The sequence below is a fragment of the Pogona vitticeps genome, chromosome 2 (genome assembly GCF_051106095.1).
Source record: "Pogona vitticeps strain Pit_001003342236 chromosome 2, PviZW2.1, whole genome shotgun sequence".
Classification (NCBI taxonomy): domain Eukaryota; kingdom Metazoa; phylum Chordata; class Lepidosauria; order Squamata; family Agamidae; genus Pogona; species Pogona vitticeps.
Window position 1 is genome coordinate 64,787,739 of NC_135784.1, and position 63,422 is coordinate 64,851,160.

The following is a 63,422-nucleotide window of genomic DNA, read 5'->3' on the forward strand; positions in this document are numbered from 1 at the left end:
ACGAGGCCTTACAAATAACAGAGAAGTGAAGGGAAACAAAATGCAAGGGAAATAGGGAAATTTACAGAAAATGGAATGCAGACTTCAAAAGAATAGCAAGGAGAGACAAGAGGGCCTTCTTAAATGAACAGTGCAAAGATATAGAGAAAAATAATAGAAAGGGAAAAACCAGAGATCTGTTCAAGAAAAGTGGAAGATATTAAAGGAACCTTTTGTGCAAAGATGGACATGATAAAGGACAAAAATGTTAGGGACCTCACAGAAGCAGAAAACATCAAGTAGAGGTGGCAAGAATACACAGAGGAATGATAACAGAAAGATCTGGATGTCCCGGACAACCCAGATAGTGTGGTTGCTGACTTTGAGCCAGACATCCTGGAGAACAAAGTCAAGTGGACCTTAGAAAGCATGGCTAACAAGGCCAGTGGAGGTGACAGCATTCCTTTTGAACTATTTAAAATTTTACACTGTTAAGGTGCTACGCTCAATATACCAGCAAGTTTGGAAAACTCAGCAGTGGCCAGAGGATCGGAAAAGATCAGTCTACATCCCAATACCAAAGAAGGGCAGTGCCAAAGAATGCTCCAACTACCGTACAATTGCACTCATTTCACACGCTAGCAAGGTTATGCTCAAAATCTTCCAAGGTAGGCTTCAGCAGCATGTGGATCGAGAACTCCCAGAAGTACAAGCTGGATTTCAAAGGGGCAGAGGAACTAGAGACCAAATTGCTAACATGCACTGGATTATGGAGAAAGCCAGAGAGTTCCAGAAAAATATCTACTTCTGCTTCGTTGACTTTGCAAAAGCCTTTGACTGTGTCGACCACAACAAACTATGGCAAATTCTTAAAGAAATGGGAGTACCTGACCATCTTATCTATCTCCTGATAAATCTATATGTGGGACAGGAAGCAACAGTTAGAACTGGATATGGAAGAACTGATTGGTTTAAAATTGGGAAAGGTGTACAACAAGGCTGTATATTGTCTCCCTGCTTCTTTAACTTCTATGCAGAATACATCATGCGAAAGGCTGGACTGGAGGAATCCCAAACCAGAATTAAGATTGCCAGAAGAAATAACAACCTCAGATATGCAGATGATAGCACTCTGATGGCACAAAGTGAGGAGGAATTAAAGAACCTCGTAATGAGGGTGAAATAGGAGAGCACCAAAAATGGTCTGAAGCTCAACATAAAAAAAAACTAAGATCATGGCCACTGACCCCATCACCTCCTGGCAAATAGAAGGGGAAGATACGGAGGCAGTGAAAGATTTTAGTTTCTTGGGCTCCGTGATCACTGCAGATGGTGACAGCAGCCACAAAATTAAAAGACGCCTGCTTCTTGGGAGGAAAGCGATGACAAACCTTGACAGCATCTTAAAAAGCAGAGACATCACCTTGCCAACAAAAGTCCACATAGTCAAAGCTATGGTTTTTCCTGTCGTGATATATGGAACTGAGAGCTGGACCATAAAGAAGGCTGACTGCCAAAGAATTGATGCTTTTGGATTGTGGTGCTGGATTAGACTCTTGAGAGTCCCCTGGACTGCAAAGAGAACAAACCTATCCATTTTGAAGGAAATCAATCCTGAGACAGATCCTGAAGCTGAGGCTCCAATACTTTGGCCATCTCATGAGAAGAGAAGACCCTGGAAAAGGCCCTGGTGTTGGGAAAGTGTGAGGGTAAGAGGAGAAGGGGACAACAAAGGGTGTTGTATATATGGAGAGAGAGAGAGAGGAGAGAGAGAGAGTGGGCTGTAGTAAATGGGTTTGCTGTGTCATGCATGAATCAGCATCATGCATCACAGAACATATGATGTGACTACGTGACACCACATCAGCTGTAGTGCTTCTGTGTTACTATGAATAATGCAGACAGAAGCTGCACCTTATTTACAGAGTAAATCACCAATGATTCTTAGCTCCTTCTATCTTCTTTACTCATTTGCTAGCACAGTTTTAGACAGGCTGGAGGCAACCAGCACGAAGTTCCTAAAATGACATACTTCCTGCCTAGGCAGAGTTGTCATCCTCATCATCATCTTAGAACTGCACAGCTGGAAGTTACTCTAGGGATCACTGAATCCAGCCCCTATGTATGTGGATGGAATCCACCTGTTCTGTGGCAGAAGGCAGCAGATCCTTCCTTCCGGAAACAAACGCTAATGGTCAGGCTTCTACCCTTCCAGTAGCAAATCTTTGCACCCTCTAAATGTCGAACATCTTGGGACAAAGGCCTGGCCGTCCTGCCTTTTTAAGTGCTCTTTACCTAAGAGAGTAGTTTGCTTTTCTTGGCTAATACTTTGGGCCTGTAACACCTACCAAAGAGGCAGATAATCAACGGAGGCATCCTCGCTGCACAGCCTTAGTAGGAAAAAAAATGCAGCTCTTGATATTCTGCCTGTCCGAAAAATGTTAGAAGTACAGAGGTTTGATCAATAAAGAGCTGTTTGTCATAGTGCCATGGCAGAGGAGTGTCCTGAAATTTTGGTTTGAGGTACCCCTTCTCCTGGCACACAGGCCAACCATAACTGCATGAGCGAATTTTCAGTCTGGTGCTAATCCTTAATCTGTTTTAATGATCCTTCAGGGCAGCCAATTATCTGAGCTCCAACAACAAAATGAGATGAATTATCTGGTGTGTTCAGAATGGGGATTCATGACACACGGCGTACATATGATGAAACTTTCATGCAATTGCTTTACCACATGCTTATGTTGTTACCCTACAAATGTCCTGAACGTACAGTGTGTCCCAGTGGTGTGATAACAAGTGATCACAGTGATGGTGGTGGTGGGGGGGCAAAAGGAGATGCACCCAAATATAATAGCCACCGATGCGTCACGGCCAAACTGAGTCAAAGTTGACAAAGATGGGAAATGTTACTTCTCCTCTCTGCCAAGGGAAGGTTTTGGAGCATGAATTGGGGAGACTGCTGCCACACCACCGCTTGCTGCTGAACTGCAATTCCCCTGATCTCTAACCCACACAATCAATGGTGGGGGAGCATGGGAGTTAAAGTCTCCCATCCAGAGGGCCCCTTCTCTGTTTTGGAGCCTCAAGAATCTGAGAAGGAAAGGGCTAGGGAAAGAGCAGATGGGTGTCTGAGCATGTTGCCCAGGAATCCAAAAAGAGCCAATCTTGCACAAAGGATTATTTTTGAACATGCATGAAACAACTGCAGTCTGACTTCATCGCTTCTGCAGTGCTAAATCCCAGCTCTTCCAAATGACTCATTAAGAGCTGCTTACAACTCTCTTCAATTACATATCCATACACAGATGCACACTCCAGGACTGAAAAAACATGAGAGGAAAAATCCATACAGCAGTAATTATATGCTCGCTGTGAATTGCCAGCACACAGAATTGCTCAACAGCTGCTCATTATCACCCCTCCCCCGCCTCAGTTTCTCACTCACTCCATTTTAAACATTTGCTAGGATGCCTTGGGATGCAATCCTAAACATACTCATCTGAATATGGGGAAAGGCTTTAATCAACTGACTGGAGCTTACTTTAAAGTAGACCCACTACAGTGCTGTTAGGAACAGAGCACAAATTGTTTCTGTCCACGTGCTTTTGACATGTTCTATCATGCCCTATGTTTTGTTCTGGATTTGCACTGTTAATACATGTCACTTAGTCATCTAGCCTTCCTGAGAATTTTGCTGCAGCATAGAGAATAAATCTAACATAAAACATGTGTTATTAGCCAGTTCTGTCGGTGTCTTGCAGGCTGTACTCATTGCCCCAAACATCCTCCCCCTATAACCTTCCTGTCTGGTTATCCACCCACCTAGTAGCAAACTAGCAGTCTATCATTTTTTTCCAGAAGCCAATTTTTCATAACCTGTGAAAAGAGGAAGACTGTCCCTTTTGCATGACTACTGGTGAAGTGCAATCTCAAAATCCTCCATATTCTCCATAAAGAATATTGTGGGGGAAACAGATTGCTTTGCACTGCCAGGTTGGAGGCAGCCAAACGAGGGAGGCAGTTTCTCATGAGGAGTCTGTGCATAGAGAAGGTGATATGGGCAGCTTCATTCTGGTTGAAGGGCAGCTTTGGTAGCCACCTAAGCCACAGAGCTACCCAGCCAGCTGTGGAAACAGAAGTGGGGGAAGGTCTAAGCTAGCTTTCCTCCAACTGGTTGTCCTATAGGGGTGCTAGCCTTCAATTCCCATCAGGCCAGCCAGCCTCAACGATGGCCAAGTAGGATGAGGAGAACTGCAGTTGTCTTCCAATATCTCTGGATGGCACCAGACCGGGAAAGGCTGGCTTAAATATTTTCTTCTCTTTTTTGTGTTTTCCACGTGACATTCTGTGATCTCACTATTTCTGTTTCTCTGATTCTCCTTTTGCACTATCTGCAAAATTATAATTATCAGCCAGGTACACCTGGCACTAGTTGGCTGTCTCATCATCAGATCACATGAATCATCCCTTCCTGGGAAAGGGTTCAAGTACGTAACAAAAAATATATATCCTTAGGTCAAACTGGCAATGCTGGGCATCCTTGGATACTACATTGTGACTCTGATCTATAAAGCCATTTCAGGAACAATACCCACCGCTCCTGACGTAACTCATGGTAACCTTTGCGCAGTCAGAGCTCTAATACATCAACATCCCTATTGTCTTTAGTGGACAAACAGCATTTGTTGAGACAATAGAAGAATTAAATATATATTCATTCCAGATTAGTATGGAGCAGCACCATGATTTCATCAAAAGGGCAGGAATTTGGTGCCTTTTTCTGTTTGTTTATTCAAGATATGCATGCTTAGCTACCCCAGGACTCAGAGTCTTTTTTTGTTTTGTTTTGTTTTTTTGTCACATAGCCATCTCCCACTGTTCTGGCTTTTGGAGCCCTTCTCACTTTTATAAGACACACTGAATATCATGATCTTGCACATATGAACTTCACACACTAAAGCTATCTTTAAAAAAAAAATGTTTTCTTTCAAGTAACAGCTACTGGCTGGCCCTCAACCCCCACAGGTATTGTAGGAGATTATGGGGCTCAAGTAGGATGTGGCACAACATGGTTGGCTCCTTGCTTTCAATACAGTTAGGCAGAAGCTAACTGTCTGTCTCTAGGGATATTTGCCTCAACACTTCCTGATTGATCTGGTACTGCTAGAAGAAATGGTAGGACCTTAATTTCAATTTGTTTTTAATAACAGTCTTCCAAAATCCACACATTTCTGCATATTTCAGATAGCATGCATGCATTCACACACACTTGAATGTGGGAAAAGTGGAACCTGACCAATTTGTTCATCCAGGTTCAAGACTTTTGAGTGCTCGACACTTAAACATTTAAGTTCAAAATTTTGTGCATTGAACCACATTAGTGGCAAGTTAAGGTTGCCACCTCTCTCTCTTTTTTAAGACATGAAGAATTTTTATGTAATACCTACATGACAGGCATGATTCTCCTCATGCTGGGAACAGCTGTACCTATTGAATTTAGCTGGTGCAGATGTGAAAGAGGACTGAAAGAACTTGGACGTTTTATAAAACATAAATGCAAGGCACAAGAGAGATTTTGCCATCTCTAACTGCCACCTTGTGAGGGTTCAGCTTTGCTCCCCCTCCTCCTTTTCTGCCCACTAATGAATACACCTGATGTCTGTTCCTGCTTTAAACATCAACCTTTACCTCAGAGCCATCCAACATATTATTTACAGTTCCAAACAGTCTGTTTTTCACCTCTCTTTCAATGGGGACGTGGTGGCGCTGCGGGCTAAACCGCAGAAGCCTGTGCTGCAGGGTCAGAAGACCAAGCAGTCGTAAGATCGAATCCATGCAACGGAGTGAGCGCCCGTTGCTTGTCCCAGCTCCCGCCAACCTAGCGGTTCGAAAGCATGCAAATGCAAGTAGATAAATAGGGACCACCTCGGTGGGAAGGTAACAGCGTTCCGTGTCTAAGTCGCACTGGCCATGTGACCACGGAAGATTGTCTTCGGACAAACGCTGGCTCTATGGCTTGGAAACGGGGATGAGCACCGCCCCCTAGAATCAAACACGACTGGACAAAAATTGTCAAGGGGAACCTTTACCTTTACCTATCCAATGGGGAAAGGAAGGGGTTCATGACTTGAACTTTGGATATTTCCAACTTCCCCAAGTCTTCAGGGTTTTTTTCCAGAAGGTTTAACATTTCATAGGGGCCCCTTGACAATGGCATGGGCTCCGGTGGCTTCTCTGCAGATGCAGTTACCCACCATCTTGTGGGCAAAAACTTCCTTTGGGGTGTTGGATTCTCCATGCAGACCCCTCTCTCCAATTTCTCTCGATTTGCACTTTCTCCTTTATCTTTCTACTCCAATCTCTGCTCTCACGTTATCCCCTGGGTGGGCAGTAGTTTCTCAGCCTCATTTGATGGTAGGTTCAGCTTTTCCCACTCATTTGTCCAGGGATTCTCCAGCTCAATGCATCTCCATCCCTCTGGTGATACTCGCCTTTCCTTCCTCACTTCTTCTCGTACCACTCCAGCTTCTGCTTCTCTTGACTCCTCTGCTCTCCGCCCCCTTCTGTTCACTTCCTCTTCTATTTATATCACCCCCCTCTGTTTCTTCCCCCTCCTTCTCCTGTTCCAAATTACCCACCTTTTCTTCCTTCTTTTCCTTTTCTTGTCCAACAGAGAGCTTCTCCTTTTCTTCCTCTCCTTTTTCTACATTTCTGGGTTTCCATCTGCTTTCCAAGGTAGACGGGGCAGCAGTCTGAATGGATGGTGTTGCTTTTCCACTCTCTTTCTCACAAACCTGTCCTACTTTTTCAGCCAAACCTTCATACCATTACAAATTTCCTACTTAATTGTCCTCAAACCAGAAAAAGGAGAACTAGTAATATTAAACTCTGTCCTTTTGAGGATGGTTCACTAACGTCTCTCTCTGTGTTGTCATTGGCTGCCCACCCTGTTTTCTGTCAGGACTGTGATGCTGAAAGAAATCTAGGAAATCTCTCCTCCAAAAAGGGCTTGCTCTGCATATGATTCAGAGTTTGAAAAAAATTTACTCCTTTGGGCAAAAAATCTTTCAGATTTCTCCCTACCATTATGAGGGATTCTGAGCTAAAAATGATTCAAAAAAGTAACTTTTCCAAGCTCTGATATGGTTCAAAATAGTAACTTGTCAACACTGTGATATGATATGACAGAAAGATACAGCAGCAAGACAAAACTGACTTTGTGAAACCTCTGCCCCTTCAATAGCTTGCCTTCTTCACAGCCTCTAGTAGATTTACTCTGGAGGACAGAAATAAATACAGGTAGTCCCTTGAGCTTTCCAATCAGCTTCATGTCAGTAAATATGCTGTTGTACGCATGCTTAGCTACTCCAGGACTCAGAATCTTTTTTTGTCACATAGCCATCTCCCACTGTTCTGGCTTTTTGGAGCCCTTCTCACTTTTATAAGAGACACTGAATATCATGATCTTGCACATATGAGCTTCACACACTAAAGGTATCTTTTTTAAAAAAAATGTCCTCTAGAGGGATATATTTTTCTATTCCTCCCCCCACAAGTACACAAATGTTTCTGTGTACATTTTGGACTTTTGTACACATTTCTCTGCACCATAAAATTCTGAGACACTGAAACATCAAAGGATAACTGCATCTCAGTTTGCATATTAATATAGAAGGTGCAAATTTGATAAGATCATATCAAATTGCACACTGAACAAAATTCACCCCATTCCTTGTCTCCAACCCAGATATTGACTGGATCCAGATTTCTCTCTCTCTCTCTCTCTCTCTCTCTCTCTCTCTCTCTCTCTCTCTGCAATTACACTAATGTTTCTCCAAGGCTCCTAAATTCAAGGTAATGACTAAGAGGGCTGGCCCTATCATTAGGCAAAGTGACGCAACTGCCTCAGGCAATGGTTTTTTATTGTTATAAAAAGACAGCAAGTTGTTAAGGTTTCTTTTGACTGTGTTTTTGCTGCCAGGGAGGTGGAGAGAGGTGCTTCACTGGTGTTCTGCTTTGTGTAGTAGCATAATTTGGTTGGCTTTGGGTGCTGTTAACATGGTCACAGGAGGAGGAAGGGCAGTTTCCTGCTCTTCTCCAGGCAGCAAAATGTCTTCACCCAGTCTTGGTCACTATCATGTGCATTCAGACAATGACTTGGGGCGTTATATGCAAAAGGTGCTTGGAATTCATTTCCTTTGCCACATGTAAATTTATCAAACCTGTAAATGAAATTCTGTTGTCATTTCCTCAACACCCCTCCCCATCATGATAAGTATTTTGAAAAAGTATGCCGTTCCTGTTTTACAACCTCACAGGAAAGGATGACGTAAGGAAGTGCTATGTGGTGGCAAAGATTTCTGCCCTGCGATGCTTGAAAAGGGTGTGTATCTAACCACGGACCATTCTTTGAACTATTTATAGTTTATTTGGGTTTCCTTTCAAGACTTAAGCCTCCAGCTGTTTGCAGAAGAAAAGGTGAAGGTTGAACAGATAAAAAGAACATTCTTCACTTTTACAAGTTTTTCCTTTTCTTTAGTCTTTGCAGCCAAGGCACAGGTCGAAGTACACGTACACAGTTGGCTGCACTGACAGACTATATGTAGGAGGGAAATAAAACTATCCTATTTGGCTTGGAATTTGAAAAAAAAAAACACGTTTTAATATTATGACACCTCAGAATTTCACTTGCTGTCAGTTTCAAGTGATATCATCCCAATAGGAGAAAAAAAACCTTCCACAGGCAAATATTTATCCTGAGCCCCTGTATACGCCTGTGCTTGTTTTACAAATTGGTGTTTGCCAGCTGGAAGATCACCCTTGAACTTTTCCCATGAAGATGGCCTTGGATCCTTCTCTCTCCTGTCTCATGACATTCGTGCTTCTCCTGACTCTTGCGTGGTGACAAACTATCATGACAAAAATCACATGGTAAGCAGAGAATTTAAGGACACAACAGAGGCAGAGAACAGGAAAGTTCAGACATCAGTTTTGTAAAAGGGCCAGCTAGACACTTAAATAGCTAGTCAATCATTACAATTATTTGGTGACTGCACCAAATCTTTGTATGAGAGCTTCATGTTTGGCACAGTGGATATAGTGGCAAACTAGGACACAGGAGACCTGGATTCAAATCTCTGCCTGGCATGGAAACCTAATGGAGGGGATTGGCACTCCTTGAATATCTCAAATACCTTGAAAACCTTATTAGCGCTGCCACAAATCACATGCAACACAGTCATGCTTGCTTAGAAAAAAAGTCAGTGTTTACAAATGATAAGAGGTATAAAAAGCTACTGTTGTGACAACCAAAGTGTTTCAGCACTTGATGAATGTCCTCTTCTAGGGACAGGTTGTCTGTAACATATAGTTTGTCTAGTTTCTTTTCTTGATAGATGGCAGGAATCACTTCTTCATGACTAGTTTATTTAGACTAGTTTTGGGTTGTCCTTCCACTCACTGAATGTTTAAGGTAATGTACAAACATTGATCGGTCTTAGATAACTCAACCCCCATAATAAAAATGGCTCAGTCAAAGCAAACATTAATTGCAAGATAAGATCGGAGAACAACCTTGTCTTTAACAGCACATGATAGTAAATAACAGTAAAGAAGAGGCCAGCCTAGCTTTGCAGAGGAGAATGTTCCAGGATCTGTGTGATGCTGCGCAGAAGATGCCATCTTGAGTCCCCATCGAGGAATCTGTAGGAAGTGGGAGAGAGTGAACACAGCTTTCAGTCAGGTTCACAAGAAAATGTGGCCGTCCAGATGCTACAGAAATCAAATGCCTATGAACCCTATCAGCCTGCAGAGTAAATGGTGAGAGCTGCTTATAGTTGCAATTCAGGAAGAACTAGGCTGTGTATTCGCGAAGGCTTTCACGGCCGGGATCTAATGGTTGTTGTGGGTTTTCCGGGCTCTCCTCCTTATCACTACAATACACCCACAACAAGACACACTAATCACCCATCCCCTGAATAGGACAAAAGCCCATCTCACAGCCATAAATACTCCACTCCTAAGCCAACTACAGCAGAGAACAGAGTGCTGTCCTCTGAAGATGGCGGCCACAGAGACTGGCAAAACGTTAGGAAGAACAACCTTCAGAACATGGCCAAAGAGCCCGAAAAACCCACAACCATTAAAACTAGGCTGTTCTTGACTGATTTAGAGGGAATTGAAAGGAACTTTGACCTGACTGGCTTTTGCATGGAGTGACCTTTATTTATTTATTTATTTATTTATTTATTTATTTATTTATTTATTTATTTATTTATTTATTTATTTATTTATTTATATTCATTCATTTCATCATTTCATTTCTGGAACCCACAGCCTCCATAGGGGTGGGGGACCAATTCGGATGGTCTGCCCTCCTGGGCAGATGGGTTAAAAGGTTTCCTAACAGCTCTTGGTGAGTTTCCTGTCACCTTGGCAGCCGGTCCTGTTGAAACCCTGGTCAACTTCAGTAAAGGGGAAATGGCTAGGGACACAGGGACACTATTTAGTATTCCCTCCCATAGGATAGAGCTAAACAAACTGTTTGGTGTACTAGGGAGCTGGCAGGCATGAATCGAGTGGGGCAAAGACTAGAATGATTAATGATGGAAAAACTCAGAGTGAATCCGACAAAACACAGGCGAGAGTTCATTTGAAGGCCTACGAAGTCTGTGATGGTGGCATCAGCAAAGAAAGATTTGCTTCTCTGCTGCCATTGTGACTTCAAAGTCATCCGGCGGAGTTGTTTCTTTTGATCTGCCTTGTAACTAATAGGAGCACCTGTACTTTGTCTAGATTAGGCTCCAGTTGGTTCACCGTCATCCAGTCCATTACTGGCACCATTACTGGCACACAGCCACAGGTCATCCTGGCCGGAAAACCTGGAAGCTAACATGCAAAAAACTAATGTTGCTGAGCCTTGCTTACTTTGCTGTTTTAGGATGCAGCCTGGCACTTTTCCTTTGCTAAGTTATACCAGCATACATTTTTTAACCAAGGTCTTGGGAAGCGACAGGATCCCGGTTGCCCAGGGGCAACTGGGTCAGTTCCGGTGGCCAAGCATCCCCCCCCCTCACCCACTCAACACAGGAACCCTTTTTACCAATTAAGGCTGCACAGGCCTCCTAGATATTTCCTAACAAAGTTCTCTTAGCTAGTCTTTGGAATAAAAATTACACAAACAGCCAGTATTATCTGACTATTCTGCTTCTATCTTCCTTGTTTTCCTGTGAGAAACATATCTTTTAGACCGACTAATTTCCATAATAAACACAATATTTTTTCTAGCTCAAGCAGAACCCACTCAAGAACATACACAATGTTCTCTTCCCTGTGCCTGCTCATACTAGTAGGAATAGGAAGGGTCAGGGTGTCTTACCTGTCACATTTTAAGCCAACTGAAATATTTCAGTAAATGGAAGGTGTCAGCTGTGCCAACTGCAGGAACATTTTAAAACTACCTTCATCCTATCAAGCTGTGGGGTGTTTTCCCCCTCCGAGTAGTTCAGGCAGGGCTGTAACTAAGGCGAGGCAGTTGGGGCTTTGCCCAAAGGCCCGAAAATCTAGATGTGAATCTACTGGTGAGTATTGGGAAAATGAAAGGCAATGTTTTCTGGCTGTATTTACTTCCCCCTGCCCCCCTTTTTAGAGGAGAAACTTTCTCTTTCTTGGTAGGGGGCATTACATTCTGATTCTCCTTCTTCTTGTCCCCATGCCTCACGCTGCAGTGAGTGGAAGATGATGCCATTTGCCCCAGGTGTCAAATTTTCTAGTTACTACTCTTGAGCTCAGGGCTACCCTAACTAAAAGTGTGGACAACTATCACAGTCCCTTTAAAAATAGAACTTTCCTATTGGTGATAGAAGACAAGGGAATTCAGATGTTTTGCTTAAATAACGCCAGTGTGCCCTTTTAAATCCAAGCACAGTGGTTAGGTTTGTCCCCAGTTCCAGTATTTATATCTGATTTTTATATTTTAGCACATAGATCTGTTACTCAGGTTGTGCAGAATCCAGGTAGATACCTAGAAGGTTCGTTTTCTGTTACCAGTGTACTGAAATTATACAGCATTCCTATCATAATATTTTCCCCTCTCCTCATCCATTAGTGCTATAGTTGTTGGATGGTTTTTATTTTATTTATTTTAAATATTTTTACCTAGCCATTCTCCTTGAAAATGAGCCAAGGTGGCTTGCGTAACTAAAATACAATATTTAAAGTTGGTTCAAAATTGGGAAAGGAGTACGACAAGGCTGTATATTGTCTCCCTGATTATATAACTTATACAAGAAATACATCATGCAAAAGGCTGGACTGGAGGAATCCCAAACCGGAATTAAGATTGCCGGAAGAAATATCAACAACCTCCAATATGCAGATGATACCACTCTGATGGCAGAAAGTGAGGAGGAATTAAGGAACCTTGTAATGAGGGTGAAAGAAGAGAGTGCAAAAAATGGTCTGAAGCTCAACATCAAAAAAACAAAGATCATGGCCACTGGTCCCATCACCTCCTGGCAAATAGAAGGGGAAGACATGGAGGCAGTGACAGATTTTGCTTTCTTGGGCTCCATGATCACTGCAGATGGAGACAGCAGCCACGAAATTAAAAGATGCCTGCTTCTTGGGAGGAAAGCGATGACAAACCTTGACAGCATCTTAAAAAGCAGAGACATCACCTTGCCAACAAAAGTCCACATAGTCAAAGCTATGGTTTTTCCTGTAGTGATGTATGGAAGTGAGAGCTGGACCATAAAGAAAGCAGACCACCGAAGAATTGATGCCTTTGAACTGGGGTGCTGGAGGAGGCTCTTGAGAGTCCCCTGGACTGCAAGGAGAACAAACCTATCAATTCTAAAGGAAATCAACCCTGATTGCTCACTGGAAGGGCAGATCCTGAAGCTGAGGCTCCAATACTTTGGCCATCTCATGAGAAGAGAAGACTCTTTGGAAAAGACCCTGATGTTGGGAAAGTGCAAAGGCAAGAGGAGAAAGGGACGACAGAGGATGAGATGGTTGGACAGTGTCATCGAAGCTACCAACATAAATTTGACCCAACTCCAGGAGGCAGTGGAAGACAGGAGGGCCTGGCGTGCTCTGGTCCATGGGGTCACAAAGAGTCGGACACGACTGAACGACCAAACGACAACGATTTAAAGCTAAAAATAATAAGTATACAAGTACAAAAAAGGAACAAACAAATACTACTCTGAGAAACAGTAAATGTAAGCAGTACTAGAAACACAGTCCTACAGTAATAACAATCTATCTAAAAACCCCACTCAGGTAGCCCCTCACTGAGGGAAAGCTTGCCAGAAGACAAAGGTCTTTGGCTGCTTGCAGAAGGACAGTAAAGATGGGGCCAGCCTGGCCTCTTGTGGGAGGGAGTTCCAAAGTCTCGGAGTAGCTACAGAGAAGGCCCTCTCTTCTGTCCCCACCAAATGCACCTGTAAAATTGATGGGATTGAGAGAAAGGTGATTCCTCATGATCTTGATTCCCAGACAGACTCACAAAGGGAGAGGTGGTCCTGGAGATAGCTTGGACTCAAGCCATTTAGAGCTTTATACATAAAGAACCCACACTATGAATTGTGTCCAGAAACAGATCGGCAGCCAGTGCAGCTGCTGTAACGGGGGAGTTATGCCTGTCACCATCCCAGCAAAGCTTTGCCATTTTCTAAACATAGTTTTGTGTTGGTTTAGTTCTTGCCAGTTTGGTGCACTCTGCTCCTTGGTGCTGAAACATAATTCTGCTTTTAATATTTTTCTCAAAGTGGCAGGCACATTTTCTCTAGTGAGGTTAACCCTCTCTCAAAGCCTAATTCTACAGCCATTAAAGTGAGCGTGAGATTAAATATAGCACAACTTTGGTGTGCTGTTTAGACTAACTAGGCTAGTGGTAATGGACACAGTGGATGTCATTAAAAGCAGAACATCCATTAAAAGAAAAAAAATTATCAAAGAGAGGGATCCTCAGTTCCACATGCTATGCATTAGCTTGCTTTTGTTTTGTGACTGGTTCCTAAACACAGACTTCACTTGCAATCCTGATTGCTGAAACATGGCAGCCTTAAAGGGATTTCTCTCTGTTTTATTGCCTTCTTCTAATTGTGAAGTTCATATCTCAAATAGTGTGACCCTAAAATCAGCCCATAGATCACAAGACTGAGATGATACGGCAAAGCGATAGGGTGGCCCCACTGTTTGCCCTCCCAGCCCAGCCTGAAGTCCTCCTTGCTTCAGCAAATGAAGGAGGGCAGCAGGTGTCAGGAGGAAGGAATGGGTGGGAATGTCCTCGATGGCAGCTCTTCCTCACTAGGCATTGTATAGGTTAAAAACCCTAGAGCTTGGGAAGTTTCTTCAAAAAAGAAAGAAAGAAAGAAAGAAAGAAAGAAAGAAAGAAAGAAAGAAAGAAAGAAAGAAAGAAAGAAAGAAAGAAAGAAAGAAAGAAAGAAAGAAAGAAAGAAAGAAAGAAAGAAAGAATCAGTTACAGTTCCAAAGACCAAAAAAGGTTACTTTTACAGCTGCTATTTGAAAAAGGGTGAAATCCAATTGCTAGTCTTCACTGGCATAGACTCGTGGGACTTTAGTAAATCAACATTTAAACAAGTCCAAATGATCCTCTGGGCCTGCTTTGCTTGGAACTGGCAAGAGAGGAGTTTAAAAGATACCTTTCCTCTGTTTCAGAAGTAAACTAAGAATTCTTCTTTAAAATCTGAATGCTGCAAGACACCTTGAGGTACAGAGGTGCCTCGCTTTACGAGTGCTCCGTTTGACGACGAAATCGCTTGACGTTGAAGATTTTCCTCCTATGGGGGAATTTCGCTTTGCGATGATTGGTTCCCTGCTTCGGTAACCGATCATCGCAAAACGATGATTTTCGTACAGCTGATTGGCGGTTTCAAAATGGCCACCAGGTAAAAAACATGTCCACCCGCTATTTTCTGGGACGGATTCCTCGCTGCACAGGCAGCAAAAATGGCCACGCTATGGAGGATCTTCGCTGGACGGTGAGTTTGAAGCCGATAGGAACGCATCAATTGGGTTTTAATGCATTTCTATGGGTTTTTTAATATTGCATTACGACATTTTCGTTCGACAGCGATTTTGCTGGAACGAATTAACGTTGTCACACAAGGCACCACTGTACGTAGCATCTCATTCTCATTCCTAATTGCCACTGACAGCATTATCCTTCACGAATGGTCCTAATCCTGTGGGAAAAGCCACCTCAGTGCCACGTGTTAGGGCTGCAAATTCCATCACCTGTTTCAATGTGTGAAGGCACAGATCCTCAGGTCCATCCTGAATCTCCCACCACTTTTAAAGGATTATCCTAATACTATGAGAAGAGGAGAGGAAATTCTCCCTTTCCAGTTTCTCCGGGTCATGCATTGTTTTATAAACTGTAGCCCTTTCCCTCCATCTCAGTTCTTCCCCTAAACTAAACAACGTCAAACGTTGTGCCCTTTTCTAACACAGGAGTCAGTCCAGCTCCTTAAGCATTTGACCAGTTCTCCTCAGCATCTGTTGGTGTAAGTTAGCAGAGTTTTGTCCCAGTCCAGGCAGTCCAGTTGAATCACACAGACAAAGACAGCTTCTTCCTTCACCAAGTGTATTTACAATATATACAGCAGTACAAAGCAGCAGCATGACATTCGTAGAAGAGATCCGTACATCTTCTGCGCATGTCCACACAGTTATACACATACATATTTGCATACAGCCAATCAGCATGGACATTGCATCATCCTAGGCTGCATGGTTCAGCATTTTGCACACCTGTAAAGTATGGCTGCTGATTACCATAGGCCTTGTTCTGCCACAGTGTGAAATTATCCTTTGCCCAACTCCAGAATATCCTTTCCAAGACATGGTGGCCAGAATTGTACTAGATGATATTCCAAGACTAGTCACACCATCAATTTGAATAAAGGCATTGATTTCGATAGAGTTGCCTATATTTTTCATCCCTTTCCTAATGACCAGTAATGTGGAACTGGCCTTTTCCACATCTGCTGTTCGTTGGATTGATGCTTTTATCTTACAGACAGCCACGAGGTATTCTGAGTATAAACAAATAATTTGATACATGAAAGAGAACAGAAAGCTGCTGCAAAATGGTTACAGACTGGCTTTCAACATTTCTACTCCATTTTATTTTCAAGCCCTTCAGTGCATCTTTGTGACAAATCAAATTTTACAGCTCTCTGTGTTCTGCAAGGGCAGCTAAAATATCAGGATAGAGCTTCTTCTTTGGCAGCAAATTCTGTGCTGCCATAGAAACAAATACTTCATGGTACGAGAGGGAATCATTCCTAACACTCTGGGGATTAACAATGTTCAGAAAACTTTGAGTTCTCTTTTATTTATGAAGAACACACTGGTATTGACAGTTGTACAACCACCATTAAGGCAAGATATGATACTTTAACTGGGCTAAGGCTGTTATATTAAGGGCCAAGTAACAATGGACAATAGCAGAAGGGTCAAAGAGAGAAAACCACACAGATCTGATGGCCTTCCATCTTCATATGTACGTTGGGAACTGTTGCTATCCAACAACACTAGTAATACACTACTGGGGATAGGCATTAGGAAAACATTTGGATTCCATTTGTTTCTAAGTCTTCCAGGGAGTTCCTCATACATCTTTCCAGTCTTTCATGAACCGGTTCTTTCATTTAAACAAGAAAGGGACCAGCTCTTTCATATTTGGGCTTCCCCCATTGTCTGGCACTGATCCAAAAAATCCTAAAGAACCGTTCTTAAACTACTCTTTAAAAGCAAAGTAGACCACAAAGAATCAATTCAAAAGCTTTAAAGAACCCTTAAAAACTGTATCAAAAAAGCAAGACAAAAAGGCAATCCATAGTAAATTAACAAATAACACCCTTAAAAAATCAGTCTAATAGAGAAAACTCAAACTCACCCACCCACACCTACACATTGAAAAGGAAAAGGGAAAGGGGGGCTGGGAAAACACACACCCCCTGTTCCTTTTCCCAACAACCAAGAAAAAGAAGGAAGCAAATAAAGGCAAAAAATACTAAGACCCAACAAAAACTCAAAATGACTTGAATATGGAGAAATTTCATACCCCTGTACCACTCAATGGCTTCCTCTTCTCTTCCTTGAGTATACCACCAGCATATAGGAGCAGGCAGTAAAAATAATCCAGGAAAGGAAAGTGGGGAGGAGGGACCCCCCTACACCCCCATGAAAAAAATCTACAAAAAGAAAAAGAAAAGCAAAAAAGGATCCACAGGCACAGAAGGAGGACAGTCAAGATGGGGGGTGACATAGAACTCAGCAGCAAACAGATATCACCCACAAGGAAGGACCAGAGCAAAAGGATATTATTTACTGAGTTCTACAAGAGCTATACTATTTTATGAAACATTTCCTGGATGATCTGACAGACAAGAGATGGGGGAAGGCAAATGAAAGAGGGAAACACAAAAGAATCTGAAGCCTTCGTGTCTCACTCTTTTGATAAAACAAAACATTCATGTTTATGATACTTTCTTTTGGAATACAGTAAAATGAAAGAACACAAAAGAAAAGGCAACAGCCTTTTTCATGTGCTTCATTTTTTCATTCAGTTAACCCAAAAAACCCAGTCAGGTTCAGAATACTGATGGCAGTTCATTGAATGCAAACCACTTCACCCTGTGGGGCCAGAGAGATGTGCTTTGTTGTTTTATTGCCTACATATGGCAACACTATGGCAGTGAGCTTTTGCCTTTTGTTATGACCTCTAGACCACCCACACAGACACACTGCTACCGCCAGGAGGATTCGGGGTGTTATTAAAAAGAAGGAGAATCATACCCCCAAAAGCCTCTAGTGGCAATGATTCTCCTCTAAATCAAGATGTGAAAACTTTCTTGCTATGTGTGTTCTAATCCTTGAAGAAAAGTCCTAAAGCACTTCCTATTTTGAGAAATACATAAACCCCCACATTTTTGGTGTGGGTGTGGGCCACAGTAGCTGCGGGGAGTCAAAACTGGCCACAGGAAAAACCAAAATTGCTCACTCATGTAATATGTGATACCAGCCTCCTATAAGACTTGTTGTGCATGAGGGCCAGTCAATTTCAAGTTACGGCAACTGTTTACAGCAAGGGTTTCTGAGGTATTTATGGGGCACCCTTTACTTGTGCCACCATCACGTGAGCTTCCATGGCTGAGCAGGAATTTGAACCCACGTGTGGCAGGGGTTAGTGAGCTGAAATCTATAATTCCCATATCAGCCTGTCTGGAGTAAACACTGATCTACCCTACTTGTGGCATGTGGCCTGACAGCTGAAGTCTGGGCAAGCCCACCACCAACACGCCCCCTTGGCATGGAGACTGGCAGCCCTCACTCCTTAAGGCAGTGTTTCCCAACCTGGGGGTCATGACCTCCAAGAAGGTTGCCAAGGGTTTTCGGGGGGGGTGCGGGTTGCCTTATATGTGTTGTTGCCGTTGTTAAATAATTTCTTCCTTGACCTTTCGGAGCCAGATATTAAAGTCAGCATGCATGTATATGTATGAGAAACAGGCCCAGAAAGTCTCTACTTTCTGAGAAGCCCTAGGATTATCACTTTTTCTGTTTAGCCATCATCTGTGTAATCATTTGTGTGATTATAACACAGAGACGGGGACATGTGGTCCTCTCCATGTTGAATTCCAACTCGGCAGGGTTCTGGAGGTGTGGTATATTAGAATTGTAGACCAACAACATCTGGAGAGTCCCCACTTCTCTATCACAGAGTAACAGAATTTTTCAGAACCTAAGATTTAACGGAAGAAACCCATACCTTCCTCAGTACACTGTTCAGGCTAAATAGCTCATTCCCCAAAGCCACTGCCAGAGGTTTGCCCTATCAGTTGAGCCCATTTATCATCTTGCTAATAGGCAGCTGAATTATCTTCCTGCAGATGCTTCCTCACCACAGGTGCTCATCAGCTAGCCTGTTTCCACCCACAACAGGACAATGTGGAAGATAATTCCTGCGTCATTCCTACCATCCTATGTGCCACCTGTGAATATTGTTTGTAATTGCCAAGTTCCATGCCAGAAACAGGAAACTGGAGGAGTATCAGGAAGCTTTTACAAACTAATCCAAATGTCCTTGTTCTTCTTCGTGACCTCTGTGAATCACACCCTTGGTGATCCGCGCCTGTGTGGAGCCTCATCGGAAAGTTCTAGAGCTTTTGCGGTAGCAAAAAAACACATTAGAATAAGACGCCTCCCCTCTCATATAAGTACCTTGGCGCCAAGGCTCTCCTTTCAGTTTCTTTCAACTGCTGCATTGAGAGCCTCATAGTTCTGCTTCTGTGAGTAAAAAAGAGAGTTTATTCTTGATTCCTTCCTGTTATCAATCTTTTTCCTTTAAACTTTTAGATCAAATTCATTATCATCAGAGTTTTTTTTCTTTTCTACTTCTCTCGGCCTCTGGATGCAGCTCCCCCCCATCTTCGTTTTTTCTCCTCAAATTATTTTCTCCTATTCATGGCCCCTTTGGGCCTGTTTAAACACTGTGTGGTTTGTGATAACAAAATACCACTCTCCGATGGCCACGCCAAGTGTCTTTTTTGCTTGGGAGAGGCACACCAGATGTCCTCCTGCTAGCATTGTAAGAACTTCAAGTGCGGAATCCTCTATTCTCGCTTATCCAGATTAAAACTCCATCTTTCGGAACAAAGGCCCAACCTCCTTGTACGGCCACCTCACAAACCAAAGCAAGGGAGAAGGCTCTTTCTGAAGCCTCAAAACAATGTCCATCGACCACACCATCCCACTCCAATGCTCCGTCCACTTCGTCTAAAGCTTCAAAAAGCCATACATCGAAACGCTCGATACCGAAATCCTCGATATCAAAGCCCTCCACTAAATGTCAAATGTCCTCTTCTGTTCTGGAGCCTTCTCCGCCTAAAAGACTTAAACAGCATAAATCTAAAGCTGCAGTCATTTCTCATCAGCCTCAACAAACCGCCGAATTGATCTCTATTGGTTCGCCTTCTGACGATGACGGAATCCCCTCTCATCAATCCTGCTCCCAATCACTGGAATGGGACGACAGAGACGACTGATTAACATCTTCTCCTCCCAGTCTTCAACACTCTGTTCTTTCGAGCAACCCTTCCATAGTTGCTTCACCTGACAGGGTCGACTCCGAACAACAACTAGAGACCATACCATATTCGGTAACATCTGATCATCCACTATGACCTCCTCAGAGACATCAGCACCAACAGTCCCTGGAGCTGTCTATTTCATCATGCATGGCTCAGACTCACATTCAGCACCCTCACCGGGTTGCCATTTGCCCCGACCAGTGCTCGACCAGACAAACCGCAACTGCCAATCAGCCTGTTGCTCTATCCAGCTCGGCCATACCTTCTCATGATGGGCCTCGATCTCAACAGCCATCAGTGTTGAAATGGCCATATCACCGTGACCTACATCAACTCCAACCGGCTTCCTACCTGGCACCTAAAAGACCCATGACGGCTGAGCAATTTTCTTCTACATGCGGGGCTTTTACAGCTCCAGCCTCCCGATATTTTCCCGCTAATCCAGACAAGGGAAATCATTCCTCTCACTCAGCATTTCCAGCGTCTATATACTGCACTGCTTTACCAGCTCGTCAACAACTCCATTTCAATATCACCGAGACACAGGCTCTGATATAGATGATCCTTGATATCCATCCTGATTCATGGACATTCATTCTGTCCCTCTATCGATGCATGATTTCCGACACCCAATAGAACCAAGCCATCGAACTCATCATCACAATGACCCCAAGTTCAACACCGATGTTCAACCATATCAAACAACGTCCATGGACACTATGGTGCCATATCTCAGTATCAAATGTTCTCAACACCGACAAATGCCCATGGACATGGCGCCTCCATCAACATCAAGCCACAAATGTTAATACTATGACACTCAACCTATCGACATCGAAGTCGATCGACACTCCGTCGACTCCCGACACAATTCCAGTTATTCCAATCATGGATCCAGATCTCAGACACCGTCAGTATTACATACCTCACCGGAATCCAACCTTCTCGATGCCGACCCACCATCACTGGCAGAAGACTTCCAAACTTATGCCAAACTTATGACCCATATGGCTAAGTCTCTCAATTTCCAAATCCACTATCCTTCGATAGAACTGGCTGATCATCTATACGACCCAATCTCCAAAGACAAAACTACTCCAGTACACAACTTGATGCTTCCGTCTCTACTCAGCACCGCTCAACGATCCTGGACAAAACCAGCCTCTTCCCATACCATGTCTAAACAAATCGATAACCTCTACAGAGTCCATGATCCTGGAGCTCTATTTCTTCAAAAACAACCAGCACCAAACTCTATTTTTGTCGAAGCCTCACAATCCAGATCTTGACCTAGACAGACCCTCATACCACCAAATAAAGACAGTAGAAGGATTGACTCAATGGGAAGATGGCTTTATTCATCAGCAGCGCTCACCATGCGTGTCGCTAACTACAAGGGAGCCATGGGTGCATATCACCATTTCCTTTGGGACAACATGTCAAACTTTGTCGAATCTTTGCCAGAAGATTAAAAAGTACTCGCCCAAACCTTTCAACAAGAAGGCCTTTCCGTTGCCAAACAACAGATGCTTTCTGCTAGGCACATGGTAGATGCCACAGCAAAGTCAATGGCCATTTCAGTAGCCGTACAACGTTTCTCTTGGCTAAGGACAGGTGGCCTGACTGAGGATACCCGCGCACGTATCTAAGACCTTCCATTCGACGGGGCAGGTCTCTTTAATGCTGAGACTGATGATATTTTGGAAAATGTGCAAAAGAAAAGATCAGCAGCTAGACATTGGGGAGTTTATGCATCTTACCAAAAACGCCCCAACAAAATCAACGGAGATGACCGTACAACTCATATCAAAAATTCCAACGTGATCCTCCAAAACAAACATTTTATACGCCCTATTTTAGAAATCAAAGAAAAAAAAACCCATCAACAACCCATTACTAGGCGCAACAATTGCAAGCCCAAACATCATGTTTGATGCTCCCATGACCGAGATTCCAAACCACTCCACCCATCCTGCCCTCTGGAAACATCTACCTGTCTGGGAATCCATCACTACAGATGCCTGGCTACTGTCCATCATATGTGATAGCTACTGCATCCATTTCTTCCAACTTCCTCCAGCAACACACTCATCACTCTACCATCTCCAGCCCTACAAGAGGAAATAAGAAATGTACTTCTCAAAGAGGCCATACAACCTGTCTCACAACACAACAAAGGGTTTTTCTCTCGCTATTTCACCATACCCAAAAAGGACGGAGGTCTTTGCCTTATCTCAGATCTACGAAAGTTAAATAAATACATCATTACCACAAAATTCCGTATGGTTACCCTTGAATCAGTTCTCCCTTTACTCCGAAAAAACAACTGGTTCACTGTCATAGATCTCAAGGACGCATACTTCCATACATCCTTCACACAGAAAATTCCTTCAATTTCAGCTAGGACCACAAGCCTACCAAAAGGCTTCCTTTCTGCCTTGGAACAGCTCCAAGAGTATTCACCAAGTGTGTTGCACCAGTAGCTGCTTACCTCAGGTTGCAAAAAATTCGCATGCTTCCATATACAGTGGAGTCTCGACTTACGAATGGCTCCACTTACGTACTTTTCAATGTACGTACTTCTCCGGCCGCAAGATTTCCAATCGACTTGCGGCCAGAGAATCGACATACGGACCAGAAGGGGGAGGTGGGGAAAGCGTCAAATTCAAATTTGGTGCTTTCCTCGCCTCCCTCTTCCAGTCTGTAGGCCTCTGCATGCCTTCCAGGGCTTCTCCGCCGCCATGGGAGGCATCTTGGAGGTCTTCCCCGCTGCTGATAGTGCCTCCAAAGCACAATTGGTGGCAGGGGGGACCTCCAAGAGGCCTCCCATGGTGGCAGAGAAGCCCTGAAAGGCCTGCAGAGGTCCCCTGCCGTCATCGCTGCTGGGAGCCGAGCGGCGGTGGTGGGGGGAAGTCCAGCAGTCTGAGCATGGCCAGGATAGCCCAGTGCAGCTCGGCTCCCAGCAGTGCCAGCAGCGGTGGGGGACCTCCGCAGGCCTTCCCCGCCACCATCTGAGACCTCTTGGAGGTCCCCGCCACCATCAATAGTGCCTCTGAAGCACAAACGGCAGTGTGTGGGACCTCCAAGAGGCCTCCCATGGCAGCAGGGAAGGCCTTCGGAGGTCCCCCCCCCCCCCGCTGATGCAGGCTTTCCCAGGGTGGACCGGGCCTACCAGGGGAGGACTTCCCATGGTAGGCCCGGTCTACTCCCTGGGAAAGCCTGGGGAGTAGACCGGGCTTACTGGGGGAAGCCCTCCCCTGGTAGGCCCGGTCTACCAGGCTTTCCCAGGCAGTAGACCGGGCCTACCGGGGGAAGCCCTCCCCTGGTAGGCCCGATCCACCTTGGGAAAGCCTGCATCGGTGGGGGCGGAGGACCTCCAAGAGGCCTTGGGCAGCAGTGATGGCGGCAGCGAGGAACCTCCAAGAGGCCTCTGGCAGTGGCGCCAAAGCCCTCGGAGGCCTCCGACAGGAGCGGTGGCGGGGGACCCCTGGAAGGCTTCAGAAAGGTAAGGTTTTCTTTTATTTATTTTAATTTGGGGGGCTTCTTCGGCGGGTTACGGATTAATGGGTTTTCAATGCATTCCTATGGGAAATGCATTTTCTACCTACAGACTTTTCGACCTACGGACACCGTTCCAATACGGATTAATTCCATAGGCCGGGGGTCCACTGTATTGACAATTGGCTCCTCATAGCTCATTCCCGTCGCAAGGCCCAACGAAACACTCACATCACCCTTACCCTCCTTTGAAATCTCAGTCTCATTGTCAATGAACAAAAATCAAATTTGAAACCTACAAAGATTATTCATTATATAGGCACATGCATAGATTCCATACGAGCTTGCACCTTTCTTCCTCCAGACAAGAGAAAAAAATCTCTTTGCATTACTTCAAGTTTTCACCCTTAATACTATGGTACCTGCCTTGACTGTGCAACGTGTACTAGGCACCATGGCCTCTATGACTTCAATAGTACAGCACATATGTCTCAAGATCTCTTTAGTCGTGGTTTCTCGCCCTCTTCGACCTGCTCACAGACCCTCCTCACACTCTTTTAAGAGTCACCCCAGAACTCGCCTCCCAACTTCAGTGATGGTGTTTTCCTCCCAACCTATCCGTCAGGCAGCTATTCCGACAACCACAACCACAAATACAGGTCACCACCAACACCAGCCTCACAGGTTGGGGAGCTCACTGCAAATCTCTCAAAATCTACACCAAGTAGTCTTCCAGAGAGAAATTGCTTCACATCAATGAATTAGAACTGTTGGCGGTTATAAAAGCTTGCAAAGCTTTCAGAAATCTCCTCGCTGGCAAGATGGTACAAATTGCCACCGACAACACCACGGCGATGTAGTATATTCTGAAACAAGGTGGCACCCACTCTCCAAGTCTCTTCTATTCAGCCGTCGACCTCTGGGAGTGATGCCTAACACATCATATCTGCCTCACGGCTTTACACATTGCCAGCCACAACGACGACTTGGCCGATCTACTCAGCCGCACAAACTCTCAAGCTCACGAATGGGAATTAGACCAACGAGTTTTTCTTCGCCTATGCAAATGGTGGGGCAAACCAACTCTCAACCTCTTTGCCTCCTGTTGAATTGGAAGTGCAAACGATAACTGCTCCTGAGCCAGCGTTGGCAAACACTCCCAAGGAAATGCATTAATCGGCCGATGGCCCAAGACCCTCACTTACCTTTTTCCGCTGTTCCCGCTTCTCCACAAGGTTGTGGTTCACCTACAACAAGACAAACTCAATGCCATCATTATAGCCCCTTGGTGGCCGAGACAACTGTTTTCCAGTCCTTCACAATCTCTCATCAGACGTTCACCACTTCCTTCGTCTGCCGCACCTCTTCACGCAGAACAACAGCTAAGTACTCCACCCAGACTTACCTGTTCTGTACCTGGCAGCGTGGAGGATTCTGCCTCGCTAATGAACATCCTCCGTCAATCAAAGAAGCCCTCCACTAGAAAGACTTACCTGTATAAATGGAACACATTCAAATCTTTCACTGAAGCTTCTTCATTGCCTTCTATCAACCCATCACTTGCTACTGTTCTACATTTTTTGTTTCATCTCTAGTCTAGCGGCCTTTCCCTCTCTTCCTTGAGAATTTACCTCTCCGCCATAGTTCCTTATCAGCCCTCTAACTCTCCGGCAGCTGATTTTTTTCAAGCATCCAACATGCTTCCCCCCAGCTTAATCTTCACAACTACAACAGCCCTGTGTGAGTAGCTCATGCTGAGAGACAGGGACTGGCCCAATGTCACCTAGAGGATTCTGTGACTTCACGGTAGACATGAATGTAGATCTCCCAGGCTGACACTCTAATTACTACAGCACGCTGGCATTCTTCCGTTCTTTGATGGCACTAGCCTTTGGAATGGGACAATCAGCAGTGCTTTGAGGAAGTGTTTTTGTTTGAGTATTTTCGTATTTATCAAAGGCAAATAAAAAATTCAGGGCAGAAGCAAGTACACATAGTTTGTCTTCCCAGTCCTAGCTGGAAGCGGGCTGTTTAGATGCCACCTAGGTATGCACAAACCACAAGGTTTATTACCTAATTTTTTAAAAAATCAAACACAGGTTACAAAGATATGTTGTCTGCTTACGGACTATATATTTGTTTTTACTCTGCGTTATGCAAATATTTATAAACAAAGCAAAGCAAATATTTTGTCTCTTCAAACATATTTCCCCATCAGTGGAATTGAAATCTCATGGCATTGTCACAAGACTTCTAATAGTATGAAGAAGTAGAGTGTGCATGCCTAGTACAATTATTGGGAGGGGTGGAGATCTATGTTAATCTCTTGCAGGGACAGCAAAAAAGAGCTTCATAGCGTCTTCATAGAATCATAGAACTGTTGTAGGGTTGGAAGGGACCTTGGAGGTCTTCTAGTCCAACCCCCTGCCCAAGGCAGGAGACTTCATACCATCTGGGACAGATGGTTGTCCAATCTTTTCTCGAAAACCTTTAGCGATGGGTCACCCACAACAGCGGGAGGCAAGCTGTTCCACTGCTTAATGGTTCTCACCATCAGGAAATTCCTCCTTATTTCCAGCTCGGATCTCCCTCTGACGACTTTCCACCCAGTGGTTCTTGTCCTACCCTCAGGCGCAATGGAGACTAAATCAATGCTCTCTTCCCTGTGGCAACCCTTCAGATAATGGAAGACTGCTATCATGTCTCCCCTCAGTCTTCTCTTTGTTAAGCTAAACATACCTAGTTCTTTTAGTCATTTAGCATCCAGTCCCCTTATCATCTTTGTTGCTCTTCTCTGCACCCCTTCCAGGGCCTCAGCATCTTTTTTTGTATTGTGGTGACCAGAACTGGACGCAGCAAATGTGGCTTCACCAGTGCGGTATACAGTAGTACTATCACTTCCTGTGATCTCGATGCTGTCCCTCTGTTGATGCAGCCTAGGACTATGTTGGCTTTCTTGGCAGCTGCAGCACACTGCTGACTCATCCTTAGGCAGTGGTCCACCAGGACACCTAAATCCCTCTCACAGGTACTACTGTCAAGCCAGGTGCCACCTGTCCTGTACCTCTGCATCTGGTTTCTTCTGCCTAAGTGCAGGTTTTGAAGACCAACAACAAGTTGTATACGGTGTAAGCTGCAAAGAAAGTGATCACAAGCACTTTTGACTAGTATCCTGTTCAATATTTACACACACAGAACTCCAAGTGAGGACATTTCCACATTGATCTGACAAGGTACCAATTGAGTGCCTGGTCACACACAGCTGGCACCAAACTGCCACAGCAGCTTTGGCACTTGGAGTTTCCAGCACATGTAAATGTTGACCAGGATGTTGTCCTGTGCCAAATAACTCCATCTTTAATGTATCCCCAACTCTTTATTGCTTTATTTAATACAAATATGCTACCGTAAGTTACAATCCTGTATCTATGCACTGCAAGTAAGTCCCACTGAACCTATCTGGATATATTACTGAATCAGATTGTTCTATGAATAGCATGAAATGGTTTTTTGCTTTCTCAAATTTGTTCTTACAAACCAGTTTGATCAAATCAATCCTGGAATAAACAGGCTCAAAGATAAGAGAAGGCTTGAAGAATAACAACCATAGAAATTGTGTTTAATTGATTCTGCCTGGCAAACTGGAACTTGTGTGGGTGGAAGACACTCAGTTCTATAAGCCTGGGAACAGCTGCTGCTGCTGCTTTGGGATAAAATTATAAAACAGGCAGATACTGTTTACATTAATAGTTCTAACTTGATCAGTTAATGTACCACCCTTTGTGTTCAAGGTAGCATTCTGGTGCCAATAATATGGTCAGTGATGACTGGGGGATTCTGAAAGCACTAGTGCAGAAATTACCATTTCCAAGCTCTGATTAATCAGTTGCTAAGCATTACTCCATTACTCTATCAATAGGCAGGGAAGGGGTGCTGTTCACATTCCTCTTGTACAAATTGGCTGGAATCCTTTTGGGAAAACCACTTGCATAAGCGGGTAATTGCACAGTGATTTTTCGCTCCCAACTTGCCTTCTGGTGTATAACCAAATATGCAAGCAAGTGCCCAATCGTTTACTCATCCTGAGAATGCACCCATGAGTAAGAGATGGACAGCTGTATAGGTGGGCTCACTCACTCATGCAGCATGAATCCATGAAGAGTCTGGCCACAACCGAAACTAACTTCCCCCTTGCATTCTGTCCCTTTTGCCTTTTGCACAGTGGTCCCCAACATTGGGCCTCCAGATGGTCTTGGACTTCAGCACCTAGAAATCCTGATCAGCAGAGGTGGTGGTGAAGGCTTCTGGGAGTTGTAGTCCAAGAACATCTGGAGGCCCAAGGTTGGGACCACTGCTTTAGCACATCTGAAGAGCTAAAACTCATCTTTCTTTAAACAAAATAAAATATTTACAGCAGGGGTGGGGAACATGTGGCCCTCCAGATGTTCTTGAAGTTCAATTCCCCTACCCAGCACACCCAGAGGTGTGTCCAATACCTGGAGGGCTTTTCCCCTGATCTGGTTGGTGCATATTGACTGCCCAGGCATTTCCCAGTGGTGCTTCCCTTGAGTCATGGCAAATACTGGCTCTATGCATCTCTCATTTCACACTACTCTGAGCAGCAGATCACTTCTGTCTCATGTTTTGGTATGTGCTAAATCCCTCTTAAACTGCAAGGACAGGAATGCATTACATTACAAAACACTCTTACCATCTATTTGTTTGCAAATAAACATGTGTCACTGCAGAAGAGCTCCGGTTAAAATAGCAAGAGCAGCAATTCCAGTCCCTCTGAATGAGGTCACTGCCCATAATCCAGGAAGAAACTGGAATTGCTGCTCTACAGAGCTCTTTCCTGGCATCTCCAGGGCAAGTTAATGGCTAACCTACATTGTTGTTGAGCTGTTCCAGTTCTGAGCTTCCCCTCAATGCCCTGTCAATTCTTTTCGTTCCTGAGCTACAAGAAGTCTTGGGGTGACAGGGCTAGAAATGGAGCCGCTACAAATTATTTCGGCACCTGGGGCTTTACTGCCCTATTGATTAAGCTGAGGCCACACTGGCATATGCAGGGAGAGGAAGGAGGAATGGGAAGAACGTGGAGTCAGAATGCACAACAGCCATATAGGTTCTATGCTGAGCCTCTCTGTTTCGCATTTCCTTCTGCTCACTCCGGGCAGCTTCACACCCTTCCAGCAGCAAATGGTTGCACTTTCTAAATTCTGGTGTCGTGAGTCAGAGCCCTTGGTGGTCACACCCTTGCTACAGTTCTGGCTAGAATTGATTCATGGTGCCACTGATGGGTGATGAGTGTTGTACGGTCCAGTTCTGCAAATAGAGCCTGGTCATTTCAAAGTTTGTGAAGAGAGGAAACGTGCATCCCCACGAGTACAGCTTCTCCTTACAATTTACTGTGATGGTGAGAAGAGCTATACTTGGTCAAATCCTGCTATCTGTGCAAAAGCTGTACCCCCTCAGGCTTGGCAATTCAACTGAATAATCTTTTTGCTCCTGGTTTCATGGAAGCTTTTAAAAATAGGAGCACCAAAAACCCCAATGCATGTTCAGAAACCCATCATAGGAAGCAATTTCCCACCTATTTCATATAAAGATTCACAGTTGTATTTCTGGACATCAAAAGCCTGCCCTGTCCGGTTTCATCCTGTTAAGCTGAAGGTGGTGTGGGGAGCTTGGGAGATGGGCTCAGTAAAAGAAATCTTGTTATATGTATTATATAAGCCCTTCTGCTTTTTTTCTTAATGTCCTTCTCCCAGGACACAGAGACTAGGTTTCTAGGCTAAACGCTTAGAAACAACCTGACATCCTGGAAAAAGATTGACTCACCTACTGTTTGATGACAAACGAGTTACATTTACTGTAAACAGCTGTCAAACGTTTAACAAGAATTGTTATCCATTAGTCAGCATATTAATATCACTCCTTACTGCTTTTTTAAAGTAGGACGAACAAAGTCACATGTTGCCATCAACTCACGGAACTGTGGGAAAGTTCAGGGCCAGGGTCGGCCTAGTTCTACTAGCGGGACTATTTCTAGAGTTTCCTGAGGTGTCAACCAGTTGACAGATCTGGAAACTTGGCTCCCTCTCTTGCGCCCAGATGATTAAGAAACAGGATTGTGGGATTACTTCTGAGTACTTATTCTTAGCTAAATTGGGCAGAGTAGGAGCCAAGGAAACGGCCCATTTCCTGATCCTATTACGAGGGTCTATTTTTTGAGGGCTGTCAGACAAGTCAGGCTTTTTCCTGCTCTTGTTTCCACTACATAGTTTGCGAGTGATTCTTCCATTGAGGGGGCAGGATGGGGAAAATTATGTGGTAAATTATGATCATTCTAGTCATATTTCTCACTGTCACATTTATGGGAAGGCTTCCTGCTCCTGCTTTAGCAGGTACAAGAGGAGAGATGCAGTTTTTGTGGCCATTTATTTATTTTTACAAGGTTGCCATCCATGAAGGGCACTGACACTGGTGCCTGCAGGACCCAGAAACAGAAGCTAAGCCTGTGTAGTAAAGCCAACTCCACACATTTTGCTCCTGGGGGGTGGAACAGCAAATGACCCCACCTCCCAGCCAAAGTACATAGTACTTAAAGGTAGACAAGCTAGCTTGGCATACGAAGCAAAACAACAACAACCATAAGTATCTCTCTTCACTCTAGGGATAGACTTGAGTTGTAGGAATTGAAGGACTGATGGTGCCTGGGTTGCTTCCAGGATTTTACCAAGGGAGAAGGTCCAAATGCTGACATCCTCCTTTTGTAATTCCTCCAGTGTATCCCTGTGCCTTTTTCTGGGCCTTTTTCTTACCACAGAAGATCCATTGAGAAGGAAGAGAAAGAATAGCTGTGCAATACCTTTTAGGTGGTAGCATTAAAAATCCTTCGTCTTTGACAAGGTGGGCAACTTGTGGCCCTTCTTACGTTGTTCAACTACAACTCCCATCAACAGTCAGGGGAGAGGGTGGGTGCAGATCAACAATACCTGGAAGGCCACTTTTAGATTCAAAGCAATAACAGAAATAAGATGTTTGTCCTAGTTGCTGGTTTCCAACATTTGCTTCCAGACAAAGGGTATAAGTGATGGGGAGGGACTCAACAGGTACTGGGAAGCTATTCCATCTTTCCTTCCTCACCCAGTGTTTTTTGTTAGGAAGAAATATGAGGAAAGAAACGGGAAAATATGGAAGGGGTCTAAACAGAAGACAACACTATCTGGATTCCTCCCTCCCCTAAAATATGGGGAACATCACAGGGTGACCATCCACAAAAGCCTCATTATGAAGCAGAAAGAGGTTAAGTAGCTGTTCTCATTAAAGGTTTATGAGGGTGACCCTTTTAGACTTTGAAAGTGTTAATGGTTTGGTCTCTTCCCCCCCCCCCACCCCCCGGATCTGTTGAACAATCAGAATGTGAGGGAAAGGTAAAAGAATTTCATGTGGTTCATTATGTAAAGGTCTCAAAGGGCATAGACTGAGAGCCCCTCTGTTGGACTTTTTTGTTTGTCACAAGTACTCAACTTCAATACCACAGATTATATTTAGCAAAAGACTTTTGCAAGTGGACACAAATTCCTGGCCTGACTCCTTCCTGGAACACATGTTATGATACATTTGTACTATTTCTCCCTGGACCTTTACTGTAGTTTCTCAAATCTGCAAATGTTAAACACTCCATGCATTTAACCATGTGCACATGCTGACTCTTCTGTCACACCATTCTAAAGCACATCAGTGGTAGAGAACATACTACTAGCCAGATGTGGTTGGACTACAACTTCCATCAACCATAGCCAACATAGCATCTTTTCATGCTGGATGTTGTTATGTTTTACAGGACCACCACCACCACCAAGCAACTTCTCATAGTACACAACCATCTTAATCTATCAACTTCAGATCAATGCTGCAGCAAATTTGAGGAATCCTATGAAGAATTCCAATATAGATATCTGTATCCAAGTAGATGGGATGGTGGTGTCATTCAACATGGACATGCTACATCCCTACAAAGTGAGACCTTCTCCTAGCCACACCTGCCTCCATACAACCAACTCTGTCCTATTAACTTCCTTCATGGTGTCCCGCTGGAAGAAAAGCACATTTTAAGAAGTTTGACGGTGAAAACATAAAAGAGGGACAGTTTCCACCTCTTGCTTCTGTAGGCCCACTCTGTACTCTAAAGATCACACTTCAGATCTTTAGATAATAGGTCACACTGCTTTCTAAGGATTTGGTGAGTATTCAAATCTGGTAAAAGAGATATCCCATCACCGTGTCTTTGGCTGATTGATTCCCACAACTCCCACAGAAGAGAATAACTAAATCTGTGGTACAGATGGGCTGCAAATTCCATCAAAACAAGTCCATGTAGAACTCCTTTCAGCTGTTTGTACACTACAATACATCGATTTCTGAATATCATCATGGTGTGCTGCTGTGATGTTGCAGTAGAATCAACATCTAGTTTCTGAGATCAGCACTGGAGACCCTGCACGTGTGTTCTATACAAACAATTTGGTTGGAAGTACTGTAGAGATGGGCATGGACGACTAGTTCAGTGGTTTATATCAGTTACCATTGCAACAGATGTTTGATGGTTCATTGCCCTGACCCCCTTGGGAAGCAGCATCCTGGTTTCCCTGCTCCCCCGCCTCCTCCAGGTGTTGCAGTGATAAAACTATCACAAACCCATGAACCAGTGGTTCATGCCCCTATGTAGTTGGCTGTTATGAGAACAGGCCAATCTCGGTAGTGGCTCCCCATTAGCAGAACTCTAAAGGATCTCCTCCAAACTCCATCACTGTAGGCCTTCAAGTGGGCCTTAAAGACTAATGTGCCTACCTCATCTTACCATTGTGTTGGAAATCTTCTCAGCTCATTGTGTGCATACTTGTAGTTTGTTTCAGCTATTAACTACTACTATTCTCCCTCCCCCTCCCCTCTTACTATAATTGGTTGGATTTAGGATGAATCCATTTTACTTACTTAACATGTGCATCACAGCTCTGAACTTCCATGTAGTATTTCCACAGGGCTAGAAAGACTGCTGTGGGGTAGAAGGCATTACAGTTAACCCAGGTCAACCCCACCCGGTGTGCTTAAATCTGGATTTAATCTGCAACATTTTGTTTTGTTTTTTTACCACCATGAGGTTTCTTCTAATAACTACCTACTGCAGATACTGCTCTAATCTCTGACATATAGAATTTTTATGGGGCTCAAGGGGCTTTCCATAAAATAGCAATGTTTAGTTGAAGTCACAAGTCAAGTCAGAGAATAAAGTATTCTTTGACTTTGTGATTTCATCTTAACATTGCTTTGAGAATCACCAGAGTAGATTGTGTTCCACAATAACACACCACATACAATGAAGACAGTCATCATGACTCAAGATAAAAACAGATCTGCTGGCAATGTCCTAACCTTATACTTTAATTGTTTCCTAAGGGGATTGTGGAGATATAACTGAACTGCGTAAGCTGAGTCATTACAAAATCTTCGTTGTCCTGCCATTTTCTGTGAGCATTATTATCTGTTCTCAGTCTCTGGAGACAAAGTAAGTTAGAAGATTTAACAATTAAGTAATGTTTTCATTAGAATACTAAATGTGGAGGTAATTTCTAATTAACTGGGGTCTCAGCTAAAACCAGTCTACAGAGAGAAAACTTGCCTCTCGTCTTTAACTAGGACAACCTTTCTTCAGGCTCCTCAGTTTCTGTTCAGACTGAGCCATGTCCCTTTGGTTCTGTGCCACATTTTTGTTTCATTTGCAGGAAATAATCTCCGGCATGCTGGGAACTGTGACAAGCCCCTTCTGGCTAGCTGAGCCTTCCAACCAGCTGAGATGGCCAAAAGCACCTGCACTGCTGACATGAAATAATGAAAAACAAGAGACAAAAATCCCACTACAATCAATTTGAGGGGCATTATGATTATGACTTTTTTCTTCATTTTAATGAGTTTGAATTTTATCATGCTCAGAACTGCATGTCACTTTCTGGATGACAACTCCCCAGATCCCTCAGCCAGAAGTAACTTTTCCCAGGAGATCATTTCTCCATGGTCCAATTTATACCAGGGTCACAATTTTTAAACTTTTCTTCGCAGTCATGAGGGCAGCATATGTGATTCTGAAAATGAAAGCTGGAAAATGTTTAAAACAACAGTGCTCCATTTGAAGGCTGCACAAGCAATCTTTGTTGCACAACCTATAGGCCGGATCCTTAACTCTCCCGTTGCATTATAGGCTGGATCCTTAACTCTCCCGTTGCATTAAGCAACATGCTGTGTAAGGAAAGGGAAAGAGTAAGATAGGATAGGGAAAGGGAAAAGGAGTAATGCTACCAGGAGGCACAGATCCAAGGCACATGTGTAACAGCAAACATCTCTCAGCCAGAAACGGCGACCTTTTATATCTCCTCTCCCTATTGTGCAGAAAGGGGAGGCCGCCACAAAGCTTATTGTGACTTCTACATTTCGATGGCCCTTTGGACCCTCCACTAGCCACTTCGACGCTAGCCTTCACCTGAGCGCGACTGCCCGCTGGGAAACGAGGCAAGCCACCCCCCTCCGGCCCGCCAGTCCTCTATGGGGCCGCGGGAGCACGTCCTCCGGGGCCAAAGAGCCCACGAGCAAAACTACACGCCGCTCCCAGGGCCGTAGGAAGGCGCTCTCCCGCCAAGGCGGCTGGCGCGTCCCCTTCGTGTGTTTGCCAACCGCGCCAGCGACGCTTCCCGCAGCACGACCCGCCGCGGAAAGGCAGGCAGCTGTAGCACCCCAGCGCCCCCTAGTGTCCCGCGGAGCCCCAGAGGACGAAGCGAAGGCCCGAAGAGAGTCGCCTCTGCCAGTCGCCGGCGTGGCGCGTTTCCCGCTCCTTTTAAGTGTTTTCCGCTTGCTGTCTTAATCATTTATTAATAGAATGAGCTGATTTAGAGGAGATAGGCACTCAAGTCGCTTTATTTTTAGGCTCTTTATCCTAGTGTGTGTGGGGGGAGGGGGAAGGGATTCCATCGAGATAGTGCATGTAAGATATCACACACACACACACGCACACCATCTCCATGTTTGTCCAAAAGGAAGGCAAGGGAACGCGCGGTGATCCTGAGGTATATAATGCGGAGCGGCCAAGATTGACTGTAAACATGATTTGATGTTTCCAAGCTTGGGAACAAAGACATAGAAACCGCTTCCTGATGTAGCAAAGGAGAGACTGGCTGACGGACCGTGCCTGCTGGTTTTACTCATGAGGAAACTGAGGCAGACGGGCGGCCAAAGCCTGCGGCGCCATCTGACTCAGCAGGTTTTCCTTTATCCGCAGATGCGTCTTCGCTCGGGTCAGAAGCGGGCGTTTTGCTTTTGAAGAACTCAGATTTTTATTGTTGAGGCCCTCCTCACGGCTGCGCTCTTAAAGATTAACCAGTGTGACAAAACAATTGGGATTAGCACACTTAGTGAAGGTTGCGGCTCTTCTTCCTTGCCCACCTGCTGTCATTGCTCCCTTACCAGCATTCACTCGGTTTGTGCTCTAAAATTAAGTTCTGCTTGTACAGTAACTAGGTTGGGGAACATGTGACCTTCCAGGAACCCTTGAAGTACACCATCAGGGCTCCCGGGTTCTTCACTAGCTCAGATTTCAATCTCCTTGTGCTGAGGCACCTACTACATAATGATTGCCTGTTCGCTGCAGGGAGGAGCTAGATGTGAAGAGAGCAAGGAAGAGGGACAGAGTTGGTCCCTAAGTGGAATGTTATTTGGAAAGATCGCAAAAGGGTGGAAGGGATAAAGTTGGTTCCCAGGGAAAAGATAATGACTAGAAGCATAGAGATCATAACAAATTCTCCAAATAATCAAACACTATATGATGGGTCATCGACAGATCTATGCTAATTATTCAGTTGTGCTAATTTCAACCATTTCAGGCTGGCTTTAGGCCTGGTTATGGAACAGAGAGGGCTCACGTTGCCTTGGTGGTTGACCTACACCAGGCACTGGACAGGGGGAGTGTGTCCCTGTTGTCTCTGCTGGACCTCTTAGTGGCTTTCAATACCATCAGCCATGGGGCACCTTTCTGGGATGGGTCTTGGAGATACAGTGGTTCCAATCCTTCCTGGATGTCTGAACTCAGAAAGTGGTGTTGGGGGAATCCTGTCTAACATCTTGGCCGTTGGCCTGTGATGTCCCCCAGGGTTTTGTTCTGTCCCCCATATTATTCAACATCTACATGAAACCACTAGGAGAGATTGTCCAGAATTTGGTGCCATCCGTATACTGATGACACCCTTTCTCTCCTTGCCGTCTTATTCCAAGGAAACTATTCTATGCCTAGACCAATGCCTGCTTTCCGTAATGGACTGGATAAAGAGTAACAATTTGAAACTTAATCCAGATAGGACAAAAGTGTCAGTCATAAGGCAAATCAGGGAATTGGAATCTAGCCTGTACTGGATGGGGTTACATTTTCCCTCCAAAAGTCAGATTTGCAGCTTGGGTGTGCTCCTTGACTCAACCCTGAGTTTAGATGTACAAGTCTCTGTGGTGGCCAGGAATTCCTTTGCACCATTAAAGCTGGTGTGCCAACTGTGGCCCTTCCTGGAGATGTCTGATCTAGTCATGGTGACACATGCCTTAATTGCATCTCATCTGAATTACTGCAATGTGCTGTACATAGGGCTGCCTTTGAAGAGTGTTCGCAAATTTGAGCTGGTTCAAAATGCGGAAGCCAGACTGCTGACTAGTGCTGGTTGCAAGGAGCTTGTAACTCCTTCACTGTAATACCTTCACTGGCTGCCAGTGTGTTTCTGGGCTCAGTTCAGAGTGCTGGTTATTATCTATACAGCCCTAAACAGCTTGGAGTCAGGCTGTTTGAAGAATCATATTTCTCCATATGATCCTACTAGGCTTTTAAGATCTTCTGAGGAAGTCTTTCTCTTGGTTCCACAACCTTTCCAAGCTTGGGACAAGAAAGAGGGACCTCTCAGTGGCGGATCCCAGGGTTTCAAGAAATAATTGGGGCTTTAGGAAACACTTTAAGTTTTGAAATTTAGATATTTCAAATTTGTGGGTTTTTTAAATTATTATTTTTGTAAAAAAAACTTGAACAATGATTAATTGTCTTCTAATATATAGTTTTTATGGTATTTTAAACATGTTATTGTTGTATGGTTTTTAATTGTTGTGAATCATCTTGGATCCCCTATATGGAGAAATGCAGCATATAATAATATAAAACATTTAAATAAGTCTGTACTTCTAAAGTCTGAATAAAAATGAAGGGAGGAAATGTGGGGAAAGGATGTTTTGGCATCAGGCAGATAAAATGTGAGCAAGTATAGCAGAGCCAATCAGCAATAAAAGCACAGGATTTAATCACATAAGGGGTAGATCACTTTTTTCACTGCTTGTGGAGGTCCAGTGTGATCTTTTTCTCAGCAAACAGACCATATGAGGAATTGCAGTCTAGCCCAGCCCTGATCTCTACCTTTGGTCCAGCTGCTGGGATGACTACTTTTTGGAGCTCGGTTGGATTTTTGGAGCTGGGTTGGAGCAATTTCCTGAGAGATGGAAGGATCACTTTAAGGAGATCACTCCCTGCAAAGTGATCCTTTCCAGGGTGATCAGATGTGCACCTTTCCTGCCATCTGATCACACCCACAGTGTGAGGACGACCTTGGAGACAGAATGAACCCTCTTGTATCCCAGGTGTTCAGATTGCTGGGCACTTAAGCATGCTAGAATGTCATCATTTCACCTCCGGTTTTGGAACCTGTGTTTATGCATATATGTTTCATGTAACATATGTGGGGAGAAATTGTGGTGCATCACATGTCCAACAAGGTTAAATGCTATTTGTAGAAGACTATTTCCTACTCACAGTTGCTCCAGTTTTTCAAAGATGAATGGCAAAGGAAGAGAAAGAGTATGCCTTCTGCATCCCACAATCCTGAAGCAAACATATGGCTTCAGATTCCTAGAATTTCCGAGGGCCAACTTGTCTCCAGACAGACTTAAGCTTATGTGAACATTGCCTTTGTTGGTGTCTCAGAATACACAGCCTCTCTGTTGCAATTAGTGTATCCTTGGATAACCTGTTGAGTCTGCATCTTTGAAATATAGTCCTCCGCTTTTTTAAAAAGGTCCTTGTGTGTTGTATTTTTAGACACGAATCTATAACAGAACATCCCTTAGAAGTTTTTGTTCTGTTCAGGAATCAAGGGCTTCCCCCAGATAAAGTTAAGGGGTCACATTCAAAAGAGCGCACAGTCAGCAGCTATATTTGCGTAACTGGGGAAAAATTCCACAAAATTGTATCCATATCAGTTGTGCAGCAATAAAAAAGATAGAAGTCACTGAATACAGCATCCAACCACACCCCAAACAAGTATTCTTCCCAAGCAACTGATTGATAGGATGCAGGTGATTTAATTTTATCCCATTTAAATCTGCCTCAAACCTATATTCATCATCACCCAAAGCCTTGTTATCTGTCCTGCATCCAGAGAATGGAGGTTGATGAGAGATCAAAAACAGAGGCTTTTGCATTGCACCACCCAAAAAGGTTAGGATAGATCCTTCATTATTGGTTTCTTGCAACTGGTAAGGTTTTTTTAGTGAGTACTGTAATAGTATTCTTTGTATTTTGAAGATCCTGCTCTTTTATTGCAATGCATATTATTATTTGTGTTGTTATTGTTTTGAATTGTGTTTTATTGATTTCATAGCTTGATTGTGTCAGCTTTATCCCTCAATGAGTGGTAAGAAGTGATTCAGAAATGCATCCAGTATTTATTCATTTACTCATCTTTACAGAAAGAGTGTAGCTACCAGATTGGACTGTAGAACTGGATGCAGGGTACCCACTGGCAACCCTGACCTCTTAGCAATAGTGATTCTTGCTCTTGTTATCATTACATAAGTATTATATTGTTCTTCAGTTCTATTCCAGAAGTGCTTTTCAAAAAGAAAGGGGGGGAAAGCAATTTGTCTCGCTGCAGGTGTAACTTCTAATTGGATTGGTGTGATTACACAGCAGGAAAAATGTGACTGGATCTGTCATGAGGTCACATCTGGGAAGCCATATTTCCCCAAGTTAATTCTCTTCAGCCTACCACACAGGAGTCAGCAGAGAAATGGGAGGAAAGTGGTAATCAAAAGCCTTGTTTGCTGCTTGTTAAGGTACCTCTACTGTGCTCTGGCCAACCAAGGTTGCAGGAGGCATGGTCAGAGCAAAGCTACCTTAACAAATGGAAACAAGTCTGATTGATTGATAATTTCCTCCTCTCTCCCTCTCTCTCTCTCTCTCTCTCTCTGCCAATATCTCATTCTTTTCGTTCTTTGGTCACCCAGTTGCCCTAACATTAGATTGGCAAGCCTTTAAAGGAAAACAGAGAAGGGGGGGGGAAGAGGAAGGGAGACCAGGCATCAGGTTTGTGGAGAAGAAAATTTAAATGGCAGCCAGTTTTCCTGCATGTAGTTATATGAAGCGATAATATTATTACTACAGTAATAGATCCAGAGGAATGTAAACCCAGATCCCTTTGACTCAAAAAGGAAGAGGCACAGCAAATAAGTACAAAGGAGAGTACATTTCAAAGTGACGTCAAGGGAGATGTTTGGCAGAGAAATCGCAGAGAACCTGTCCCAGCAGCTGCACACGTACCCTCAGGTGGAACAGAGTGGTGGCAAGGGCGAACGTGTCCTTGTTGCATCCAAGACTGAGTAGCCATCGAGAGAGAGACACACACACACACACACACACACACACACACACACACACACACACACACACACACACACACACACACACACACACACACACACACACACACACACACACACACACACACACACACACACACACACACACACACACACACGCTTTTCCTATTCTGGAGATACTGTGTTATGTATACAATGTCCCCCTTCGCTTGTGAATAAGAGTCCTTGCTAGAAAGGAGAGACCGAGGGTGAGGGTGAACTGCTTGTATTCAGCCACGTGAGAAAAGGTTCTGTGCAGGGTGGCTGGCAGCATTGTGTGTAAAGAGGAGCATTCACACACACAAAAGACGCAAAGGGGAATGGAAAGAGGCACGAGGAACATAACGCAGCAGCCAAGATGGCTTCTAGGCTGTGTTAACAATAGCTTGAGCAGCTATTAAAAGGTCAGGGGGAGGGAGAGGGGGGTGGCAGAACCAAGCTATCCGGAGAAGATGTTATTTTGAATACAGAGGAGGGAAGTGAAACTAAGCCAAGAGTCTGGGCCAGGATAGATAACATATTCCCGGGTAGATTGGAAGGAACAGCTTTTAAGGGAAAGTAGAGCCCTGTTTCTCTCCAACCACTGACTTTCACTTTTTTCTACCTCAATTTTCCTGGTGTGTGTGCTTTTTGAATGCTGGACAGTAGCAACATGAACAACAAAGTTTTTATTACAAATATAGCATTTGAATTGTTGAAATTGTTGAGATAGCTGGCTCAAGGCTTGGAAATGTTACTTTTTAAACCCCCAGGGGATTCCGGAATTTCCCAAGCTTTTTTGCTGATTGGTGTTGGTAATGCAGAACTACCTGGTCAGGGTGTAGCTCCCACATTGCATGTTGTAAACCGGGGTCCCCAACCTCCGGTCTGCAGCCTAGTGCCGGTTTGTGGCCTTGGCCGAACTGGGCCATGGACACAGATCTTCCACCCCCCACATGCACTCCCCCCCCCGCATGCAGTCCCTCCACACACTGACCCACAATCCCCAACCGGTGTCAAAAACGTTGGGGACCACTGTTGTAAACTATGCTTCCTCAGCTCTGGAGGTGAAATTGTAATGAGTTCCTAAAGCAAGAGGGTTAGAAATGATAGGTTGGTCGCTTTCATTTCAGTGTTGTCCAGAGGCTGCAGCCCTGAAGAGAATGGAGAACTTGCCAATGTTACAATTAAAATGCATAGGCTGAAACCTAATATTTATTTAAAATATTTTGTACACACCCCCACCTTTCTGCTTCAAAACGACCCAAAGTAGTTTACATAGTTGAATTAGTGGGGATTTGTTGAGACACCACTTAGGTAGGTTTTATTGGTTCAGCAGCGCCTACTCTAATTGTCACTTACCACTAGGTTTCAACTACACTGGTAGTCTGCTTTAGCTGGTGGTGGTGGAGAGTTAAACTGATAAGATTTTCTTCCTTTTTCTAGCATGTAAGTAACAGTTGTATGTGACATATTTCTTGTGAATTTCACTTTTGCTCCCACCCCCTTCTCTTCATAGAGTTGTCATCATCTTGGTAGGCAAACAGTGTTGTATCAGAAAAAGTAACTGAAAATAACTGGAGGTAAGGATGGGCCAATAGTCTTCCCCCATCTCCTGGCAACCCATGGGACACAGCAGAAGCAGACATCGCTGTGGTGAGCACTCTAGCACAGGGTATGGCTGGTTGACTTTCCTTCTAGAATATTTCTTACCTTAAAAATCCTATGATGGGATAATCACTTAGTAGCGTGAACAAAAAAAAGTGTGTGTGGAGGGATCCTTGCTGTAACAGGTGACTTGTAGCCCAAGTGAAGGTGGACCCACCCCATTTGGTCATAAGCTAGCTGTGATTTATATCCTCTAGAAGCATCCTGAGTGTAGGAAATCCAGACATGCTCCAAAGATTTTAGCAGAGCTGTACATCTGGGTAAGCAACTGTACAGCCTGTTGTCTTCACACTCTAAATGATACCCAGTTCAAACCTCTGGCAGTTAACGAGTCAAGAATTTATTTATATTTATATCCTGTCCATCTAGAACGAAGTCTACTCTGGGTGGCTAACAACAAGAATAATAAAATGAAAAAAACAACATTAATACAATTGAAGATAGCAAATAAATTAGATATTGACAAGAGGGAAGGCCTGCCTAAAGAGCCAGGTCTTGAATTGGCTCTTTAAAACACCCAACGAGGGAGCCAGGCAGATTTCTGGGCGGAGATTGTTCCAGAGGTGAGGGGCCACTGCCAAGAGGCCTAGTTTCTTGTTCTTTCTCTCCAGTCCTCACTCAGCGCTAGGCCCCTCAGCTGCCTTTCCTGGCTAGAACAACTGATTCGGATAGATCTAGGTGGGAGGAGGCATTCTGCCACTTACCTCAGTTATTGAGGTCCTAAACCGTTTAGGGCTTTATATGTCATTAGTACTTTGAAATGCAGAAACGAATGGGCAGCCAATGCAGGGCTGCCAGAGTAGGGGAGATAAGTTGATGTTTTCTCACCCCAGTAAGAAGTCTGGCTGCCGTGTTCTGCACCTTTTGAAGCTTCTGCATCAATCTCAAAGTTAGCCTCATGTAGGGCGCCTTATAGTAGTCTAATCTCAAGACTACAAGTGCATGGACCAGAGTGGTAAGGCATCCCCACGTCAAGATAGGAACGCAGCTGGGCAATCCACCAAAGATGGAAATATGTGGTACAGACCACTACCTAGGTCTCCATGGCAAATGCCAGATCAAGATGGACCTCCAGACTGTGAACTAAATTCTTTGTGGTGAGAGTCATCCCCCCCAAAAGAGAGGGAGTTCCTCAAACCAATGACATCGGGGCCACGCACCCTCAGGACCTCCATCTTGTCTGGGATCAACCTCAGACCGTTCACCTGCATCCATTTCAATAAGACCTCTGGACAGTGCTGAAGGGACTAAACGGCATCCACTGTTGTTGGAGAAAAGGAGATGTAGAGCTGGGTGTCATCAGCGTACTGATGACACGAAGCCCCACACCCCTGATGTCCTGAACCAGTGACTTCATGTAGCTATTATACAGCATTAGGGAGATAATCAAGCCCTGCGGAACCCCACAATTAAGATTCCACAGAGCTGATACACTCTCCCCAAGCTGTACTCTCTGGGGACAGTCCTCCAAGAAGGATTGGAGCCAGGCTAGCGCCAGACCACGAATTCCCAGTTTGGAGAGCCTCCCCAGGAGGATACCGTGGTCAACGGTATTGAAGGTGGCTGAAATATAGAGAAGGACCAACAGAGACATTTTTGCCCCTGTCGGTCTCCCTCAGCAGGTCATCAAACAGGGCAACCAATGCCATTTCCGTACAGTGGCATGGCCTGAAGCCCAACTGAAATGGATCCAGAGTGTTGGTTTCATCCAAAAGGGCCTGGAGCTGGTCAGCCACCACCTTCTCTACCACTTTGCTGAGGAAAGAAACATTGGCGACAGGCCTATAATTGCCAATGTTGTCCACCACCAAACTTGTTTTCTTCCTAATGAGCCTAATGAGTGTCTCCTCCCAGAGAGACAAAATAATTATTGCGGTTGTTACAGGCCTGTCTGCTTTGTTTAGCCAGGCTGGACAAGGGTCAAGGGAGGAAGTGATGGCAGGACAACGGTCAAGAAAGGTGTGTCTTGTGCAAACATTTTGGATGAGGTCCCCGCCCCATACCTCCAGACTTCCTTTCGGTCCCATGAATGCCTCACGGGACATCTTAATTTGATTTATGTGATAGAACTGCTTTGTGTTGCTTTGATCAGCAGTCTAGCTGAAAGGGGAACCCCTGGCCAAAGAGCAGATGGGGCTCTCCAGTCCACTGTTTACAACTGTACAGTAATATCTTTTTCTTGCCCTTCTGTTGGTGCATTGAAAGAAAAGGAATCCAGCAGAGGGCCTGACATAAAACCATCCAGATCGAAGGCTGGGAACTATGTAAATGTCCACATGTTCCTTTGCTTCAGTTAGTCCCCTTTATCCTAGCCAATGCAGCCAATGGTCAGGCATGATGGGAGTTTTAACTCAGCAATAATTGGGGAACCACAGCTTCCCTCTCCATGATCTAAAACGCTCCTTGACTAGAATATTGTTTTCCTTATCAATATTGTTTTCCTTACCAATTCCTTTCTCACACTGGTACAACTAAGGCTCTATTTTCCTGGGACCAGGAGAAGGCAAGGGATCAAACTCAGCCTTGCTCAACGTGATTCCCTTTTGATGCTTTGACACCATTCCATGGGCAGGGGCCACAATGTCTGGGAAGGATGCAACGAAGTCCAATACATCTAGAGGCCACTAGCTCATTGGGAGAATCAAGTACATAGGGCTAAAAGCCAGAGTTAGAGTAGACTAATTGAAATCAATGGGAATTCTGTAAGTGATGACAAGCAGGCCCCTTTAATTTCTGTGGACCTGCTCTAAATGGAACTAACACTGGGTTTAGAAAGCGCTGTCCAGAAAACAGCCCCCTCTTCTTCTAGGCCTTGAAACGTCCTTAAGATAGCAAAGGTGTGATGATAACTGCTACATCATGTTTTAAAGCACGTACCCAGGAAGTGCTCAGAGGCTTTTTCTGACTCACTGCTACAGTCATCCAGTTTCATAGAAAGACACACCCATCACTCTGGGGTACACCCACATATACACCTCACTCGTTCATACGTCAGAGATTTTGACTGGTTGTTTGCTAATAGAAACGGGGAAAGTTACAGAGCTGCTAGTGGATGTTTACTTTTTATCACGTCTTTATCTAAGTATGGCAGCTTACTAAAATCTGACACATAGCATATGTGGTTGATCATCACAGCTTGGAAAATCTCATTATTCCTGCTTCCAAACAAGGATTTTAATGTGCAGCTATGCCACCTGGTCCATTCTTAGAATTTTAGAGGAAATTCAGATGTCGCCTAACATTTGCTCTTACAGGCCCAGGTGCTTTCTTGTCACTTTTTCAGTTTTTGTTCCTACCATTAAAAAAAAATCAGTTCAGGCAAAAAGAAAAGATAGAGTCACAACATGAAGCATCTGTCTGCAAGCACTGCAAAGAAGAAGAAGAAGAAAAGCATGCTGCTTATATACCACCCCAAAGCGCTTCAAGCACTCTCTGGGCAATTTACAAGTGAATTATACAGGCTACACATTGCCCGCTCCGCCCCCCAGCAAGCTGGATACTCATTTTACTGACTTCGGAAGGACAGAAGGCTGAGTGAACCTTGAGCCAGCTACCTGGGATTGAACCCCAGGTCGTGAGCACAGTTTTGGCTACAGTACAGCAGTTTAATGACTGCCATGAGGCTCCTTTTGCATTAGGATCCCTCAGTTTAAAAGCGTCTTTATACTGATGACATGACAAGCTCTTGAAAATCACAGAAATCACTGAATCATGCAAGTGTTTCAAGATATGATGGAGGAGGGTAGAGCTTGCTGAGTAATGCAGTGTGGGCAACTTTTTACTTTCCAGATGTTGCTGAAGTGCAACATGTGTCACTCTAAACTATCTGACTATAGACAGCTGATTTTCATGATCTCGTGGCTGACTTTGCTGTGTCTAATCTTTTTTATTGTCTTTGTAAGCTGCCTTGAATATTATTCTATATGGAAAGATGGTGTGAGCATGTATTAACTGATTACATAATGGCTAAACTGCCTCGGGCTCATGAGAGTTGCACCCCAGCAACATCTGGAGGGCCACAATCCGCATTTGATCTGAAATAAGAAAACCTGACATTGTCCATTTTAATGCAGAGTGAGGTGGAATCATAAGAAAACCTGACATTGTCCATTTTAATGCAGAGTGAGGTGGAATCATAATGTGTAAAATGATGGCATGAAGTATGGATCAGAGCACAAACAGACGAGGCGGGAGTTACAGCCAGAGATTCCCATGTTGGATGTTTCATTGGCATTCCTTGTCAGTTGTGGTTCCTCCTATAACAACATATATCCTCACTAGTTTCTTACGCAGCAAGGATGGGTTCCCAACACCTACACTGCTGCCTTTCAAAATGTGTGTGTGTGTGTGGTTTTGTACGTACTCCTCTGTTCATCCCAGGAAGTACATCCAAATCTTTTTTCTCCTACTGTAGTATTTTTGGGGGTTGGATGGTGAGCCTTTCATCACATCACCAGTCATGCCATCACTGGCACTCGGCTGCAACTGTATGGAGGGGATGGAGTTCCACTGTTGGTTTAAAATATGTCTATAGCACTTTTCATTAACAAGTCTAAAGGTAGTGTTAAACTACTGATTCAGTAGTCAATAGTATGACCAGAAAAAAAGTCACAGTATATTACTGTACATAGTAAAATCAGCAGTTGCTCAATTAGAAAGGCATATTATCAAAACATGCAGAAAAACCATCAGGGTAGATGTTTTATCATACCCAAATGGAGAGTGAGTTCCTAAATCAGGGTATGCAATATACACTAGTTTGTTATACATGTCCTCTTCATCCACTTCTAAAGACCTAGCAAGTTGCTTGTTTTTAAATGTTATTTTTTAAAATGTTGTTTTTAAAAAAAGCAAACCTATAAGCCTAAAATATTATAATACTAGGTGATCAAACTGAACTCTTAATATGGCAATGTTGCGTGTTTTTTGAAAATACAATGAAGAATTTAAATACAACAAGCACATAGTTTTACTCACTAGAAAATGTGGTGTAAGCCAGTTTTTCAACCAGAGAAGTGAAGGTCCCTCACCCAAAAGTGTTGGACTACAAATCCCATCAGCCCACCTGGAGATGATGGGAATTGTAGACCATCTAGAGAGCTCCAGATTGGGAGATACAAACTGTGGCTGCAACTTTATTCCTTTTATCTTTTGTTAGTAAACCTGTTGTTTCCCTGGAATTCTGTTTCTAAGCAAAGGCTTGCTCTGGGAAATATCAGCTGTCTATGCTGTTGATACTTCAGCAGGCTGGACTTCCTATCCGTTAAGGACCCACAGGAGCCCCACCTCCTTCTCAACCGCACACACTCTAGCACACATCAGGTTTTAAATAAACCAGGCTCAAACAACCACTTCAAACCAGACAGCTGCATTGAGGGACTAAATTCAAACAACATTTGGTCAAAGCATCTCAGTTATGTCTGAAACAATCCCTGAGCCCATAAAAATGTCTGACCAACCAAAAGAAAAGAATCTGAAAGAAATATCTTTCCTATAGGGTGGCCATTTAGGCATTGCCAAGAAAGAGAGGGGAAAGGCCTGGCCCAGGAAGAAGATGAAAGATGATGATGATGATGATGATGATGATGATGATGATGATGATGATGATGATGATGATGATGATGATGATGATGATTAGAAAGCAGATAACATCATGCACACAAAAGGTAAAGAAATGACAAAGGGAATATATTGAAAGACTGCAGAAAATTTTAAAATCAGAATTAAACAGAGGAAATACAATCAAAGCCATAAACACATGGGCAGTTCCAGTAATTAGATACCCAGCTGCAATAATAGATTGAACTCAAAACGAATTAGAAGAATTGGATTGGAAAACACAGAAACTAATGAACACGCATCACACATTACATTCCAAAGGTGATGTGGACAGATTATATTTACCCTGAAAAATTGGAGGCCGAGAATTACTGCCAATACAGCATGTAGTAGAGGAGGAAAAAAGAAGCCTAGATGATTATATCAGTACAAGCAGAGAAAAATTACTTAAAGCAGTGAAAATAGAGAATACTTTTGAAAACAACAGAAACAAAGGCTCAATATATAGAATAGAACGAAGAAATGTCTGGATCATTGACATTGCAATTCTGAGGGATGCCAGAATTGAAAATAAAGAATTGGAAAAACTAACAAAGTACTGTACAGAGACCTGGCAATCAAAACATCTTGTCTCTGGACGAAACACACTTCAGCGGTCCCCGTAGTCATTGGGGCTTTGGGAACAATATCAAGAAACTTCACACAGTACTATAAGCAGTTGCAGATCTCAGAAATCACACCATCAAAGCAGGAAAATGGCACTAGGTGTACAGCATACATACTGTGCTGATATTTAACAGATACTTAGGTTTTTGTTTAAAACTTGTATCTGTTATATAATACCAGTCAGTGTCTTTATAGTATTGACTGTTCCTGGTGAAGAAGAAGAAGAAGAAGAAGAAGAAGAAGAAGAAGAAGAAGAAGAAGAAGAAGAAGAAGAAGAAGAAGAAGAAGAAGAAGAAGAAGAAGAAGAAGAAGAGGAGGAGGAGGAGGAGGAGGAGGAGGAGGAGGAGCCATCAAGTCAATTCTGACCAGGTAGAGCGCAGAGGGCCACACAGGTTGGCTCTTCTCATGGGAGGAATAGTGGGGAAGTGTATTTCCAACCTCTGGCTCCATAGCCAGAGACCTAAACCACTGAGTTATCCAGCCAGCTTAGATGCCATTATTGTATTTTAAAAAGAAGATATCCCTGCAGAAGGGAAGAGCCTTTGACTAAGTAAGTTGCGTACCTGTCTATGCTGTCCAGGTGCTGGGCAACTTCAAGGCTCCTACTTGGGCACGTTCTCCATCTCACATTGTGCTTTTTAATAGATCTGGATGGAGCAGCTCTTCAAACAGAAGATGCCCTCATATAGAAGACTGTCCCCTGGACAACCCTTCCCAGGATTTTTTTTAAAAAAAGAAAAAGACAGAAACGCGATCATTAATAAAGCAATATATATATGCAACTTGGAAAAGTTACTTTTTTCCCCACTATATCATTCAGAACCTTCTGAGAATTGTAATGCACTAAATACCTACAGTATTTCTAAACTCTGTCTACACAGCCACAGAGTGGGTTCATTCTCAGTTTGGCCATTACACTTCATGCACCATCTCCTCCCTCCTTTTTCTAAGCCTGCTTACTCAGATCAAAGTCCCATTGTTTCTGCTGTGGGAATTCCAAAGTATGTTTAGGACTGGAGTCTGATATGTGATGTGTGGCACTAGACTAGGCATGCTTATTCAACTGAAGGAAGTGGCACTTACATCCCAGTAAAGAGGGGCTTTGGATTTTGACTTTTTCTAGTTGCTAGGTGAGAACATACCTTAATCAGTTCTTGCTGAGTCTCTCCGTAACAGGCGCCCACAAGTTACTCACTATGTGTCATGTTCTCTGCTATGCATTGTGAGAGTGACAGGGGCAAATTATCATTCCACCGAGAATCTATATATTTTTGAATGGTCAGAGAAGCTGAGAGCCGACCGAAGCTATTTGTCCTCTGCTTTCTTTCTCTCTGCCGTTTGCTTTGTTTGCTGTGAGCTCACCAAGGAAGAAACTGTGACTTCTAATAATGTTTGTACTGAACTTGCCATGAGAACACAATGTGACAAGGCAAGGCTGAGAAGGCAAGGTCTTGTGTGCTCTATTATTCTTTGTGATTACTTGTGGATTTGGCTCAAAGTGCTTTTCCATCAAACCTTGGATGGCCTGGAATAGCAAGACTTCTCAGCTCTCTTTTTCCTCCATGTCTCCCTGTGTTAACAGACAGGGTTGCTGAAGAGTATTTCTTTGTTTTTCCTAGATGAACCCCCTCGGTATCTCAGGGGTTAAACGTCAAGTCATGAGGGACAAAACAGAAAGTCTGAAGAGCCTAACCTAGATGCTTCTCTCAAATTCAGTGGTGGGAGTGATGCATGGAGGAACATCAGATCTGCCCAAATGGGGAAGCAGTACACACCCACACTCTAACCACCTTGCTTCTTTCTGCTGGATAGTTAAAACCACTTGTGGAATGAAAATAATCAGAAGTCTCTCTGTAATGTCTGTAGCTGCGCCCCTGCATTTACTCTAGTGCTATAGGGTTGGCCTAGGGATAGCATAGACTACCAAAGGTGCAAGACAACCCTAAAAAAAGAAAAACTGGAAGTCAGGCTATGGATTCAAAAGTGGATATTTTTGCTGTTAAAACACTGGGAGAGAAAGCTTGCAACGTTAAACTGCTTGAAGCTTCTAGGAATGGCAGGGTGCAATCAGACAGAGATGTGTCCTTTGATTTGCTCCAATTCGGGGACAGGCTGGTTCACTGCTGTTTCTAGTGATCACATGGTGTGCAGGCAATTGCGAACCAGCCCAACCATGATCCATGCCTTTTTGGCTCCTTGACAGGGGCTACTGGGTTTTTGGGTGTGGGTAAGATTGCTGCATTTTAATTTGGTTTCCGGCATGTTTGATTGCTGATATTGAACCAAAGGAGCACTGGGAGGGGTTTCCCCCAACAATTCAATGCTAGGTCTCTTGGGTGACAGACCAATGAAGTGATATGTCTCTGACCAATAAATGGAACAAACAGAAAACCCACAGTTTTCTCCTACTCCCTGCAGAAAGGGTGATGGGAGAAGACATGGAGGGCGATTACTTTACAATCCAGCATTTTTCTTCACTTTGGTGGCAAACGGGTACAGTGACATGGTACTTATCAATTTTTAAAAATCCAGTTTTCCCTGCTCCACATTGTGAGGGAGACAGAAGTGGGGGCAGAGAGGCATTGGTTTTTTCTTTATTTTTCTTCTTCTTTATAATCTAGTGCTATTTCACTTCAGTGGCAAACTGATGCAGTGACATCTCACTTACCTGTAACATTTTTAAAATCCAGGATGGAGGATGGGGGTTAGGGAGGCTCAGAGGGAGGAATGGTAAAATGAGTTTGCTTTCAGGTGTGATGTACCTGCCTGTATTGAAACCACCTGACGGTTCCATGTAGATAAAAGGATCCTTCTAAATCTCATGAAAGACTGCACTTCCAAGCAGCCCTATTTAGCTTGGTCCAGCCGGGGATAACTTGACTATCTACCTACACACTCATTCTTTTTTTTTAATTGGGGAGACCTGTTTGGAGGAGGGGTATCCAGTGAGCCAATAATGTCCTGTGGGGGTGAATGAGGCCCTGTAGTTGCCCTTTGCCACCCATCTTCTGCAGTAAATAAGGCAAGGGGAGGGAACACATTTTTGTTTAATTTAACCCTTTCAATTTAAAACTCCACAAGATTCTCCCAATGTCTGTCCAACTTAAACAGCCAGTAAAAGTTACTGAAATCCACAATCTGGCAGAAGTTCAAGCAAAGTCAGATTTGTCTGCTTCAAGGTATGGAGAATTAGCCATTCTGATCTCTACTATCTCCAGTGGTACTGAAAAGAAAATACCTTAGCTTAGAAAAATTGCTTGGTGCAGGGAGCCTCTAACATCCCAGAATCTCCCCAACTAGCATGGCCAATCCAAGATTTAAACTTATCTTGTTTCAGCAGGAGGCATGCTAAGGACTGGCCACATCAGCAAATATTAAGGGAAGCCCAGAGCTTCCCTTAATATTTGCTGATGTGGTTCCTTGAGGTTCAAGCCACTATACAATAGTAACACAGAAGCTGCAGTCCAGCAGAGAGTTAAGTGTGCTTAAGGCTTCTGAAAACAATGGGCATAAGCTCAATTATGTGTTGGATTTTGCCTAAGGTTATTTCAATACTGAGAAGTGATAGTAAATAATGCAACCTTTCAAGAATGCTGACATTGTCTGTTCTAGGGACAGATGCATAAGCCACAGGGGGAAAACACTATCAAATATTTCCTGTAAAGCAGAACGCTTCCTCCTGCAGAGATATCTTGTGCCCATCAAAACAAAAGTTCATGGAATAAGTCTCCTGGGAACAGCACGGCAGTCTCTCTGGCTCTTCCCATCAGCGTTTTTTCACAATTTTTACATAATTTTCTTAGCCTCAGAAGTACTTCAGTCAACATGCCTCCTGTGAATATTGTGCAATTAGCAAGCAAAATAGATGCAAATCGCATCCACCTAAGGCAGCCCTTACTGAAGCCATACTGTTGGTCTTTTACAGCAGTTAGGCATCCTTCAGTCTCGAAAGACTATGGTAGCGTGCTCTGTATGGAGGGCTTGGAACAGCGCCTAGTGTGGCTGAGAAGGCCAATTCGAGAGTGACAGTCCCTTCCACACTGAAGACAAATCCAGTCTGTCCCCTGTCTGGCTCCCTGGTTTTGCTGCTTTTGTGACTTCCTCTTTGCCTCGGCCTGCTGGGCAAGGGTCTCTTCAAATTGGGAAACATACAATATGTTTCATAAATATAGTCTGAGGAGATATATTTCTGTTTCTCCAAGTCAGACCACAGATTATACTAAATATCCATTTTAATATGAGTTATATTGGCCATATTCTTTCTAGAGGAAAGAAGCCCTGAGAACCTTTTCTCTGGATAGGGACTATGGCATCCAGGGAAAATGAGAAGTACTGTAGATGTGGATCAGCTGCATTCTGAGTGCTCCTGTAAAATGGCATTTGATGCTCCCAGGAATTCAGTGCAGAGTGTAGTGGAGAGCTTGGCAATTCTGGAATGGGTGGGTTCCTTAGGTTTGTCTTGGCCCTACAAACTTCAAGGGAGGGACAATCCAGCAGCTGCTGTGGACAGAGCCAAGGAACATTATCTTTGGACTGTAGCTCCCGAAATCCCCAGCCAGCAGCTAGCAGAGGGATTCTGGGAGCTTTAATCCAAGCTCTGGTTTTGGAATTCAGCTACCAAAATCCATGGCCCCTGGTTTATGGTAAGTATTGCCCTAAACATTGGAAGGCACCAGGTTGCCCAAGCCTTGCCTTAAAGTATATTCAGTAACTCCGTGAAGTGGAGAAGAGTTTCTATACCAAAGTCTATTCTGGAATCAGAATCAGGGGTTCAGCCAAATTCAAAGAAATCTGGGTGATATAAAAGCCACCCAAGTTTTGGCAAGTAACAATCTGAAGATAGTGCTCACTAGCCATGCTTTAGAGCTGGCTTGGTACAGTATGCCTGTGCCAAACGTTGACTACTAATCAAGACCCAGGCTCAGAAAAGCATTTACTCTCACCTGCTGTGGAAGCACACAGACAAGCTCCCTTCTGCAAGCAGTATTTTGTGGTGGAACCACTGTGTGTGACCACTGACACATAGCCTTCAGGGCCTTCAGAAGAGCTACCCTGCTGGAGATCAGAAAACTAGTTCACTCATTCTGAAGTTACAGAACAAACAGCAAAGTCACCAGAAATCATCACACCGAACCTGGGTGTGTGAGGCCTTTAGACTGCACTGTACCATGTCTGACCCAGGACAGAGGGCAACTGAGGATTTGTGTTCAATCACAGATAACAAAAGAAGGAGAAAAAGGGAAAGAAGCACAGGCTCAGCATTCTTAGAGGTGGAACAAACAAGTCTGATAGGTCTGAAAGTGCAGTTCAGCACGTCTGAGAACATTGTTGAACCACCTACGGACTAAAGGACAAAGGTGCGATCTGTGCTTCATAACTCATACTCTGCTGCTGCCACAACTCCATGCCTCCCCCCCATCTCCTGGGCTGGAACGAGAGATAGGTCCTCGTCTGAATGCCATACTCCTCTACATGTGTAGTTTTAACATTTGAATGTTAAAGGAAGGGATCAGGAGATTTCATGCTATCCTTAACTAAGAGGATTCCAGCCGCTTTATAGAAGGAGAGTATTGCAAGCAAATGTTTTTGTTTCCTTCAACCAAGAAACACCCTAGAAGCTGCTCCTCAGGGCTCCAGCATCAGGTTTGTGTTGTTGATATGTCTAGCAGCAGCTATGAAGGTAGGAGATGCACAGTGTTATCCTTACAGAAAAATCCAGTCACTCTGGAGCTTCATTTCCACATGTCTGTTTTCTTTGGTGAGCAGAAAATGGAGTAGAGAAATAAGAGTGGAAAGACAGCTAACCAAGAACGATCTGGAAGGACTCAGAGGAGTAGGAAAGAACTCTGTAGCTGAACAACTACCAGGTACAGGGTATGCTCTCCACTTATATGCAGTGTTGAAAGAGAAGCATGCAAAGTTATTTCTCCCCCCCCCCCCCAGCATTCTCTGTTAGCCACTAGTCTATGAGGGCATGCACCATTTGACAAAATGACATGATCTGCATTCCTAACATAACCTGTGAAACATCTCACGAACTTTGCTCTGTGTACTGTTACAGTGGAAACTGATTTCATACTATTTTTCTTCCACACCCTAATTTTTATCATAGTCACATCTTCTTTCTTGATACTTTATCCTAAAGATGCTTACCAAGCTGGTAAATAATTGCCTGGCTTCACACCACGCAAAGGCAAAAAGTAATTAGAACTTGCGGCGTTTACCTTTTAAGGGAGGGTAGATGTGCTGACCTCTCCTCACCCTTCTAAATCCCAGCCTGCCTGGTTAATTTGACCCAGGGAGTGCTGCTTCACATGTTTTCCTAATGCCGAGGTCAAAGGACAAACAGTCTGTGATGAAGGAACTGCCCTCAGACAGATTTTTCTTCTCTTTCTCTCTCCGTTCGAGCTCTATAGAACTGGCTGGCACTCCTACTAGATTCTGAGATTGTAAGGGCACTTTCCACAAGCTGGGGCTCTCCAGTTGTATTGGACTCCAGCTCCCATCTCCACACACCAAGTGGTCTTTCTGGTTGAGGATGATGGGGATTGTAGTCAACACATGTGGAGGGAACACCATGTGGGAAAAGGCTGTCCTAGGATAATGGAAACAGATTCTCTCAAAAACTTGTGGTGCCAGAAGAGAAATCAGAAGTCGTGAAGCAGCTGTAAACCAAACTAGTTTTTTTAAATAAAAAAAAATCATAAAAGATTTTGTGAGTCCAAACACACTTCTTCAGATGAAAAGAGAATAACTGGGAAGGTGAATCAGTTAACCTCTCTTGTTTCTGACTACTTGGTGGGATTAGGTCTTAGGAGGAGCTCACATCTCCATGGCCATCTCACTTGTTCTTGAGACCGAGCAGTTATTTCAAGCTGGAAAGTTGGATCAGACCTTGAGAAAGTTATTTATTCAACTTAGGAAATGGCCTGTCTGTTAACAGCAGCACGTATTTGAATGTTCTCAGGAATGCCTTGAATGCTCCTAAGAAGATGTTACCTGTAGGTTGCACGCATCTTCTCCAGAGTCCATTGTGCACCTTAATGAGGGGAAGAACCCTTGGTGTGCCAAAACAAAGCATGTGCACGCACATACCTACAAGCATGTACAGAGCTATCAGAGACAGTATTCTTGCTTAATGATATATTCACATCCCCAGTGATCTTTTACAGAAGCACCACTGTCTTCTATGATAGAGAGGGAGAAACAGCACGTGTTTTGGGACTGTAACTTAGGGAATCATTCACCATTGGCTGTGTTGGTGAGAGTTCATGGAAGTTGCAGCTCACCCACTTTGAGAGGGCCACTCATTCCCTTCCTCTCTTGTAGGATAATCGTCTTTGTGCAGAAAGTTTGGAACAAAGATAGGAATATGACACGTTAAGTGTCCCCTCCCCCCATTAAGGTGGACCATGGACTCTGGAGATGATGCATGCAGCCTACAGGTAACATATGACCCACCCCGGGGCAAAAACAACAACCACATGTGACAGACTGAGCCAAGGATTATACATGTTAGCCCAAAGGACCATAAAGTGTTTCAGTTCCGTACTCTTGTCTTGGAAGCAAATTCCACCAACTACCATAAAAGCAGCCTTCTCCCCACTGACATAACTGAGGTTGCAGTCTGAGATTGTATTTGTGCCAGGGCATCTCCTCCCTTTCAAAATGCACTTTCCTTATCGCTCTCCAGAGACAGACCCATCTGCAAAGAAAGTGTTTACTCAGGAAATGTATTGAACAGTAAGAACATTTTGGCTCCCTAATCCAACTGTTATAGGAAGGAAAGATCTGCAACGCATATTCCTTTTTAAAGACATGGCTGAATCACACAACCAACAATCCAGCAAGCAAAATGAGATGGTGGCATCTGCATGGCTTTTCACATGCCTGTCCTGTTCATGTTCAAACTGGGGAGGTGGCCAGTCTAATTGTAAACACTGCAAAGGACACATAGGTGAGGAAAACAGGTGCCTTCTTTCTGTGGCTGTGATTGCTGAAGGAAAAACTCGGCTTTCTACTTGAGGCAGAATTATTGTCTCTTTTCCAAGTATATTTTCCAGAGCTTGGAAACTTCACATTTTTACCAGTACAACTTCTAGCATCCCTTAAAATGCATACCTTCAGGCACTCCTCCTAAGCTCACCAAGTTGCTTTCGCAGAAGGTGCTTCATTCTTGGAGGACCATTCTCCCACTGAGACCGGCAATTTTCGGGTGGGAACAATTCTTAAGGTCTTCTGGAAGGGTCTGAGTCTCACATTGGGTTCTCAGATCAATAGCTTTCTGTTCCCTAAGATTTTAGGATCAAAACTGGTCAACGGATGGGTGGGTCCCCCTCGTGTCACAGAGACAAGTTTGGGAGGCGTTGGGACCACCTCTAAACCAACTGACTGTGGAAATGGACAAAAGGGGAATCCTGGTAAAGGGATCCAGCATCCAAGTAAAACTCTCATAACTACTTTATTTTCTTTATAAAATAGAACTGCAGAACTTTATAATCTTAGAACTGCAGAGCTGGAAGGGACCCTGTGAAACTCCAGCTTTTGTCAAGGAGGCACAGGGAGGAATCCCAACCTCTGGTTCTTCAGCCAGATACCTAAACATAATACAACAGGCCAGAACTACAACTTTTGGTGTGTGGGCAGGTGACAAAATACTACAGCAATAGCAACAGCTTCTCTCATTTTTAATAGGGTTTACATTCTGCAGTTTTACCCACAACATTCATTATATATGAGGAAGCTTTCCCCTCCCCCAGAGCTGCACTGAACTTGTGCAATAAGGTGTATGAGTCTTGGTACTGGTGCTCCACTATCTTCTTCCAAACGGCACTATGGGCCCAAGTGCATGCCCCCACCGGCTGCCTCTCCAGCCTCCTCCCAGCACTCCTGGCACTTCAGTATGCCAACACTGCATATGTGCAACATACGCACAAAAACGTTCACGCTGACCCACAGCCTCACTGTTATCTAGTAAAAGGCGAAGCTTTAAAGCTATCTCACAAAAATCAACATTCCCCTGCTCCAGATGCACATTCCCACCCTGAGAACTGGAGGGGGGAGAAGCAGAATCCAAAGACCTAGTAACTCCAGCACCACTTCTCAGCATCTATTTTCCCCGCCCCTCCTTCTGGTTGGCGGATGTCTTTCCATCTGTGTCTGGACTGTACTACTTCAGCTGGTGGTGGAGGCTCACATGATAAAATGCTCTTTAATAGAGCAACTAAAAATAATACCCCTGCACATAGAAAAATTATATGTCAGGAGATTTAGGAATAGTAACCGGTTTTAACTACAACTCCCAGAATGTATATGGAAGACTGTATTCCCAAAAGGAAACCTTTACCATTTTTAGAAGGATTATATCTCCTTCTTGAAATGTCTCTTTGGCTATCCATGAGGAAAAGCAGCTATCATGACTGTGGCGGAATGCCCACGTCACCCCTGTCTATCATAGCTGAAGCTGAAGTGCAGGAGCCTATGAGAAGACAGGAGGGGCGGAGTCAAAGGGATACAGAGGCCAGAAGAGAATTGGAGAGTTAGAGAGGAGAATTGGAGATATAAGAGGAGAGAATTGGAAAGTTGGAGAGAATGGGAAGGAGATAAATGAAATAGTAAAGCTAAACAGTCAGAGAATATTAATGAGTTGGTTAATGTGAATAAGTAAATATAACACCTGAATAAGCAAACATGCAATCAAATATAGGAAGTTTAATGAGTGATCCTAAACAATAATAAAAGAACATCTGTGATTTAACAACCAAAAGATAAATACACAAGTCATATTGGCAGCTCGTGTCTGAAGCATATATGGTGCAGTGTGGATGAGAGATCCACTGGTGGTAGCAAAAGAAAGAGTAAACGTATCCAGAGGGTGAACCTGTGTTTGTGGGAAACAAACAGGGAATAGTGGGTGAAACGTCACAGACCAACACTCTAAATGAGCTGTTACTCAACAAGTATCTCAGACTACAATTCCCATCACCTCAAACAGCATGGCTGTTGGGTGGCTGGCAGTGGTAAGGGTTGTAGTCCAACATATCTGAACAATGCCCGGTTTGGGGAGGTTGATCTAGAGAAAGAGCAGCAAGGTGAGTCTAGCAAGAAATGGTGGTTTCCTTACCTTGCTGTCCAAAAAGCACACAAAGATGTTGTAAATGGAATGAAAAACCCAGTTCCAAGAAAAACAATGAGGGGAATAGAGCAGATTAATGCTTTTCACTTCAGAGGACCTGGTGCAGATCACATCAATGGTGGGTCTGGTGGCCACAATTTATACTAATTTCTAATTGGTTGCTTTCCCAAAGATGTGGGGAAGAGAGCCCAAAGAGTGATTATTTGAAAATAAAGCCCCCCATAGTCTACAATCACCTACTGCTAGCTAGAAAAAAAAAACACAACTGTGGTATATTATCCTCATTTCAACTTTTATGTAACTGTGTGAAGAAGATGACCTGGTGAAAAATGTAAACAAATAATTCTGCCAAAAAGACAAAGTTGAAAGTTAGTAGCAGGAGGGAAAGAGAGGACAGAGAAGAGGAAGGGTTGAGACCACAGAAGGCTGACTGGAATGACAGGGAGTGCTAAGAATGGAGGACCAGTTACACCAGCAGGCATGCCCGGACCCAGGGATACAGCTATTGAAATTAAGGGTCGCCCCAAGTCAGAAGTGACATGATGGCACACAAGTATTAATTATTTAGCATAGGGGAGCACATTCAGTCATTTTTCTGCTTGCTTGAGAATGAAGAAAATCAAGAATGGAGAAAAGTATATGGAGGAATGGTCTGAAAGGGAAGGTAGGGTGGCCATGTGGGGAGTTTCAGCATACTGTATTCTAATTCCCCCACTCCTTCTTCTTCCTTTTTATGTGAAGGGCAAATATAAAATGACATTCCTGTCACATCCAGTTTGCTTGGGAAAAGTAGAGAGATACAGAGAGGAAATAAGCACAAGCACGTGCACGTGCACGTGCACGTGTGTGTGTGTGTGTGTGTGTGTGTGTGTGTGTGTGTGTGAGAGAGAGAGAGAGAGAGAGAGAGAGAGAGAGAGAGAGAAAGTACAAACATTTCTGGGAAAGAGATAGAACAAGAGAGAAGCAGAGAGACAGCTTTTGAGTTGAAGGCACCTACTGAAACATGCCTGCCTCTCTCTGGAGATCTGAGAAGATGCAGTGCATTTGTGGTTTGTGGGTGTGCTGAAACTGTTCATCTTCATCCGTGTCCTACTGGTTCATTTCTAAGATCAAATATTATAGAATACATTTCATCTCCACTGGTTGCTTTCCAAAGGAATCCATATCCAAAAGAAAGGAGTGTGACCCCACGGTATTTCTGCCTGCAGAAGTGGGGGGGGGGGGGTGAGAGTATCACAGCCTCCCTCTCTGTGTATCTCCCAGTGTAGTTTTCCCAAAGACAGTTCTCACTAGCTGTTTTAGACACCATCCAGCGTGGCCATGAGCTGATGGGAAATACAGGTCAAAATATCTGGAAAGGCACCAGAGAAGGCTATCCTAGAGTTATACCCCTTCCAAGAGAAGCAGCCATTCTTTCCTGTCAATTCTCCAACTCAATACCTGTGCACATTGGAAGAACAGAACCAGATCTTTCCAATTGCACAGGTCAGCAAAGTGTCTTATGCAGCTAACCCCAAGTATTCTATTTTATGGCACTTCACCCAAAATCATGAAATTTGCCTAGAAACAAAATCAGCTTAGAACACAGCTGTAAGGCATATGCAGGCATCATTCTCCCATGATCCTACATAAAAAAATTTCCCTTTGTTCTGACTGGGATATTTAACTGCTCATATTATCTGTTTCTCAAATTATTACCAAACCCAGATTGAAAATCTAAATTAATACTTTGGAGACCAAAAGGCTTCTTCTGAAATCATGTAGGAAAGCTAGGTATAATTTCTCTAGCACATTACTCCAATTATCAGGTATCATTCAATTTGCATCTGAGCTTATATGAATGTCTCCTGTTCTCTTCCCGAAATCCTGAACAATTTCCCCTCATTCTGAGTCGCTGCATGTAGGAGTCAATGAGAGTGTACATGCTGGATGCAAACTTCAGGGACATATTTATAGGAGGTATTTTTCTTCTTAGCAGCATAATTGTTGTTTATTTTCTTGTTAACCTGTTGGCAAGGGCAAGACTACGGTGCCGATTCCCAAGAGATGCTCTGAAGTGTTTTGCAAAGGGAGTGAGCTCTGGTTCATGATAACAGGCATGTTTTAACAAGCGGTGGCACTTTACACCTAAGGCCACGATGCACATGGTGCAAGAAATTCAGTACTAGATTTTTTGGCACTTCTCTTTAGACTTTAAAGCACCCACTGAATGTCCTGTTTCTGATCAGAATGTAACCCTTCCATCTGTGCTGTTTTTACAGTGTAAATGCTCCCTTCCTGTGAGACTCACCGGATAGTTAGGGAAACCAGGTATGATACAAATATCCAATTTTTCACCTTACTGTGGGAACATGGGATAAGACAGTGAGACAGTGGGTGAAAAATAGCTAGAAAGGGTTAAATATGGCTCAGTCTCAGGGCCATTTCAAGCTATTTTGCTGCCTGAGGCAAAGGATAAAACCACAGCTCCAGCCACCTCATCTTTTGAGAGGCTTCCCGAAATGTGATTTGGCATGAAAACACAGCATATGCTTCTGGTGTACCTTGTTTTAAAGAAAAGTGAAGATGTATATATTTGTGTGCTGCTGTTGCTGCTGCTTCAGCAGCAAATTCAGCAGCCTGGGCTACAGAGAGGAGGACTTCAAAACTGAGTTGGACGCTGCATACCATTTGCTGGCCTTCTCTACACTGGCCCTCAGTTCCTCTTATCCTGGCCCCAAGACATACTGCTTGCCATGTATCTGGTTGGACACCTTAATTTGCATACAACCAAACTCTGAGGTAAAATAAATCTTTAGTTTTATTCCACAATGCAGACAGCAAGTAAAAACACTTAACTGACAAAGAAGAAGATGGAAGTTTGAAGGTAACTTGAGATACAGGAATGGTACAGTGAGGCGAAAAGAGGACGAAGGAATGGGGCTGTTCAGACCTCAGGAGAGTGTCAATGAAAGCAAGAACATCTGGAGTCCAGATAGTCAGCTGAACATAACTCAAACACCCAGGCCTGATGTTTTGCTAACAGGTCTTTGCAATAAAAGTAACAGAAGGTTTGTTCAGGTAGATAGCAAGTAGATAGCAGCACCCTAGTCCCATTCCTTCTGTCCCTGGTTTCATCACACCCTTGCATATGGAGCAGAATGCATTTGATGAGTTGGGACTCTGATTGTTGAGAGTCCTGACTCCTGTGGAGGGGTCTGTCTTTACTATGCCCTCCACATGCATACAGACAATGGAAATGATGGCCAAGGGTGTGGCTAGAGAGCTTTCCTCCTTGTGAGAGTATATACACAAAGAGATAATGTCTGAATAGACTTGCAGTCATGACCACAAACCCACTTACAAATAACCCTTGAATAGACTACAGTCATAATCACAATCCTAAAGCAGTGACACATAACAGAACACTCCAACCAGGAAGAACAGCTCTTCAGAGTTCTGGGTGGGGAATCCTAGGGGAATACACATAAACTCACCTCTATCAGCAAATTAGGCTCTCTTAGGAAAATTGTGTTGTTCAAGTTGCATTTGTGGAGGTAAAAGCAATCCGGCATATCCAGAGAAAGCGGTGATATTTAAGAAACTACTGAGTATCTGTCTTACAACATGATAACCTTCTTTTGTATACAAATGAAATGGTGGAGAAGCACACTTTGTATGAAATTTGGTAAGGCAACTTGTTGAACTTCCTTTCCAAGTCATACCCATTTCATAGTTTGTCGTGTCTGCGCTAGAGAAAGGAATTTTGATTTTCCTAATCTTGGAATTTAGTAGGCAGGACTGTTTCCTCTTATGGGATCTTTCTTCTGTCACCTCCTTAATATGTTTCCATGGAGCAGCGGAAAAAACAGAACTGAATGCCAAGATTAAAGTCAAGATAGAGCTACCCACGACTTGGAAGGATTCGATTCAGGGGCCTAAAATCTTAGAGGGTTCTTTTTGCAGCTGACTCACCATTACACTTACACGTCTAGACTTTTTATGGACTAAGAGGCATTAATCTTAAAAACTGCCAGCTCTGAAAGACCTCAGAAGACCAGCTAGTACCAACACAACTTACACGGCACATAGTTGACTCACACTTGACTTTGTGCTGCAGTAGCTATTCTGCAGATCTAGAATGCGCTGTGTCGTAAAACCTCCACAGGACAGGATACATACCTGTTAAGATAATAACTTCAACTTCTCATGTGTCCTCAGAGAAAAAGAGTGACCAACAACAGCTTGATAATGGCAGGTGAATTCTTCACTCTGCCATTAGAAAATGGAACTTCCGGTCACTTTTCTGAGTATTTTGAGGGAGAGAGCCACTGAATCTTGCCATGTATCTAATTCACATTAGCCCAATACAACACTTTACAGGATGTTTGCTATCTTCATCTTCCTTTTGAGGGGAACATATTGGTATAAATAGATAGTATTTGCAACTCCAAATTATTCAGCAGCAGCAACAACAACTTCATCATCTCCCTTTGAATACAGCTAACTCTCCTGAAGAAAGCTTGGAAGCAAAACGGGTAGATTTCTGTAAGACATAGTGGTGCACCCTCTTTTGAAACCCAACTCCTGACCTGAGGATATATATTTTAAATCCGAAGTGTACGTCTGTCTTCCAAGCTGCTTTTTTGCACCTGTCTCTCATTGGGCAAATGTCATAGTAAAAAAAAGGAAAAGACCCAATAAAAATGAAGTTGGTCCCAGACTATCATCAAGTGCATTTGGTTTTTCAAAACATTTTTTCTACTGAGTGTTCAAAACAATTCAACAAACAGGGATTAGCAAAAACTGTATGTGGATTGGCAAAAGAGAAGAAAAAAATGAAATAATTATTACTTTTCCTCTTTACTATACCTACAATATTAACAATACAACTGGGTTTGAACAGGCCAAAAAAGGAATTGTCAGCTTTTCAGATTTAATTAAGACATATCTCAATTACTGTTCCAATTATGGAGCTGACATGGTTCATCCTGCCTCTCTCTTCCTGTCTCATTGCCCCCCCCATTGCTACAGTTTCCATAAGGCTGTGGGGGGGATGATTTAACTAAAATGGGGTTGGGGTGGGGAGTGATGGGCTTTCATTAAGAGCTTCCCTGCCTTTTGTTCTGTACTTCAATTACTGATCTTAATTCAGTAACCCAGGTACACTTGCAGCAGACGTGAATTTGACTCTTGCCTTCAACAGTCATCTGTGAAGAAGCAAGCCCTGTTGGACACAACACAACTTTCTTCTGAGTAAACCCACATTGGGAGATGCTCAGCTAATCTTTAGTCACATTAGATAGCTCTTAAGAAAATCACAGGGCTTGCTCTTCAGCAGGGATGAACTTCATAGCGTGTAGGAAGCACTGTTAACTAACCCGCAACCTACTGGGGGGAAGTCACATCCCCCACTCCATGGAAAACCAGCACAGCAGCCACTGCTACAATTGTCACGACTGTCATTGCCATGGAAATTCTGTGATTACTGTACACAACAGGAGAGCAGGAGCTTCTAGAATCAAAGGAAGAAATTCATCCCTTCTGGGGTGCCTGAAGAAGTGGACTTGTCCATGAAAGCTTGCATAAAAATATAGCAATGAGGTGCCACAATGTTTTCGTCTGCTAAATTGTTTCATTTCAGTTTTGTTTTTGCCTTTTGGGATGGTATCAGATTTCAAAGGCACATTTCTGTCAACAGTCCCAGGGTGGTGAGAGGCACAAAAATGGTGAGGAGGTTGCCTCTGGTTGCATATGGTGCCCTCCCCCTACTCTTACTTTGATCATCTGGTTTACCGGAATCGAAGTCAAGAGCCCTTGGCTTTTTAGCTTGAAGGCAGCGTCTTGTTTCTGTGCCCCAACACCAGCCACAGGCCAAAGTAAGCAAAAGAATTAAGTTGCAGAGATGTACATTTCCTCCCCACCCCCCAATGAATTCAGGGCAGCAGAAGCTGGGCCTTTGTATGCCTGTATCAGCGTCTCAGTGTTTGGTTCACCAGGCAAAAATTGTGCAACTTCATTAAGACCCAACAAACGGTTCACTTGCTCTCCGTACATTTTGGGAA

The 63,422-nt window shown here is 43.8% G+C and overlaps 1 long non-coding RNA gene across 1 annotated transcript; it reads right to left on the reverse strand.

Annotated features, from left to right (window-relative positions):
- Window positions 1-8,621: 8,621 nt before the first annotated feature.
- On the reverse strand, window positions 8,622-34,441 carry LOC140704366 (uncharacterized). Its single transcript, XR_012083526.2, has 4 exons — window positions 34,144-34,441; window positions 33,289-33,481; window positions 32,604-32,664; window positions 8,622-9,684 (listed from the first exon to the last, which is right to left on the reverse strand). It is a non-coding gene; the product is annotated as an uncharacterized LOC140704366 (long non-coding RNA).
- Window positions 34,442-63,422: the final 28,981 nt, after the last annotated feature.